The 60,948-nt window shown below is 32.2% G+C and overlaps 3 protein-coding genes across 3 annotated transcripts; all 3 read right to left on the bottom strand.

Annotated features, from left to right (window-relative positions):
* Positions 1–12,700: 12,700 nt before the first annotated feature.
* LOC105779245 (glutaredoxin-C1) lies at positions 12,701–13,327 on the bottom strand. Its single transcript, XM_012603016.2, has one exon. The coding sequence runs from the start codon at positions 13,191–13,193 to the stop codon at positions 12,813–12,815; it is 381 nt and encodes a 126-aa protein (XP_012458470.1). The 5' UTR covers positions 13,194–13,327; the 3' UTR covers positions 12,701–12,812.
* Positions 13,328–21,341: 8,014 nt separating this feature from the next.
* Positions 21,342–23,195, bottom strand: LOC105778823 (exocyst complex component EXO70B1). Its single transcript, XM_012602584.2, has one exon. The coding sequence runs from the start codon at positions 23,193–23,195 to the stop codon at positions 21,342–21,344; it is 1,854 nt and encodes a 617-aa protein (XP_012458038.1).
* Positions 23,196–46,047: 22,852 nt separating this feature from the next.
* Positions 46,048–48,172, bottom strand: LOC105780293 (bidirectional sugar transporter SWEET15). Its single transcript, XM_012604534.2, has 6 exons — positions 48,001–48,172; positions 47,472–47,508; positions 47,165–47,375; positions 46,927–47,088; positions 46,730–46,849; positions 46,048–46,617 (listed from the first exon to the last, which is right to left on the bottom strand). The coding sequence occupies exons 1-6, from the start codon at positions 48,050–48,052 to the stop codon at positions 46,330–46,332; spliced, it is 870 nt and encodes a 289-aa protein (XP_012459988.1). The 5' UTR covers positions 48,053–48,172; the 3' UTR covers positions 46,048–46,329.
* Between the last annotated feature and the right edge of the window lie 12,776 nt (positions 48,173–60,948).

The raw sequence follows: 60,948 nt of genomic DNA, 5'->3' as shown, positions 1-60,948 counted from the left end.
CGTCTATCCCGAAGGGTTACTTGAAGACGTCCTTGTTAAAGTTAAAGAATTAGTTTTCCCTGCAGATTTCTACATTATTAATATGGAGGACGATAACTCAACTAAATTGTCTGACATTTTTCTTGGAAGGCCGTTCCTAAGTACCGCAAGCGCAAAAATTGACGTTTAGAGCAGAACACTGAGAATGAAGTTTGATGGCGAAATCGTGAAATTCAATGCCTACGAAGCTATGAGTCATCTTAACTCATTATTAAATATTTCTAGTATCGATAGTATATATTGTTTAACTCAATCTTATTCCAAATATCATGACTTTGATGAGTTGCAAACTGTCTTTTATAGAAGCATTGACATAGATGTTTTAAATCATCTCGAGGAATTAGCAATTATAGAAGATCTATTGCGAGAAATTGTCAAACACTTAGAGACACAACCATCGTTGACGAACCGAGGTAACCAATTTGAACTATTGCCTTCCCAAACTAAAATGTTGCCCTCGGTTTTGCAGCCACCAACCTTGGAGCTTAAAGCATTACCGAACCACCTTAAGTACGTCTTTTTGGGTGAGAAAGATACCTTACCGGTGATAGTGTCAAAAAAACCAACCAAAGACGAGGAGGAAAGTCTAGATCGAGTTCTGAGAGATTATAAGGAAGCTATTGGTTGAATGATAACCGACATAAAAAGGGCTAAGTCCATCCACTTGTATGCACAAAATTTCCATCGAAGATAACACGAAACCAAAGAGAGATGCTTAAAGACACCTTAATCCACCCATGATGGAGGTAGTAAAGAAGGAGATCTAGAAACTGTTGGATGTTGGAATGATATACCCGATCTCCGACAGTGATTGGGTTAGCCCGATTCATGTCGTGCCCAAGAAAACTGGCATGACAGTGGTGAAAAACTCGTTAGGAGAGCTAGTCCTTACCCGAGTCCAAAATGGATGGAGGGTTTGCACTGATTACAAGAAGTTGATGCAGCTACCCGGAAAGACCATTTTCCACTTTCCTTCATTGATCAAATGCTCGAGCGATTAGCTGGTAAGACCTATTATTGTTGTCTCGATGGGTACTCTGGATTTTTTCAAATTTCGGTGGCGCCAGAGGATCAAGACAAAACAACTTTCACGTGCCCCTTCGAAACGTTCGTGTATAGACGAATGCCGTTTAGACTTTATAATGCTCCGACCACTTTCTAGAGATGCATGGTGAGCATATTCTTCGATTATGTCGAGAAAATCATTGAAGTTTTTATGGATGACTTCACAGTATACGGTAACTCTTTTAACAAATGTCTCGATAATCTTGCTAAGATATTACAAAGATGCCTAGAATTTAATCTTGTTTTAAATTATGAGAAATTCCACTTCATGGTTGACAAAGGATTAATTTTGGGTCATATGGTTTCCTCGGAAGGAATTTAGGTCGATAAGGCAAAAACGAATATTATTAACTCGTTATCTTACCCCACATCTGTGAGGAAAGTTCGATCGTTTCTTGGTCATGCAGGATTTTACAGACGATTCATGAAAGACTTCTCGAAAATCGTGCAACTGCTTTGCAGTCTATTACAAAAGGATAAAGAATTTGAATTTGACCAGACTTGTAAAGACGCATTTGACGTGCTGAATCAGAAATTGGTCTCCGCTCACATAGTGCAACCACCAAATTAGAACTTTCCGTTCGAAATCATGTGTGATGCAAGTGACTGAAGTGTGAGAGCTATTTTTGACCAAAGAATAGGGAAAGAGCCTCACGTTATCTACCATGCTTCGAAGACTTTGGATGCTGCCCAAAGCAATTACACAACCACTGAGAAAGAATTATTAGCTGTTGTGTTTGCTTTAGACAAATTTAGATCTTACCTATTGGGAACTAAAGTGATTATCTTTTCTGATCATGCAGCTTTGAAATATTTAATAGGGAAGAAGGAGGCAAAACCTCAATTGATTAGGTGGATTCTGCTCTTACAAGAGTTCAATTTTGAAATCCGGGATAAAAAGGGATGCGAAAATTTAGTAGCTGACCAACTGAGTCGATTACTGATTCCAGTAGACGACACACCATTGAAAGACAACTTCCTAGATGAAAACCTATTTTCAGCAAATGCAGTTCATCCTTGGTATGCAGACATAGTAAATTATCTCATTACAGGTACTGTTCCTTCGGAATTACCAAGGTCTAAAAAAGATAAGATAAAAAAAGATACTCGGTATTACATTTGGGATGTTCTTTACCTTTGGAAGTATTGCTCAGATCAGGTAATTCGACTGTGTGTAGTAGAAATAGAGGTGCAATCCATCTTAACTTTTTGTCATTCTTATGCATGTGGAGGACACTTTGGACCTAAACGCACCGTACATAAGATTCTTGAATGTGGACTATTTTTGCCAAACATATTTCGTGATGCCTTTTTATTCCGCAAAACTTGTGAAAGGTGCCAAAAAACTGGCAACCTTAGTCGTCGAAATGAGATGCCCCTTACTCTTATCCATATTTGCGAAATTTTCGATGTGTGGGGAATCGATTTTATGGGTCCTTTCATTTCTTCTTTCGATAATTTTTATATACTCTTAGCTGTTGATTATGTCTCTAAGTGGATAGAAACGAAAGCCACTCGCAATGATAATGCTAAAACTGTAGTTGACTTTCTTAAAAGTTCTATCTTTTCCAGGTATGGCACTCTACGAGCATTAATCAGTGACATATGAACTCATTTTTGCAATAAGCTCGTAAGTGCACTTATGGAGAAATATGGAGTGACTCAACGAATTGCCATTGCTTACCATCCACAAACAAACGGGCAAGCTGAAGTGTCGAATCGAGAAATCAAGTCTATTTTGGAAAAGACTGTTAAACCTAACAGAAAGGATTGGAGTTTGAGACTAAATGATGCACTTTGAGCTTATAGGACAGCTTACAAGGGACCAATACGTATGTGACCTTATCGACTCATTTTTGATAAATCATGCCATCTCCCAGTCCAATTAGAGCACAAGGCATTTTGGGTAGTTAAGCAGTGTAATATGGAGATGGAGTCTGCAGGAAGGTCTCGAAAGTTAGACATCTAGGAACTCGAGGAAATTAAAAACGATGCATATGAAAATGCTCGACTTTATAAAGAAAAGACGAAGGCATTTCATGATAAGTTAATCACTAGGAAGCAGTTTTCAATAGGACAAAAAGTTCTCCTATACGACTCCACCTTAATAATTTTTGCTGGTAAGCTTCGATCCAAATGGATAGGTCCATTTACTATTACCAATTTATTCTTGAATGGTGCAATGGAAATTCAAAGTGAAGAAACCCAGAAGTGCTTTAAGGTGAATGGTCAGCGACAGAAACTATTTTACGAGAATTTTCAAACGCACACAGTTGAGGAGATTGTTCTCGAGGAGCCCAGAATTTGAATAATAGGTCGTCGAGCTAATGACGATAAAAAAAGCACTGTTGGGAGGCAATTCAAATTTTCCTTTTATGCAAATAAAATTTTTGGAAGGTAAAACGGAAAATGAAAATGTATGTCGAGGATCGGTTCTGTCTAAGGAAAGACTTGGTACTTAAGAATGTCCATTGCGACTCACCTCTCCTTCCTGGGAACTGACCTGGTGCATTTATCACGACTATTTTACTAAATTCCATAATCTTGGTTTTTAATTTATTTATTGAATATTTAAGCATAGACTTAACTAATTCGAGAAATAAAAAATATACATTTTATTTTTAATTTATTTTATCTTATTTTTCTTTTATTTCGCAGGTAAACCTTCCAAAATAAAATTGAAGCCCCTATGTCAGCCCACAAAGTTCCTCTAATTTTAGTTAAGGCTCAAACTACCTACCCACCATTTAACCTAACCATTATCCAATCTAACCCATTAACTACAAACCACCTTTAACCCATCAGACCTACCCAAATTCAAACCCAAAATAAAAAATCACCCTAAGCCCAATAAAACCCCCCCAAACCGTCCACCTATCTAAAAGAAATAAAAAAACCCCAACCTTTCACCCATCAAATCCTATCCATCTTTTCACCTAGAAAAATACAACTCCACTACCCCTATTTTAACTCATCTCTCTCTCCCTAACTGTCTACCCTTTTTAAAAGAAACCCAACCTTTCACCTATCAAATCATAGCCATCTACCTATCTTTCACCTAGGAAAACCCCAACCCACTATCAATTTTGATCGGCCAAAATTAAAGAAAAAAAAACAAGCTAAAACATTTTTCAAATATTAAATTTTTTCTTTTTACTAAACCCCTTCCTTTTTTACCATCAACATCACCACTCACCTCCACTCGCCAACACCATCCTAGGATGGTCCGCACACGTGACCGTACGGCATAAGAACCGCCCTCCGCGGTAAATCGACGACGAAATTGCTTCTCTGCTCCACCCTTTGTAACCATCGACTCCGATGAGTCTCCTCCCTCTCTGTCGTCGCAACCGCGTCATCCTAGGGGAAATCAAAGCCTAACTTTGATTGTCGTTGTCTACCCGTCCCATGAGTCCCCTATTTTAGATTACCATCCTCTAAACAGCCCAGTCGAACCACCAAACTCATCCGATAGCCAAGACCGTCCTTCCCCCGACCAAACTTACATGCATAGCAACCAATATGACCGGGGCCTTCAAGAAGAACTCCGCGACCCCCAAGCGATAGCGTTGAATCACATTCGACGCAAAGATGAACCCGTGCTCACCAACAGCCGCCGTTGGGCGGTTCATCAACTCCGACGGTAGACGATGCCAAAAATAGCGGAGATAAAACGAATGATGGTAGAAGTCGAGCCTCCAACCATTAGGACACTGACTATCACCCAAGTGAGCGCGACCGATTTTGACAAGAAAGAGGATTTATGCCCCCGGAGAACAGATTCTGCAGGAATCTAACGTTCATGAACCTGACACACCAAGCACGATTCGAACAAATCCAACATTACCCTCTTCCAATCTGTAAGCAAGTACACCCATTCTCATTATACTTTTTAGACATTGAAGAACTTGTTAATTAATATTTTGACACTATTGGATGGACTGATTTTGCTGCCATTGATGAACCTACATATTATGAGTTGGTTTTTAAATTTTATTATACATTTCACTTCAACCACTCTGCTAACATCGTGGACACACCTCGCGCTGTCTTTTTTCGCTTGCTTGGTGTGCATTATAATCTATCAATTTCTGAGTTTAATGTTGCTTTGGGATTTGTTAGTGAGGACTATTTAGCAACTGATGACTATTATGAATCATATCTCGACATACCACCTGGCTTTGATGCTAAGAAAGCTTTGGCATTGTTAACTAAAATGAGACAGATATCGTACGACCCGAAGTATTGTAAAGACATAGGAATTCATAGTCCTACACTTAGATACATACATAGACTCATTGCTTTCAATTTTTCCAGACGTAATGATGCATCTGCCTCTTTAAATAAGACTGAATTATTCTTTCTATGGTGCATGCATTCGAGTAGGAAGGTGAATTTAGGTTATTGGTTTGCCATTCAGTTTCACCAGATTTTGCAGTCGAATCGGCTGTTCATTTTGGGTACATACATCACACATTTGGCTTCCAATTTGAATCCATCAGCTATCAATTTTAGTTCTTTAAATTTGGCATACAAAACAGACGTTTTAGATACATACTGCTTGGATTCTATAGGGTTACTTGTCGATACCCCTTCTTCTTTTTATTTTGTCCCTCCAGGTACAAGGACGGATCGATCACATAGAGTGTTCCGAAAAAGACAACAGTATGAAATAGAGCCCTCCACGTCTGTCGAAACTCAATTAACCTGAATCGAGAAAGGACTCGACTCTTTACGCACCTTAGTAACAGACGTTCTTACACACCTACGAGGTTACCCTCCACGACATTGAAATACATGGGGAGTTTCTTTTTGTCTCATTTTTCCTACTTATCTTTACTTTTTATCCTTTAATTCAATTACATTGGGACAATGTAAAATAAGTAGGGGGAGGGACAATTGGTTCTATTTTACTTATCTGTCGTCACTATTTTTGCATGTTTCTCGCAGAAGGTAAATAATTTCCTTGATAAATTGGGATGGAACACTTGTGGTTTGACCTATTTAGCTATTTAGTTATTTACATATAAACTTTTCAATAGCATGGACTCAGTTGAAAAAAAGAGAAAAGAAAAAATAAATAATAATACTCATCTGATACGAATGTTAAGAGTAAAAATTAGGGTTATACACCAGACCGAGTAACCAGAATGTGGTGCTTGGGTTGTCATTACATCTCGTGTAAAAAGGTTCGTGTGGTTGTCCAATTTCTTTGTACTCACTCCGCTAATAAGCTATCACGAGTAGCGCGAAATAACCGATTAGAGACATCCGAATTGAGTAACCATAACATGGTGCTTGGGTTGTCATCATGTCTCGCGTGAAAAAATTCAAAAATGTCCTAAGTACAAAAATCAATAAAAATAATAAAATGAAGTGTAGGTCATTCTTATTTCTTAGGCTAGGTTATTTGAGATGATAATATGTAAGGACTAAATTGTTGAATTGTGCAAACCATATGGGTCAAGTCCTATTATGGAGGAAAATTTTCCTTTTACAGATGCATACATAATGCTCTAGGACTAGCATGAGCTAAGTAGGGGGATTTGATTAAATGCTGAAGTTACCTATTTTATGTAATTAAAATTGTCAATTTATGATAATGCAATACTGATTTTTCCATGTTTATATTGAATTTTATACAAGGGTGCAATTTGGGGATAAATAGAAGAAAAAGGAAACAACTGGACTAGATTAAAGGAAGAACCAAAGAAGGGGGGTTGAAATAGAATTTCGAAAAGATGTAATTGGCTGAAATTTTCTGATTGACTTAGTTAGAGATTTTGTACGGATTTATTTTGATCATGGGGATATTTTGCTTGATTTTATGCACTTTCTATGTATAGTGGCTTTAAATTAGGAAAGTTGGCTCAAAGTTACTAGTATAAATAGGTGGTATTATGTTCATTTCATGATCAAGCTTTCATCTTCTAAAATATAATCTCTCCTTCCTTCTCGCAAATTTATTTACTGTCATTGGTTCCTTATTTTTTTATTTGTTAATTTCCAGGTTTGGAAACATTGCACTAGCAGCCAAACCCTTGCGTCACCAACCTACACCCACCACTTACATTTTTTTTTCGAATCTCCTTTTCATTTCAGATATATCAAACTCCAACATGCACTAAACTTTAGTCAACTAAACCCTTTTCAGCTTTAGGACGGTGTTAACCTCGTCAAAGACCTGTGAGTTATGAACCCGAGCAATTTAACTCCTAATTTTCAGTATTTATTATTTCTCCGGATTAAGAGTATGACTTCATTAACTCACAAAGTCAAATCAACACTAAGTCAAAAAGGATATCATTTGAGTTAGTATGGTTAGACATACAGTTGGAATTCCGAAAGGATCGATTGTCTAATCGGTTTTTTGTGAACACATTGGCGTGCCAAGTGGGGATTAATGTTTGGTTCCGTCAAGGGAAGTAGTAACTGGATTTAAATGTCCCACGCGGTTGAGTGCATTGGTTCGAGCTAGGCTCTTCTAGAACGTAAAGCTGCCGGAGTTCTAAATCACGAACGTTTCGTTGGTTGTTTGATCGGCAAGGGTTAGTTATAGGACATTCCATAACTAATTTACACAAGGAAGATTTGATGTTCGAGGCGTCCTTGGTAGCTATAACTAGCTTGTTGGAAAAAAGGAGTTCATCTAACTTCGAGGATCGGTTCAAAGACAGAAAAACCAGTGCCTGAAGCTGAGCTAAATTTAATTGATTTTTCTTCTAATCTACTTAACTATTTTTCTTATTTAATTGTCTTCAGCTTTTACTGTTTACACATTTTTTTCCTCTGTTTATTTTAGGATTCATATTTTATCCCCCCAAACTTTTTGGGTACGACAACTGTCCAGACATAAATCTGGTCGAGAAAGGAACAATTTTGAGTAAACTCAGTCTTTGAGGGATCGACCCTACTCCCCATACTGCTCAAATTTACAAATTAGGTGTAGGATTATATTGGTGGAATCGACAACCATCATGTAATGTCATATTTAATTTTAAAACCTTGCAATGGAAAAACACTTTAACAATTCTTATCTCTTAAAATCGTAGAGTCATTGATTTCAAAACTCCACATCAAAAACTCCACAAACTTTTCTCAGCACCAATTGGTATGAACCTTGAACCACGTGTGTTTGGTTGTACTGTATATGTACACCGGGTTACAGACAAGCTAGATCCACGAGCTGTCCGTTGCATATTTGTTGGGTACATAAATTTCAAGAAGGGATATCAGTGCTATGATCCTAATGAAAACAAAATGTATATAACCCGAGATGTTACATTCCATGAAGATATTCCTTTTTTCGGTGGTCATGAATGCTCTCTTTAGGGGGAGACAACACTCATGAATTTTTCCAAGAACAAGCAATAATTAATATACAACCAGATGTTGAAATTTCAAATATCGATACAAATCTTGAGTTTGTACATCCTGAGAATGTTGATGACACTCATGAGAATCAAGATAGTACAATTTCCCAAGCCTCACCAATAGCCACAGAAACTCCGAATGTGTCTCCTCAGGTAACATCATAACCTTCATCACCTTTAATATATGATTCAACTCTTTTTAAAATGGAACAAATATGTTTAATTAGGATAAATAGAAGAATTTTGAAAATTCAATATGATCCCGATTTTAAAGTTAAGACTAAATACCCCATTAACAATTACATCTCCTCTCATCGTTTGTCAAAGTCTCATGCACTTATTGCAAATAAATTATCTATTGCATCTATTCCAAGTAATGTGCAGAAAGCTTTGATGGATTCAAAATTGAAGAAAGCTATGAATGATGAAATGGAAGCCTTACAGAAGAATCATACATGGGAACTTGTATCGCTGCCCTTAGGGAAGAAAATGGTAGGGTGTAGGTGAATTTTTACAGTCAAACTCAATCCTAATGGAATCATAGATCACTACAAGGCAAGACTTGTTGCTAAAGGGTATACACAAAAATATGGAATTGATTATAGGGATACATTTGCTCCTATAGCAAAAATAAATACCATATGAGTTCTCAATTCCATAATTGCAAATCAAGACTTGCCGTTGTGACAGTTCGATGTTAAAAATGTAATTCTTAATGGAACTTTGGAAGAAGTATATATGGATCCTCCTCTAGGCATAAACTGTGATGGCAAAGTATGCAAGCTAAAAAGGGCATTATACGGATTGAAGCAATCCCCTAGAGCATGGTTTGGAAGGCTCTTAACTTTCATGAAGAAGATTGGGTACAAACAAAGTGATGCCGGTCATACTCTCTTCGTAAAACAAGAGTTTAAAAAGGTGACTGCTCTTATTGTGTATGTTGACGATATGATTGTTACAGGAAATGACTCAAATGAGATAGTTACCCTCCAAGAAAGCCTTGCGACTGAGTTTGAACTTAAAGATCTTGGGCACTTGAAATATTTCTTAGGCATTGAAGTTGCAAGATCAAGCAAGGGAATCTCTCTTTGCCAACGAAAGTATGTGCTAGATTTACTTGCAGATACTAGGATGCTTAACTGTAAACCTGTTGAAACTCCCATTGAGATGAACCACAAGTTAGCCATTCAACAAGACCAGACTCCAACCAACAAGGACATGTATCAAAGATTAGTAGGGAGGCTAATATACTTATTGCATGCGTGTCCTGACATTGCATATGCGGTAAGTATTATGAGCCAATTAATGCATACACCAAGTGAAGATCATATGAAGGCTGTTTATCGGATCCAACGATACCTAAAATCTTCTCCAGGAAAAGGATTATTTTTTGTTAAAAATGGAGATCAAGAAATCAAGGGATATACAGATGCGGATTGAGTTGGAAGTCAAACTAATCGAAAATCTACATCGGGGTATTTTACGTTTGTTGGAAGTAACTTGGTTACCTGGAGAAGTAAGAAACAAAAGGTTGTAGCAAGATCAAGTGCAGAGGTAGAATTTCGTGGAATGGCACAAGGTATCTATGAATTTCTATGAATAAAATGTGTTTTACATGATCTTGATATATCTCTGTCAAAACCTATGAAGTTATTATGCGATAACAAGGCAACCATAGCAATTGCAAATAATCTTGTTCAACATGACAGAACCAAACATGTGGAAGTTGATTGACACTTCATCAAAGACCATCTTGACAAAGGTACAATTAATCTTCTATTTGTGACATCAAAAGAACAACTAGCAGATGTTCTAACAAAGGATGTATCTGGAAAGATTTTCAAAGCTCACTTAACAAGTTGGGAATGATTGACATATATTCACCAACTTGAGGGGGAGTGTTGGCATGAGCAATCTAAGGGAGAAAAATCTGTTATCAACTTTGACAGATTGTGTAAATAATTTGTTTACTTATTTGTAATTAATTATCTTATGTTTAGGCTATAAAATAGTATCTTGTTGTATAACAATTAGTATAAATATGTAGATTGTAATTGCTTGAAGAAATACATAGAATTATTCTTTAGTATCTTTTTCTATAAAGAGATCATGGCTTTCTATTTTTTTTTAAAATCCATTTTATATACTCTCATAGAAACAATATCTGAATTTCATCTTTTTCCAATTGCATATAGAATCGAAAATGGCTTAGGTTTAAAATTTATTTATTTTCATAATAGATTGTTTGAGTTTTTTTTAAAACATATATCTATTTTTTCTTTGAAAAGCTTTCAAAACACTAATATAAATTGATAGAAGTTATAGTCTTTCATAATTTAGGTGCTTCAATAAATTGTAATACCCACAAACCAGAATAGACTCTTACTTTCTCTCACTAAAGAAAATCAAAAGATGACATAATGATAAAAATTCCTATAGGATTTAGGTATTTGAAAAGATGAAAGTTAAAAGATCATTTTGATTTCTAAGGTGGTGAAAAATATGACTTTTTTTCAACAACATAAAGATACAATTTTTCAAATACAATTAAAAAGAATGCATGGCAAAAATGAAAAGTATGAAAACAAAATTTCAATTATTAAATCCTTTGCATTTTTTTATTTTTTGACAAGTTAAATTTATTCAATTAGCCCCAAAATTTTTCATTCTTTCAATTATTTGAAATTATAACATTAAAATTATTACGTTAGTCACTTTATATTGAAGTTTTCGAATTTGATAAGTTTTTGAATTTATATGGAACAAAATATTTTTAATTTCACATAATATAATACTAATTATTGTATTAGTATCTTAATTGTATTTTCACAAAAATAATATTATATATTAATATCATCATTTAACTTATAACATATTCATAAATCTAATAACTTCAAACATTCAGCTACATTATTTTTAGCTTTAATCTTAATGTATTTTATTTACATACAACCGATCCAATCAGCGAACGAAAATATAAAACTAATTAATAATATAATATGCAATGAAAGGACAATCCATTTCACAAATATCGATGGTTCCATGTTATTATGTGATTCAAATGTCATAATTGCAAATAAAAAAGAAAGAACCCAAAATTCCTCTTCCACGTCGACTGCATTTTTAATAGTATATACCAACTAATTTAATTCAATCCCTATAATATAAAAACCTTATATGATTTTGTCATTTTTTAATAAACTCACACACGTATGACTAAAATTTAGGTATAATACTAAATGTAGTCCGTAATATTTATCTCTTTTATCACTTTAGTTTTAATTCTTTTTATCACTTGACTCTCAACCTTTAAAGTTTAGTAAAATTATGTTTTTCTAAATGGAATTATACCGTGAAAATTTTAACAACATTTATGTGGTAACTAATATTCATGTGTGCATAAAATTCAGAAAAGTATAAAATTATAAGGAAATCATCAAATTTTAAAAATTATAAAAAAATTTAAAATTATTCATGTCAACAATAAAGTACACGTAGTTGTTACAGAGCAACCACATTGTTATTAAAATTTTAACAGTTTAGTCAATTTTTCATTTCAAAACAAAGCAATTTGATTAAAATTTAAACGTGAGAGCCCAAGTTATCTAAAAAAAGGTTTTAAAATCAAAATGAGTAAACTTTTAAAAACTAAATTTATCATGCATAAAATTTATCTTTGCATTTACCAAAAACTCAATCAATCTTTTTATCAGAGTTTTCACATTTCATTGAGTAAAAGATTCAAAAATTTTAGGTACTGGTACTTCCTCCTATGTTGTTGCCTTAAGGGATTAAAACTGGAATTAGGAATTCAATTAAGGAATGAAATTAGGATCAAAATGTAAAATTAATAATATAAATCTATAGTACAACCAAAGAAGCAATCCTTAGCTGCAAGAAAAAAACTTGGAATAATTTCATAATTGAGTTGTATCCTACCTTAATTGGATCTAACTTCTTTACTGGGGTTTGAAGGAAACATTTCTAGTTGATGCTGCTCACTTGAACTGACCCAATGTGGGCACAGATTCATGTAGCAGCATATGCTGCTTTGGTTTAGATAATAAAACACACCACACTAATTTATCCACAAATAAAAGAAAAGATGGACCATTAGCTTTCATTCTGATCTATACATTAAAGCAGCATTAAATTCCATTTCAATCCCCACAAGGAAAGGGTTAAGTAGACCTCAAAATCTCCTTGGGAAACAGATTAGCTAATTAATTAGAAAAACTAGCTAATGTATATGACAAAAATGATAAAGATCTTGGATCATAATACATGGTTAATTATTTGATTAGGCATCCAGTTATCTGATACTATTAGTCAGAATTAGAGCCAAAGAGCTCCGGCCTCCTTGAGAAGTGGTACCAAGGTTCCATTAATATGGGAAGCCATGACCCGGTCCATAGCACCTATCAGCTTCCCACCAATAAAAACAATAGGAACAGTCTGTGAGTTGCCAAGAAGTGTGGTGAGTGCCATCTCCATCTCTTTCCCTCTAGGGTCTTGGTCCAGCTCGTACACGGTTGGGTTCACCCCCATTCCACAGAACAGCCTCTTGGCAGCATGGCACATGCAGCAGCTGCTCACACTGAATATCACCACTGCGCTCTCTGAGGCCAGCTTCACCACCCTCTTCATTGGGTCCGACCCCATGCTCCTCAAGCTCATTGGCAAGTAGAAGCCCCAAGAATCACCCTCACAATACATTCTTTCTAAAGAAATAAAAAGCAACTAATTCAAAGGCAGTGATGAAGTTAAGTTAGTGAAAGCTTGTGGAGAGGACGTTGGTAATGGGGTAAGGCAGTGATGTGAAAGCATTTTATAAGGGGTCGGTGGTGGCGAGGGCATGGTAGTAAATAAAGTGGGGTTTGTCCGTTGTTGTCGCACCGCGTGCGTGAAGGGTCTCGTGGGATTTGCTTTAAAAGGATTTTTGTCTGCAGCATGAGGAGAGGACAACAATACAAAATAAAATCCTAGAGGAAGCTTTAGTGGAAACATAGGTGTCAGTTGTGGAAGGCGGCTAGGGGTAATTTGTTACGCCATTTACCTATGAGTTTAAAGACAAATAATGCTTTCTTTTTCTTTTTTTGGGCTTTGGTAAATCACACATTTGTATTAAAAGCAGACCCTTGTTCCATTCAGGCCAAAACTGAAGGGTTATTCTCGCATGGACGGCTTGGTTCGTCCTTGTTGTCGGGGGAACTTGAGTTGAGATTAAACTTTTGGTTTTTGTGACATGACGCGACCCTTGGGGCGCATGTTTAGCCTTCTTCTTAGTTTTTGTGTGGAGTGAGTGACTCTCAAACATAACAAACCAACATTTTGATGTGTTCAGTCTTGGAGATGATGTTTTGATCATCCATGTTTTCTTGGATTTGTTGCTTGACCTCCTTCCTTGTATGCCCTTTTTCAATGAAAAGGGCTGTGTAGCATTGTACCCTCTAAAAGCATTCGGTCATGGTCAAACCAGAAATTCTTTTAATAATAAAAAAGAAAAAGTAGTACTAAATTGTTAATTTGTTTACTTTTGCTTAGCTAATTAGTTTCTTTCTGGTCAGTTGCAAATTACGTGGTTTAACGTAAGATTTGCTGTCGCTGTTACATAGAAAATTGAAAAAAACCAAGTCATATGATCTAACTTCCAATATCTCCAAAGCAAAAGCAAAAGCAAAAGCAAACACACACATGTATGTATATATATATATATATATATATATATATATATATTAGTAGCCCCAAAGAACAATGTTTGCCCTACTTTCTCCATTGGGGACCATTTTCCCAACTTGGTACCATGTACCAAACAAAAATACTTCAAACATTTTACATGTAAATGATATAGGATGTTTTTTTTAGCTAAAAGCAACAATAATATGCTCTATTACCTTTTCAATTCTTATGTAATGTCCTAATCTACTTTAGGACAAAGGTGGTCATCACTATATGGAACTAAGATTATATAGTTTCATATCAAATTATTACAACTTTGTAGCAGTCACCATCCATGCTTTCTAAAATCAGTTAAAACTTGAGGCGAAATGCCCACAGCTTGTGCGAAAACATTGTAGAGATTTGAAAAAGTTGGGGCAATAATTATATGTAAATATGTGTGTAAGTGTTGTAGATTCCACAGTAGCTATATAGTGGGAAACTGGGAATAGCAACTCACAAGTTGAATAAATTAGCAAATATTAATGAGACTATATTTGTTGGGATGTTAGAAATATTAAACCGACTGAACCGATCATGTTGATGAATTAGGTACAATTTCATGTTTGGAAGGAAAGAAATCAAAGGGAGCAACAGTGAAAGGGTGGAGAGGGAATTAGGGGGGGGGGGGACCATCTCAAGTACACAATTAACTTGAGTTGTTTTTTCCGTATAACATTGCATTAATTGCGTAAAACAGTAGAGTTGCAGAGTATGTATATATATATGCATGGTATAAAAGAACGAGAGTTACTGTGAGGCAAGGATCAGATGTTCACCTAAAGGCAAGACAAGGTGGCAGCAGTTGCTTTGTAGTGAAAGGAAAGAATAAAAAGTAGCAAAGTTGAGGCGTGACCTGCACCCACAGGCCTTACTGGGACGGCGGGTACGGCTTAGCGCCGAATACCGGCTAAATATCAGGATCCCTTTTTTTTTGGGTCGGGTAGATCCAACTACATACATGACCAATTTTTTGCTGCTATGTCGCCCTAGTCTTTCTTTTCTCACGCTCCTATTATCAAACTCAATTCTATACTATTTTTCCTCGTTCTCTTTTTAGTTAGGGTTAATTCCACTATACCTCTCTTCTAAACTATGGTTCAGGTTTTAGATTATTAGTATCATATTAATTAGGTCATTCTATCAATTTGGACGATAAATACTAACTTGAATATATATGATGTGAAGCATATTAAAACACACCGGTTAAATTTTAAGTATTTTGAACCTTTCGCATGGAAAACCTAGATCTTACATATTAAACTGACCATTCACCATGCATGGTGATGGAGGTGGGGAGGTTGAGGCAAGTTTGATGGCTATTATTGGATGGATGTGGGGAAATAAAGATAGGGTGGGGCTGTGTGATAAGAAGGGAGTATGATTAGTTTTGCTGCTATTTCTGCAGTGGTTTATGGTTGGTTCACTCATGTTCCGAAACTGTTAGCCATGCGAGGGGCCTTGAGGTGGCATGAGTTTACATATTTAATGCTCAAGCTGAGGACTAAGCTGATCAAAAGACCTGGTTGATATGATAGGTATACATTAAGGACTCAAGTAAAACGTTTTAAAGTTTAGAGATCAATTTAAAATCTGGACTTAGTTTAGGGATGTGTAACACAATTGACCCTTTTAATTAATTATTCCTTTTCCTTTATATGGTTGACCTTCACCCACGCATGCTGAGCAGAATCCCAGCGCTTCTTTTTGGAATTAAGCTGGTTATTAGACAAAAGATAAACTTGGTACAGTAATTTTCACTGTTTCGAAAAAGGAAAAGGCAGAGTTTTTGAAGAGTCTGGAAGTTGATTTACAGCTTTAACATGCAACTGGGTGTGGGCCCTGTGTTTATTCGATGATGAGAGGGTGGGATATTGCTTTTGCTAGAGACGGATTCAGAATCTATTGGACTTTTTTCCCAGAGTAGATAGGTGCTCTGATTCTTTCTTAAGAAATTACACATCAAGTGAAATAGACAGGAACGTGACTACAATATAAATCCTAACATATCCACTTTTATATATTTTATACCATTTTCTTATATTAAGGTTGCCAACTGACAAACTTTAACCATTTCTTTTTAGTTTAATCGGTTATTTAATCTGTTAGAGAACTTCTCAGTTTAGTTTAATGCATATAATTGTATTAAATTTAAATTTTATAAATAGAATTTTATTCAATTAAAGCGTAGATGATCATTTCTCTTTTAACTTAATACAGCTCCTTTTGTTTCATTGAAAATGATTTCGGAAAATGACTTACTTTTCGGAAAATCTAATATTTTCTGTTGTTTAGATGAATCATGTAAAATATTTTCTATTATTTAGCAAATTTCCTAAAATATTTTATAAAAGTTGTTTTCAATGAAACAAACATACATTTAAGATTTATGATAAAGATTTTATATGAAGTAGTAATTTATTACAAAGTGATGTTAATGTGAAATTATAATAAATAATGAATCTTCATGATGTTAAGGATTAAATTGTAAACTTTGTGAAATTTATAATTGAAACAAGAGAAGTGACATGCATGAAAATTTGTTTTGTGAAACAAGACATTATAATGAATTATTTGATTAAAGTGCTTATATGGTGAAAAATAAATTGCATGGCAATAGGGACTAAATTGAAAATTTCACAAAAGATTAAGTGTTTAATATGTGAATAATTAAATTGTGATAAAAGTTTAATGAATGTGTTTTGAAATGATGAAATATGCATAAAGTATTGTAAAAGTGAAATTGTGGAAAATATAGAATTTTATGATGACAAGGACTAAATTGTTAAACTTGAGAAAATATGTGGATGAAATAATAGAAATGGAATACATAGAAATTTGACATGTGAGATATTGAGATAAATTATATGATTAAAATGTAACAAAAAAGAAAATTGATTTTGTAATAGCCCATTTTGCCTGGCCCATTCAAAACAGACCCAACTAATACCCATAACCTAAATTACACCCGGGCCCATTACAAACCTAGCCTGCTAGCCCAAAAACCAGAAAGTTTAGCGAAACCACAGGCATTGCAACAAACTCATGCATGAAGCAGCTCCTCCTGACGTCGCTCGCATGTCGCATGTCGTCCCAAGACTTCGCCGTCCCACACCGCAAACAAACCAAGAATCACAGCACAACAAGCAAGAGATAGGATTTTTATTGATTATTATTAGTTTTCGGTATAAAAGGCCGATTGTAAACCGATTTAGGGGGTTAGACAAATTTTGTATTGAAAAATTAAAGAAAATAAAAGAAGAGGAAAGAAGGATTTTGGAGATGTTTGATTTTTCTTTTGTTTTTTTCTCTGTTCTTTTTACCTTTTTTTATATTTTATTTTGTTTTTCTTGTACTTCTTAAAATAAACGAAAAAGGGGAAAGAAAGGAGGGCTTATTGTCGTGAGAGTCGTCGGAGGGCGTCCTCGCTTCGTCGGAGTCTGAAACGACAGAGGGAGAGAGGAGCTGCAGCGATTTCAAAATGGCAGAAGGAATATTGTTTTAGGGTTTTAAAATGGGGTTTTTATAGTGGTTAAAATGATGTTGTTTGGGTACTGTTTTAGTGGCCCAAAACGGCGCCGTATAGCCAATAGCCCGTGCGACCCGACCCGCATATGTAGGATCCGCGCGTTTCCAGTAGAGAGGATATTTATCTCTTTGGTCCCTCTGGTTTTCAATATGCTTTTAATTGGTTTTCTATGTGCTTTACTTAATTTCTAAATTTAACTGTGTTTTTAAAATTTGTTGCAATTTGGTACATGCTGAGACGCAGCGTTTTGGAGGGCGGGGTTATTTTCCCTTTTGGTTCTCCACTGTTAAGGGCGTGTTCTATTTGGCCCACTTGCATTTTTATTATTTCAGATTTGCCCTTGAATTTCCTTTTATGTTTCAATTTAATCCTGATTGGTGTTTTACAATTAATTAATTTATTCTTTTTCGTTGCTACTATTACTTATTATTATTATTATTATTATTATTATTATTATTACATTATTTATTATTACTATACCTACACGTATATACATGCATATGTACTTTATAATATATATGTATATATATTAAATGTTTTAATGTATATATATTTTTATACATTTCGTTATTATTTTATTTTCATAGTTTTTATATACATATATATTATAATATTTATATAGTTTTCATATTTTATAATCCAAATATATATATATACATTTTTATATACAATATATATATATACATACACTATTCAAAATTATTATAAATATATTTTCCGCATTTTTATAAACATATATATGTTCATAATTTATTAATATATTATAATTTTTTATATTTTATAAATACATGTACATATTCTATATTTTATTTTCATAACTTTTGTATACATGCATATAATTTAAATTAAAATATTTGTTTCATATTAGATCAACATTTTTAACATATCTTTTAGAAAATATATATTTTGATTTCGTCAAAACATTAAAATCATTTTCTTTTGATTCAAAGGCTTTTAAAATAAAAGTGATACTCAAAGTTTGGGATTTTCGAGGAAATTGAGCCCTAACGTATTGGGTTCTGATTTTCTTTGTTAATCCTAAGTAACCGAGAATATTATTTATTCAAAATGCATAAGTATAAAAATCATTTTCGGGAACTTAATTTGTGGTGTCCTAACGTTTTGGGCATGACATATTGCTTTCTTGGAATGATGATTTTCTTTAAAAACTAAGAAGCGATATTCAAAGTTCGGGGGTTTTGAGAAATTGTACCCTAACGTATTGGGTCTCGATTTCTTTATCTAACTTGAACTATCGATTATCCTTTTCAAGTTTCATCATTTGAGTTTTAAAAAAAAAATCTTTTTAACCCTCGACATTAAGACATCAAATAATCAAATTGGTACCAATTTTTGGGTGTTACGAGGGTGCTAACCCTTCCTTGTGCGTAACTGACTCCCGAACTCATTTTCTCAAATTTCGTAGACCAACATAATTTTTAAGGTGAGCCGATCACACCTCAATAAAGGATCGGTGGCGACTCCAATTTTTATTTCTTTTAAGTCGACAACTAAATTTTTGTTTTAAAAAAAATGGTTTCGACAGATTTAATATAATTAATTATTGAATATTGAATTTTTATGACAAATGGGACTAAATCGAAAAGTTATGAAAGTTTATAAGAAAATATTTGATAAGTGAAGAATGTAGTAGAGAATGCAACATCAATATCTCGGCGCTTTGACTTGATGTTCGTGTCGGGTATGAGGGTGTTACAATGAACAAAGCCTTATCAGTTTGGAAAATGTGTTAACTTTTTTTTAATAAGACATTTTATGAGAATAATGGGATAATTTTACGTTAACTGAAAAATCTTTTACTTTGACCATCCTATTTTATATGAAACAAACATTGAAAAAGTTAAAAAATATTTTTCATAAAAGCTTTTATGTTGAAACAAACAGAACCTTAATTTTTTTTAATCTCATTCGTACATGTTACAATACTTAAGTTGCACAAGGTGTTAACAGGAATGGCCCATACTTTAAGGGGTGTGAAAAACTTTTAGATTGGGAATGACTTACACCATATATGGTACGAAGAATTGTTAGGTCAGTAGTTTGATAGAGTTTTGAGATGGAATTTTGATAAGAGTAAAGATTATATGGATGGCTTACCCTTTTCCCCTAATACTAATGAAGTATTTATAGGGGAGGGTGGTTGGGCGTGGGCCTCAACCATTGGGTTTTCTATTCTTTATGTGTAGGTGGAAGGTGAAAGATGTCAACTAAGTGGTATTGTTGGAGTTGATCTAAAGGGACTGGATGAGACACTTGCCACACTTAGACATGATATGTTGATAGATGTTATCAGACACTCTTTCTCATATATATCTTTTAAGTATTGTATGGATCCGGTGAAGAAGAGTATTACTTTCTTGGCAAGGTCATGAGAACAAGCTTTTTCATGTATAAGGCTGCACTTCCCTGAATTTATTTAGTCATTGACTGATCTAGCAAGAGGGTTTTAAGGTGAGGGTATAACAATTGCCCAAAAACAAAGAACAGGTTATGAAAGGACTTGGCTTGAGTTGATTTATTGGTGAGGCTTATTGGACTCTTGATGAGGCTTGAGAGAGTTTTTGAAGTCCCAACCATTACACCTTTGCATTGATTGCCTTCAGAAGTGTGCTTGCCCTTGATTGAAGGTTTTTAGAATATACATCATTTCTTTTTACCGTCATTTCATGTGGGATGTCCGTTTGCTTTCCTACCAAGCACTTATAAATGGGTCATTTGTAGGGCTTTCAAGAGTAGTGATCTTTTTCATTTCTTCTTCTATCTCTAGGCATTTCCTTTTTCTGAAAAGTTCTTTTTCTTTTCTGTGTTTGTTTTTCAAGGGTGTAGGGTTCTTATCCTGATCTGCTTGAAGCACTGGGGTATTTCTCCACTTTCCCACCATTGACTTTTTAGAAAGTCTCTTTGTCATCCTTTGCATAAGACTTTGGGGGAATGACATTGGGCATGCACCAATATTCTGAAAATTCATTTCTTGCATCCATCAGTCTTTGTTAGAGACAAGTTCTTGTTGGGGAAGAAGAGTCAAGAAAGCATGTTGATCAAATTAATTTGATTATTAACTGAACCTAGCTAGTCTATTCAATCAATTTTGAATCAACTATGCTACTAGACACATTAATCTCACTCTAATATTGTTTTTTTAGAAAATCCAAATTCAAAACCAACGAATCGATTCTGATGAACACTTATTTTATTTCGCATGAGTTATATTAACCCAATAATCCAAAATGGACCAATGGAAACACCCCTCACCAAAATCATATTAGTGTATCACGTATCAGCTTTACCCGCATTCAAATTACCAGAAAAAAGTTAAATTTCATTACCATAAATAATGCAAATAAATTGTACACTCAAGTCCATACAATTCAAATCTGACTGCCTCTTAGTGACCATCCATTGCAACTCTACTTATCAAGTTGGCTATTACAAAATTTCTCGTAAAATGTTGAAAACACCCTATTATGAACGATAATGTCTCTAGCTAGTTTAATTCGCAAAACAGAAAAAGAAAATTGTTGTAATATTCCAAAACTTATCTCATGGTAGTTCACAAAAAATGGGTCTAGCTTGTTGAGCAGACACGATGATCATCTTCATCTTCTGGGAGCCATTGATGCCGTATTTCCTTCAAAAAGTTGTTCAATCAACTCCTCGATGTCTTCTGGTTGATACTTTATATATTTCCCTGCTTGTTTATTGTTATCTAAGTATGACTTGAATCTCCCCAAGAATGACCTATATGCTGGAATCACCACGGATGATATCGAAACTCTAAGCTCCGATCTAAGCTTTCCGTCACTTACGATCCAACTGCTCTGCGTCTTGAGGATTTCGTCGAATATGGTGTTGAAGTTCTTGAACCTTTCTTTCAATATAGGTTTTGACACCTTCCCATTAACTTGAACACCCTCATGGCTAATACATTGCAACACATTGCTCCATGTTTCTCTTTGGTACGTCTTATGGTACCGCCTTAACTCGGATGTTCGTTTCCGCGACCAATAAGGACCCATCATTTCATAGATCTCAGCTGACTCCTTAATCTTCTGCAGAATGTATCTGCCATTATTCATTAAGAAAACTAAACGTAATGCCGGGTTCCTGTATAGCTTTGATTTCATCTCGATGTTGGCATCTAACAGATCTATGACCATCATTAACTTTAATGCGAAAGGGGAGAGTGGGGGGCACCGGTCGTCGTCTTCAGTGACGTCCTTAGACTCCTGCTCCACAACTTTCTGCCTGGGAGATCCCTGCACCTTGTCTTGGTTTTGAAATACTTGCTCTAGTGTGTCCTTGTACTCACAAGCATACTTTAGATAATTCATTGTGTAGCGAGTCAAGGGGTGAACTGCACCGCCTGCCACTGGGGTTCTGCCTGCATTGTCATTCTTGATTGAACTCTCAATCTGAGAGAAAATGCTCATCACGGCTCCACCGATCCTACTTTGAGCCATCGATGTCTCAGACATGAATTCCTCAGCCGATGAGTCGTTGCCAATATTTAGATTCGCCAAATCTTGCAACATCTCGTATATGTCCAAGAACTTGAATAGTTTCTCCGTGGAGTATCGTCTGGGCCACACCAAAGCATTTGGAAAATTAAGAAGCCTTATGCTCAAGGATGTTGCAAGATCGCAGAACAATCTTTGAGCTGTTAAACGATTATCTGAAAATACAGAATCGCAAAGGTTGCGTTCGGCGGGGAAGAGATTGGTGGTGCAAAATTTCATAATGTGAATCCAATTATTGATCTCTCCTTCGAGCGATTCCCAGCTCATCTTTTGAATATCCTCCACATTGATGTTCTCGTAACATTGCTTGCTAAACTCAACATCCAATGCTTTTAGCCTAAGACCACCATAAACAGTGCAACACTCAGCCTCGTACCCTGCAAGGATCATTGCAGTGGAGATTTGGTTCATGACATGGATCGATTGGGACGAAAAATACGGGAACTCATCCTCCGATTTTGAGCTGCCTTGGGATCCATCCGTATTGGGAGATTTAGGATCAAAATTCGGATCAGCGGTGCGTTTAGGATTGTCGAGAAGAGCACGCAACTCGCATTCGAATAACAACATGGCACGAAAGTGAGCAGAGCTAGCTCGATTCAAGCAAGAAATTGCAGCTAAATCAGATGGGAATTCATCAAGATTATTTACAATCAAGGAAAGACGCCTCACAGCTTCGAAAAAAGAGTTGTCTTCGTCGATATTTAGGCCAAACTTGGCAGCGGGTTCCTTCTGTTCATAGAAGGCAATCCTGGAATCAACCAGCTCCTGCAATGGGTCAATACACTTGACAAATTTATTCTCACCAGGAACCAACTTTTGGATGAATTGGTCAACCTCTTCCAGGGTCTGATCTAGGTTAAAACCAGCCGGTTTCGATGCTTTTTCATTCTCATCAACAATCTCCAAAATGGAACTATCGTCCTTCTCCATAATTATGTTACTTTGTTTGTGGATTTTGAGAAGATGAGAGAGGGGTTCAACAAAAAAGAAAATATAACGTAAAAAGCGATGTTAGATTGATTGAACATGTATGTGTTACGTAGAACCGTTGGTTTTTGGGAGGTAGTAGTTAGTCGTTGACCTCACAACTTTCAATTTTGGATTCTTTTATTTTTGTCTTCTGATATCATCATTTTTAATTATTACATCCAAATTCACAATACCTTGTTACAATAAATATAAAATAATCCAAATGATTTATACAATTATTGTTAAATTGATTCAAATAGTAATGACTTTTAATCCAATATGTAATTGCTTTCATTGTTTTTAAAATCGATTGAGATATTAATTCAGACTAAGGGATTAGATTGATTGACTTGCAAATTGATTAAATCGTCCGGTTGAATCAATTAAACCAGACAAACCAATCAAATTAATAATTGATCATCTAACTGGCTTAACTTCTAAAACCCTTGATCGACCAAAACTCTTAGCTCTAGTTGATATCTTTTTGAAAAGAAGGATAGTGAGTTTTGAAGGTGGTAGAGAAAGATTGGTTTCGTCTTGGAAGGGTGTTTAAGTACCGATTAACATGCAATTCAAAACATGTATGTACTTATATACTCACATGATAGTAATATTTGGCATCATAGAAAAGGATATATATATATATATATATATATATATATATATATATATATATATAGTAGTAAGGTTAGAATGATGCCACATGGTTTTATTCCTAAGAATACTACATTTGTTTTTCAAGGTTTTGAAGAAGGTTAAAGGTGGTCCTATTACAGGAAACGAAGCTTGAGAAATTGGTCTATCAAACAAGATATTGTTGAACCGGGCACATTGGTGGCTATTAATATTGGGGTTAGGGGTGAGCAAAATTCGATTCTATTCGAAAAAAAATTGAATTTCAAGTTTCGAGTTTGAGTCGAATTGAATTTGACAATTCGAATAATTAGAATAATTCAAATATTAGATTGGTGTAAATACCCTTTGGTCCTTGCCAATTTTAAAAATTAACAAATTAGTCACTCTCTAAAAAATACGAAATAATTCAAAATAATTTTAAAATTCAATATATTTATAAAAATTCCAAATTTTATATATTTTAAAAATTATAAAAATTTAAAAATTCTAAATAATATATAAAGAAAGTTAGAATTTTAAAATTTCTAAAATAATAATTTAGGGACCTAAATAAGTTAATTAATGATTCAAGTTTATGATACTAAAGTATCTTTTTTTTTTTTGCTTTGAAAAGGTTTTCAAATATATATGATTTCAAATTTATATGTTGTAATATAGAATTAGTTATATTGTAATAAGATTTTGATTTGACATGTTTAATTTTTTTAATTTAACTCGAACAATTTTACTCGATTCGATAAAATTTTAAATAGAGTTTAGATGATAAAATAGGACTCGTCAACTCGATTAATTTAAATTTTTTTCACTCGATTAGATCGAATGTTCACTCCTAATTGGTGTTGCAATGTGTCTTTTAAATCTTGGGAACATTGGAAACGTTTCAACCAAAACAATCATTTAAGGATAAAGATTATTAATGATAGATTGATTAATGTCTTTAGGGAAGCAAATAGCATAACGAAAGTTGGTTTTGATAGAAGTGGGGTTAGATTTTGCTATTAGTCCCTATGTTTTGTAAAAATTGTGTATTTAGTTCATGTATTTTAATTTGATCAATTTTAATTTTATATTTTTAAATTTTACTTTTTATTCAATTTAGTCCTTAAATTCAAAATAGCCATTCCTTTCAATTTTAAACACCGGCTTAAATTTTGATTTTATAAACATTTATTAGGGTCCCTATACTTTCTATTCCTACCAAAATTTTATAACAAATTTTCATTTTATTCACTTTAGTCCCTATGTACGCAACTAACAATTAAGCGTTAGAATATATTCCTTTTCATAATCTAACCTTAAAATATATCTATTTCAAAGTAGATTCTTCAAGAAATCAACAATGACAACTTTCAAAAATTTTAACAGTTTTACAAATTGGTACATGAGCTAGCTAAGTCAAGCTCTCATAACCTCAAATACATAAAAATTTCAAGAAAATGACTTAAAATTACCTCAAAATGTATGGCCGAAAGTTTTGAAACTAAAAACCTTTTCTCCTTAGGTTTCTAAGGTTGGACGATAGAGAAGAAGAAAAAAGATGACAACATTTCACTACTTCATACTTTTTATACTTGGATTAAATATTAATTAACTAAGAATTAACCTTAGTTAATTAATTAAACCTTAATTACCATTAGCCAAATTAGTGGAAATTAACATCATCATCCACTATCTTATGTTGAAAATTGACTTATTTACCATTGTAGAAATTTGGCTAATTGCAATTTAAGTCCCTAAGTCTTTGGCCAATTAAAAACCTATAGTGATTAGACTTTTACAATTTAGTCCCTACACCTAAATTAACTATTTAATTGAAAAAATTGATGGACAAAACATGAATATACTTTTACCAACTCCGTAAATATTCATATTTGATATTTACGGATTCGGTATATGAAAATGGGGTTCCAAAACCACATTTTCTGGTACCACTAAAAATTGAGTTGTTACAATTGCTCATTGGCACTGCTCATAAATTGCCTAAAGAATCTCCCCTTTTAGAAATTTTTTGAACAAAACCATAACATGAGAACATATGGAACAAAAGAAACAAAAGCTCCCCCTAAGTAACCCCCTTAATAAATCATTCATAACTATTAGCATAATAAAACAAATCAATCACATATGTTGTTAAAGAGATGAACGTATTAATAATCAAAGTACTTTAAATTATATTATAGCAAGATGAATTGAAAAAAAAAATTCACCAAAATAATAAGCAAAGAAATCAAAGTTCATAAAAAACATCCCAAACAAAAATAATAAAGTTTACAGTTAAAAAATAATTGAAAAACATTAATAGTAGGAAAAAAAACAACTTCAACAGCTTCGAGCTCTAGTCCCCTTTTTTGTTCAATAATTCTACCAAAGAGCTACTAAAGTTTCTTAGCCAGAAATTAATTCCCCAGGGCCTTAGCTCGACGCTCATTGGCAATTTCCTAATATTTTGTTTTGTCCAATCATTTCAATACCTTTTTCTAATGTGTACATTTGTTTTTTTTTTTCTAATTTGGTACTTGCATTTGATAAAAAAATATATTTTTTTGTACCTAATGGTAATGGCATTAACTTTTTAGTGTTCAAGTTGGATTTTACGGTTGATTTGATGAAATTTAATTACTAATATTATTATGTTTGAATCTAGGGAAATTGTATTGTTTTGGGGTACATCAATTGCAAGAAGAGAAAGCTCTTATTAAGGAACAAAATGATCAAGAAAGCATTGGAAATTCGTATTCAATTTCCTGTTAAATCTTAAGTAATAACTAAAGAAAGAGTTTGACGTGGTATTAGCACAAGAGGAAAGGCCATGGTACCGAAAATCTCATAGAAAGTGGTTGATTGAAGGGAATAGAAACACTCATTTCTTCCATAGTAAAAATATTAATTGTAGAAGAATCAACTCGATAAGGCGTTGAAGACTAGTAATAATATTTGGTGTGTTGACCAAGAAAGGTTGAAATAGTTGACGTTGGATTTGTATTTTAACCTTTTTTTTATGAATCAATATGTTGTTAGCATCTATACTACTCGTGGTTCATGTTACAAACTTTATGAGAATGAGCTTAAGGGCTTATACACTACGATTAACAGTAATGAAGTTAAAATTTTTGTGCTTGATATGATGCCTTTAAAGGCATCGAGAGTTGATGGCATACATGCTTTCATCACCAAAAGAATTGGAATCTAATCGGCAGTAATTGACCGCTTCTCTCTCTCTCTCTCTTCGTCCTGGCGAACGAATAGAGAGAGATATAAAGATCAACACTCGAGAAATAAAATAAAATATAATTATCTCAGCTTTACTACAAGTGTGTCAGGTCAGTTGTAATATTTGTAGTGTTATAATGGAAAACTAGAGTATTCCAAAGATCGAACCCAAGAGAATTGTGGATTGAACAATTCTAAATAACATGGTTGTAAAAATAAAAAGTTTAAAAAAATAATCACAAAAAGCTATATTACGACAAATCATAAAATCAAGAGAAATTAATCTATTTTACTATCTAGCTAGCAAGGACTAAATTGTAAAACATGTAAAATTATGAAATTAACAATTAAATGACAAATGGTGGTTGGTTGAGGTTGATGTGGTTCACTAATCCTTGAATTAGGGATCCAAATCATTTAAACTCCCTAAATTGCTCCATTTTACCTCTCTGTCTCTACTTTACTAAGTTAGACAAATTAATCCAAATTATCACTTGATCTCACCAGATCCAAATCGATAGTCTTGGGAAATGTTGCTTATCGACCACCATCACACTTTGACATTATTGACTTTCATGGCTGGCTTTGGAATAAGGGACACTTGTTCTCTATTAGGTTAGCTTATGAGTCCTTGAACAACAAAAGTGTTTCGACAATTGATAAACACTGGAAGTTTCTATAGAAGTATCAAGGTCTGTAAAGAGTCAAGATTTTTCTATGCCAATAGATTACATCAACACTTAGATGATGATCCATCGTATAGCCAATATGGTGATCAAATCGAAGATATATACCACATATTAAGGAAATATTTTCTCATGACTACTTTATGGCTAAGGCTTGTCAAGAATAACAAGATGCATAAGTTCATGGAATTGACGATGCATGAGTGAATTTACGTAAACATCTATCTCCAATCTTACATATTTATGATAGAGGAAAACAACTGGGGTTAGGGTTATAGAGCATTACCAAACAATCAGAATTGTTATAAAGGATCATAATTATTAGCTTGGACAATTTGTAACACCCCTAACCCATCTTCGTGCCGAATTAGGGTTACGGAGCATTACCGAACAATCAGAACAACATTTAACATGAAACCATCTCTATAAAATCATTTAACATTAATTAAATAAACCTCATTAAAAACTAATCAAACATATGCATTTGGGCCTTAAATCGAGCTTTCAAGGCTCTAAAAATAGTTTAGAAACAATTCGGGACTAATTTGAAACAAATCAAAACATTTAGGAAAAAGTTACAAAACTTGAAAACAGGGATCACACGGCCGTGTGACATAGCCCATGCCATGTAAAAATCGAATAAAGGGACATGAGGTCGTGTCACAGCCCGTGTAACTCACAAAGTTGGGTCACATGGCCAGTCACAGGTCGTGTGCAAATCGTGTAACTCTCTGACTTGTGACACACGGCCGTGTCGCAGGCCGTGTAACACACTGACTTAATGCACTAAAATTTACAAGTGACATACAACTGTGTAGCCAGACCGTGTGTGTTACATGGCTGTGTGACAACCCGTGTCCTAGAAACATGCCATTTCAAGGCCAAAACAAACCTAATCAACCATCCCATTTGTGCACACCTTCAATTGACCTAAGCATAATTCAAACACTCATACACATACCATTTCAAGCATCCTATTTGATCTAACCAATATGTCATTCAAAGGTACCACATTTATGCCAAAACATCATTAATCAAATCAAAGCATTATAGCCACATTTCAAGCACAAAACCTAGTTCCTTTAACTACCAAATGACATCAAATATAGCCATTCACATACCATCATAGACATTCCAAAAGGATCATAGATTACAAGTGACTAAAAATGGCCAAAATGACCTAACTTGCCAATACATTAAAGTCCATCAACCAAACATGAGCATCAAAAGCAAATACATACCAAATTGACCATTACATATTCAAGACCTACCATTATAAAAAGGTCCTATACATGACATTTATAACCTCGGCCAAAATACTCAAAAACTACCAAATTGGTTGCTAGATAGTGTGATAGATCTCCAACAAGCTTTCAACTGAACGAGCTTTGGATAATCTACTAAACAAAGGAAAATAACTACGTAAGCAACTAGTGCGTAGTAAGCTCGTATAAACTCAAACATAACTTACCATTTCTTTAGCACAATTTATAGAATAAGCATAATATCATTACTTTTTCATAAGATCATGGACTATTTCAATTGTATGCATACCATGTCATTTTCTTTACTTACCCATTGAACCATTTAGAATCACATTTGATACTCGGGAATGCTCACACATAGTGTGTCTTCACATATAACCGTAACATTTTATTTTCAATAATGCTCAAGCGAGCTGTGAAATGGGCCTGCTCACATGAGTTGTTGGTCGAAATGTTAGCTACACGATGTTGCTCACACGAGCTATGACGAATTTGCAGCAAATGTAAGACCTCAGCCATTGGTAGGACATTCAAGACCAGCACCCAAAACATGAAATCCCTAATGACATGTCATTTGTATCCTAAGAGTTTTTAAGGTTCAAACGGGATTCATTTTAATTACTCAAAGCATAAATATACATGTATTTTTAAGTTAGTTTATAACTAACACAATATAACCGGTAATCAAATCAAACTATCATTAATAAGACCATAATCTATACGAACTTACCTTGATAACTATAGTCGTAGAAATAGAGTTAAAAACTAATTTGAAGTTTTCGCCTTCTTCGATTTAAATCCGGTTGTTGTTTATCCTAATCTAAATAGATAGTTTCATTCAATTAAGTACTTCAAGTATTCAATTCAATCAATAATTCATATTTATGTAAATTATAAAATTACCCTTAATATTTTAAATTTTCAAAATTTAGTCATTAACCTAAATCCATATTAACCAATGCTACAAGGGACCTTGGAAAAACCCATAATTACCAAAAGTTCACAATAAAACCCATGGATTTATGCTTTCAATAATTTAATCCCTATTTCAAAATTCATCAAAAATCACTTAACAAAACAAGTTTGTTTAACAACCAAGATTAATAATCTATCAAATAACTTCAAAACATATTTCAAAAAACCATGGAAAGTCTTTCAACCTTTAACAGTTTTGCAAATTAACCCCCGTGTTAGCTAGACTAAGCGAAAACGAGCTCAAAAACATAAAAATCATTAAAAACGGACAAGAGTTACATACCGTGCATGTGAAATAAGCCTTGGTCGAACCTAGCTCCTCCTTTGCTATGGTTTTTGGTTGAAAACAAGAAAAATAAAGGTTGAACATGGCTACTTTTGTTTTATTTGATTAGTTTATGTTATTTATTTTCATAATTACTAATTTTTCCTTTTAAAACTATTAAAATTTCATTAAAACCTATCCATAAACATTCACTAACTTATAACATGGTATATTTACTATCTAAGTTCCTTAGATTTCGTTTCCATAGCCATTTAGCCATTTTAACTAATAGAAACTCACTTTTGCAACTTTTACGATTTAGGGCTTTTTACCTAATTTACCATTTAAACATTAAAAGTTCTTAACGAAACTTGAATATGACCCTAATATAATTCCATAGACTTTAAATAAACATTAAAAATATAGCTCACTCATCAGAATTGTGGTTCCGAAACAACTATTTCTGACACCACTAAAAACAGTTTGTTACAACTCTCCCCCTAAAGGAATTTTCGTCCCCGAAAATCTTACCAGAAAATAGGTTCGGGTATTGTACTTTCATAGCTTCTTTAGGTTTCCAAGTAGCTTTCTCGACTCCATGACGTTGTCAAAGAACTTTAACTAAAATTATACGTTTATTACTTAATTTCGTAACTTCCCGAGCTAAAATTCTGATCGGTTCTTCACTGTATGACATATCTGGTGAATCTCATCATCAACAAGTGAAATCATGTGTGAAAGGTCAGATCTTGTAACATCGATACATGAAACACTGTGAATTTTCTCTAATTCAAACGGTAAGGCGAAATGGTAAACTACTGGCTCAATTCTCTCAATGATCTTATACGGCCTGACGAATCATGGACTATGCTTTCCTTTTCAGCCAAAACAAAGAACTTTTCTCCAATGCGGTACTTTTAAGAACACTCTGTCACCAACTTGAAATTAATGTCTTTTTGTTTTCAAATTCGTATATGATTTCTAACAATCAGAAGCAGCTTTCGAAAAATAACGAATTACTTTGACTTTTTCTTTAATTTCTTGAATCAAATAAACACCGAATAGCTTTTCTCACTCAATTCAGCCCAATATAATGGAGTTCTACATTTTCGACTATACAAAGCTTCATACGGCACCATTTTTATACTCACATTATAACTATTATTATAGGCAAGTTCAACCAACGGAAGAAATTTCTCCCATCTACCCTTAAACTCTAAAATACAACAACGGAGCTTATCTTTAAGTACCTAAATTACTCACTCAGACTATCCATCGGTCCATGGATGGAATGTTGTACTGAAATGTAGTCGAGTACCTTGAGCTTCGTGTGATTTACTCTAAAATCGATAAGTGAATCATGGGTCTCTATCGGAGATAATAAACACTGGCACACTATGCAGTCTAACAATCTCAGAAATGTATAGTTTTGCCAACTTCTCAAGTGAATAATCCGTATGTACTGGAATGAAATGTGTAGATTTAGTCAACCGATCAACAATAACCAAAATAACATCTTTCTTTCGTGGAGACAAAGGTAACCTTGATGCTCGACTTTGACTTGCTGACAAATCAAAAATTTCGAGACAAACTCTAAAATCTCTTGTTTCATACTTGGCCACTAGTACATTTGTTTCAAATCACCGTACATTTTGTTACTACCAGAGTGTATCGAAAAATTATTGTTGTGAGCTTCATGTAAAATCTTTTGTATAATATCAGAATTTCTCAAAACTCATATTCTGTTTCGAAAATACAAACTACCATCAGGACGAACATGAAATTTTGAATCAGGTATCATTTCAATCTGCTCCCATTTAGCAATCAACTCAGAGTCATTTTTCTAAGCTTCACAAATCTGTTACAGAAATGTCGGTCTAGCTTCTAATTCCGCAACAATGTAACCATCATCAATCAATGTCAAACGAGTATTCAAAGCTTGCAAAGCAAAGAAAGATTTTCTACTTAAAGTATCAGCAACAACATTAGCTTTTCCTGGATGATAATCGATGATCAAATCATAATCTTTTAGCAACTCTAACCATCTACATTGTCTCAAATTTAATTCTTTTTGTGACATCAAATACTTCAAACTTTTATGATTCGTGAAGATGTGACATTTTTCTCTGAATAAATAGTGTCGCTAGATCTTTAATGCAAACATGATAGCTGGAAGCTCTAAATCAATTAACGGGAAGCATAAGCTACCACTTTGCCTTCTTGCATCAAAACATGGCCTAAACTATTCAGTGAAACTTCACTATAGATCACAAATTCCTTGCCGGACTCTGGCTGAATCAACATAGGGGCTTTGATCAATAATACTTTCAACTGCTCAAATCTTTGCTGACACTTTTCGAACCATTCAAACTTGACATCTTTTTAAAGTACTTCGTCAACGGTGTAGAAATCATGGAAAACCCTTTTACAAATCTTCGATAATATTCGGCTAGACCCAAGAAACTTCTGATCTCTGAAACATTTCTTAAAGCTTCCAATCTACTATAGCTAATATTTTACTCGGATCCACTCTAATATCATTAGCCGATACCACATGTCCCAAAAATCCAACTTCTCGAAGCCAGAATCACACTTGCTAAATTTAGCAAATAACTATTTCTTGCACAAAGTCTGCAAAATTATTCTCAAATGTTGTGCATGCTTAATTTCATCTCAGGAATAGATCAAAATATTATTAATGAATACAACCAAAAATATGTCTAGATACGACCTGAATATTATGTTCATCAAATCCATAAATACAGTAGGTGTATTGATTAAACCAAATGACAAAACTAACAATTCATAATGTCCATACTTGGTTCTAAAAGTAGTCTTCGGCACGTCAGAATCTTTAACCTGTAACTGATATATCCAAAACGGAGATCAATCTTTGAAAATACTGGCGAGCCTTTCAGTTGATCAAACAAATCATCGGTACATGGCAAATGATATTTGTTTTTGATCATGACTTTATTAAACTATCGATAGTCGATACACAATCGCATCGATTCGTCATTTTTCTTAACAAACAGTATAAGAGCATCTTAGGGAGAAAAACTAGTCCAAACAAATCCTCTGTCCTTCAATTCTTGCAACTGTGCTTTCAACTCTTTCAACTTTGTGGGTGCCATTCTATACGGAGCTATAGATAGCAGAGAAGTTCTCGGTACTAACTCAATAACAAATTCAACCCCTCTGACTGGCGGTAACCCTAGTAACTCTTCTAGAAATACATCTGAGAACTCAAAAATAGTCAGAACTGACTCTAATTCACAACTGTAACAGTCCGATTTTAGTTATGTCAAAAATAGTGGTTTTGGGACCACAATTTTGAAGAGTGAGTTTTTATTTTATTATTTATTAAATTCCTACAGGATTATATTAAGGTCGCATTAAAATTTTGTTAAGAAATTTTGATGTTTTAATAATTAATTAAGTAAAAAGAAAAAATCGTAAAAGGTGTAAAAGTTGAATTCTATTAGTTAAAATGACTAAATGGCTTTGGAAATTAAAATTAATGGACTTGAGTGGTAAATATATAATATTTAAAGTTAGTGGATGTGCATGGATAGGTTTTATTGATTTTTTTGATTAATAATAATGTTAAAATAGTAAATTGGTAAATAAAAAAATTAAGGAAATAAAACACAAAGTAAAGATGGTATCTACATCATTTTTGTTTCAAAACCTAAATTATCCATTGGAGAAGAATAAACATTTGGTCAAACTTATTTTAATGCATGTAAGTGAATTCAAGCCTCGTTTTTAATGATTTTTATGTTTGAGTTCATTTTAGCTTAATCTAGCTAGCCCGGGGGTTAATTTTCAAAAATGTTAAAGGCTGCGGGACTTGCCATGGATGTTTTTGAATGTATCTTAATGTTATTTGATAGATTATCACTTTTGGTTGTAAAATGAACATGTTTTGTTGAGTGATTTTTGATGAAATTGCAAATAGGGATTAAATTGTTAAAAATATAAATCCATGGGTTTTATTATGAATTATTGATGATTATGAGATTTTTTAAGGTCCCTTGTAACATTGGTTAACATTGATTTAGGTTAAAATGAGTTATATTCAAGTAATGAGCTTAATGACTAAATTTTGAAAAGTTAAACTGTTAAGGGTAAATTCATAATTTTGTATAAATATGAACTATGGATTAAATTGAATACTAGAAGTACTTAATTGATTGAAATTATCTATTTAGATCAAGATAAACCACATTCAGACTTAAATCGGGAAAAAACAAAAGCTTCGGATTAGTTCGACTCTATTAATATGACCCTAGTTATCGAGGTAAATTCGTATGAATTGTAATTGTGTTAATGTTAGTTAAATTGACTATCTATTATATTTTGTTAGTTGTAAATGGATTCAAACATACATGTCATTAGGGATTTCATGTTTCGAGTGCTGGTCTTGAATGTCCTACCGATAGCCGAGGTCCTGCATTTGTTGCGGATTCTCCACAACTTGTGTGAGTAGCATCATGTAGCTTACATTCTAACCCATAGCTCGTGTGAGCAAGCCCATTTCATAGCTTGTGTGAACATTGATGTAAAGGAAAAGTTACAGTTATATGGAAAGACACACTATGTGTGAGCGTTCCTGAGTATCCGATGTAATTTTAAATAGTTCAATGGGTAAGAAAAGGAAATGAAATTGTAAGCATGCAAATGGAATGAATCATGATCTTATGAAAACATTGATAAGTTAAATGATGTATTTATATATGGAAATCTATTTATCTTATGGTTGAATTCATTTTTATCATGGACAAGTGTACTAACTTGTGAGTTTGATGATGTTGTATAGGCTTATACTAAGCTTATGGCATTGGTAATGATTTATGCTTAATCTATGAATTGTATTAATCAAATGGTAAGTTATGTTTAAGTTTATACGAGCTTATTAAGCACTCGTTGCTTATGTAATTACTTTCCTTTGTCTTATAGATTATCGGAAGCTCGATTGGTTGGAAGCTCGTCGGAGACCTATCACACTATCCAACAACCATTTCGGTAGTTTTTGAGTATTTCGGCCAAGGTTAATAATGACATGTATAGGATATTTTGTAATGGTATTTTATGAAAGTGTTAATGGTGATTTGGTATGTATATTCTTTGAAGTATATATTTGGTTTGATGAACCTTAAAACCTCACCAAGTTATGTCATTTTGGTGACTTTTAAGTGTTTGTATATAAGGTCCTTTCGGTATGTTTGTGATGGCATGAAAATGGTCAATTGTGGTATCATGTGGTAGATAATTGAATTATGGTTTTTATGCTTGAATTATGGTGATGTTGACTTGTTTTGGTAAATGATGTTTCGATACAATTGTGGTGCCTTTGAATGACATATTGGTTAGATGAATAAGGGTGTTTGAAATGGCATGTTTATGTGTGTTTGAATGATGTTTAAATCCCTTGAATATGTGTCTACATGGTATGAATGGTTAGGCATGAATTGGACTTGAAATAGCTTGCTTTTAGGTAAAATTTTTGGTTCACACGGTCTGGATCACGAGCTGTCACAAGGTTATGTGACACACACGGCCTGGCAACATGGCCATGTGTCATTTGTAAAATTTTAATGTTTCAAGTCAATGAGTTACACGGCCTAGCACACGGCCGTCTGTGGCAACTTAGAAAATTACACGGGTGAGGACACGGGTTGGGACACGGTCGTGTGCCCCTTTATTCAAATGTTACACAGTCTGGCCACATGGCCGTGTGACCCTTTTTTTCAATTTTTCCAACTTTTTCTTAAAACTTCTATTTTGTTTCGATTTAATCCCAAATTGTTTCTAAGCTATTTTTAGGGCTTCGAAGGCTCGATTTAGGAACAAAATGCATATGCTTGATATGATTTTGGATGAGATTAATTTATTTAATGTTATGATGTTAAATGATTTTTGATTGATCAGTAATGCTTCGTAACCCTAATCTAACGACGGAGACGAGTTAGGGGTGTTACAACAACCCTTTCTGACATATTTCTGAGCTGACATAGTTGAAATAATATTAGCTGTACTATCAAATCTATCAGATTCAACCTGAACTATTTCACCATTCTGACATTTCAAAAAAATTTACTTTCGTCTACAATTCACAACAACATAATGAAGAGTCAACCAATCTATACCAAGAATCACATCAAACTCATCAAATAGTAATAGCATTAAATAAGTCTGAAAGTTGCAATCCCAATAATCAAAGGGCAGTTTCTACAAACTTTATCAACTAACACATACTGACTTAAAGGATAAAAAATTCAATTGACTCAAAAGGTATTTTCTTATCCGACACTAAAATTGTGCATATAAATTAGTGCGTTGACCCTGGGTCAATCAAAGCATTAACATTAGTATCAAAGATAGAAAATGTACTAGTAATTACATCAGGTGCTGAAGCTTCCTCACGAGCTCAAATTGCATAAGCCTTAGCTGGTGCTTGAGCCTCAGATCTAACTGTAGAATCATTCATTCCACTTTGACTATTTCTCGCATTACCATTGTTTCTGGATAGCCTTTCTCTTGCAGCAGTGTTATTTGAACGGGTGTTTTGGGTTTTCTCTCTATCAGATCTTTCCGGACAGTCTCGAAGAAAATGATCATAAGAAACACATTTAAAACATGATCCATCTTTCAATCTGCACTCTCTGAATTGTCGTCTGTTGCACTGTTGACATTCAGGTCTATTATTTCGAACACTCGTTACAGAAGTAGCCTGAGGTCTCGAACTTGCATGTTGCTTCCCTTTATCTCTTCCCAAGAATCCTACTGAAGCTAAAGTACGATTGTGAAATTCCTTTGATTTCTTCTATTAAGATGAAAATGATTTTCCCATAGGTCGTTTACCAGTGTCACGAGTTTCAAAATCTTCCTTTCTTTTAGCTTTAGTAAGTTCTTCAGCTTTATGTGCTTGATCTCCCAATACCACGAATTATTTCAATTCCAAAATTCCTAGTAACAGTTTGATACCTTCATTTAAACCATCTTCAAACTGAGTACATATAATAGTTTCTGTTGGTATACACTCCCGAGCATATTTGCTAAGTTGCACGAATTCTCTTTCATATTCTGCAACAGACCTACGACCTTACTTCAGCTCTAAAAACTCTGTTCTTTTCTTATCAAGGTATCTCTAACTGATGTATTTCTTTTTAAATTTGGTTTGAAAGAAATCCTAATTAACACGATCTTTTGGTACCACCGCTATCAAGGTATTCCACCACTGATACGCTGAGTCTTTTAACAATGATATCACACATTTCAAACTATCAGAAGGTGAGCAAGATAGTTCATAGAAAACTCTGATAATATTCTCTATCCAGAACTCAACCTTTCTGGATCATCTTCTGTAGTATTTCGAAACTCTTTAGCCTCATACTTACAAATTTTATCCACTAGAGGTCTATTCATTCGTACCAATTCAAAACCTTGAAGAATAGTGGGGACAGGTCGGGGTACGGAAGGGGGTGGAGGTCGTTAAGCTATAGGGTTCGTTCTAACGAATTTAGAAAACCACTTATACATCATTTGAAAGAAGGCTTCTTTTGCCTCACTTCTCCAGCCCTCAGCTATGGGTCCACTACTAGCTGATCCATGAATGGAGGCTAGCACATTACTTTCAACCTCATCGAAATCAGCTTGGTTGGATGACATCTTTTATCTATATAAAAACATAATTCAATTTGAGTCAGGAGATATCACACTATCACAGATTATATAATGGCATGTATTTCTAAACTCCATACATGCTATGTTTAGTCCAAGAACCGACTAAACCTTACTCTGATACTGTAACACCCTTAACCCATATCCGTCGCCGAATTAGAGTTACGAGGCATTACCGAACAAACGCAACCATTTTTTTTAAAACCAAACTGATCACAAACATAGAAATTAAACCATATTCACATGGCTAATTATATTATACAATCCAAATCTAACCAAAATCATACTCAAACCTATACATGCCTTAAGATCAAGTTCAAACTGTTAACAAAATACCAAAAGAAGTCGATAGTGTGATAGACTATGCTGACGATCCCCGAGCTCGTAACGCGTCTCTAAAATCTATAAACAAATAAACAAAAACAATCAAAGTAAGCTTCTATAGCTCAGTAAGTTTATAGCATATCCAAAATACATATAAACGATCATTTGTATTATCATTATATACCTAAAAATCAAGTTATATACATAATCATTAATCGCAAATATAAATTCCAAATATACTTATCATTGCATTTCATTGAATGCATGCTTATGATCTTTCATATACATATGTCAAAAGCAAATAATTATACTTATCAATCACGTGTGCCGAATGCACATATATATATACCTTAATTCACATATGCCGAACGCATAGATATATATACTCACCAGACACAAAGATTCGAGCTTTTATATGCTCATCAAAAACATAGCAACAGATGTTCATATATTAATCCAATACAAATAACCAAATCATATACATATATATTCAATGTATACAATCACTTAATTTAAACAGATTCAACGGCACATAACCTGCTAAACTTATAGCATGATTCAGATCACCGGCACGTAGCCTGCTAGGTTTATAACCTGATTCAAATCACCGGCACGTAGCCTGCTAGGTTTATAACCTGATTCAGATCACCGACGTAGCCTGCTAGGTTTATAACCTGATTCAGATCACCGGCACGTAGCCTGCTAGACTTAAAGTCTGAAAAATTCACCGACATTAAGCTCACGCTAGGCGCTTAGCCCGAAAATCTCAATTTCACGATACAAGAATGATTTCTCGTATATTTTTTTAATAGCAACACACGTTCATAACATTTATATATAATTCACAATCTCAACTCTATCCCAAGAAAATTTGTAGTCCATGTTCAAATCATACAAGTATTTAAAATTTATACTTTTAATTCAATGCAAATCTTAAACATATATATACATATACATTCAACCATGTATGTCAATATGTAATTCCATACTTAATTTCAATACAAGAAATTATACCTATACATATATATATATATACATAACTATATAGTCGAATCTCACACTTATGCATATATATATCATTCATACTCAACTAATTTTCAATACATATACTTTTAATTTTAGCTCATCAAATATACAATAGATGTACATTTATATATATATATATATATGTACATATTCGAACTTCATTTATGCAGATATATATATAACACTTATACTTAAAATTCATTACAAGAACATATACATATATGTAAGCATGCTTATTCAAATATAGCATATACATATAAATTAAAATTCACATATACATATCTATTCAAAATTTCTCATACAATCATGGGTTACATAACTTTAAATAAATCCAAGAGTTTATACATATATATACCTACATATATATATTACACCATATATATATATATATATATATATATATATATATATATTATACATTCCTTCAATTAAAATCAAGAATTTATACCTATGCAACATTCATACTTTAACTAATTTCAATAACTTTTATATATATATATATATATATATATATATATATATATATATATATTCTAGCATTATATATATATACATGCTTATTCGAATATCAACTATACTCTTATACATTTCTTACCTTTATTTCAACCCATAAATTTATACAAGATTATACTTGTATATTCGAACATGATATATATGTAATTATCATCCATACTTCAAAATTTATTTAATCAATATACTTTTAATTATATCTCAACACAAAATACAATTAGTATACATGTATAAATATTAACTTAATAACTTTTAATTGCTAATAGACTTACCTCGGATATCAGCGGACACGATCGACTATTCGATTACTTTCGTTTTTCCCCGATCCAAATCTGTTTTCTTCGTTTCTTGATCTAGCATAATCAAATTTAACCTTTTTAATTCATCAAAACATTCAATTAAGTCCAAAAATACATAAATGGGAAAATTACCATTTTACCCCTAACATTTTACACTTTTTGCAATTTAGTCCTTTTTGCACAAAACACAAAATACACAAATTTTGCCCACACTAATCTAGGGCCTAATGTTCCTTGTCTTCATACAATTCCACACATTTCATTTATTTCACATTTTAGTCTCTAAAAATATTATTTTTGTAATTTAACCCTAATTACTCAATTTCACCAAAATTCCAATACAAAACATATTAATCTAAAACATATCTTTCATTATTCATTATCAAACATCACAAAACACAATTATTCATCAATGGCATAGCTCAAAATATTCATCAAAATCAAAAATTCAAGCATGGGTCGATAGTACTCAAGCAACGATCTCAAAAACATAAAATCATCAAAACCGAACAAAATTCATACCTTAATCCAAGCTTGAAAGTGCGAATTTTTCCAAAGCTTTAAACCCTTATTTTCTCTCTTAGTTTCGGTGAAAAGATAAAGAACATGTTTTAAATTTGTTATATTTAACATATAATAACCATAATAATTAATTTACTTAATTAACCTTTGTTAAAATATAATGTATAACACATATTATAAGGTCATTCTTGACCATTGCCATCCACTCACTTAATGGTGGACTAATTGCTTCTTAAATCCTCCAAATTATAAAGACAACAACAAATAGACACTTTCATATTTAACCATTAAATTTTTATTTTACGCGATTTAATCCTTTTATTTAATCGGACACTCAAACAACAAAATTAAAACACGAAAATTTCACACAATCAAATGCACACAAAATAAACACACAAAATAATATTAAAATATTTTTTTGACTCGGACTTGTGGTCCCGAAACCACTATGTCCGATTAGAGTCGAAATTGGGCTGTTACAGATACCACTAAATGTAACACCTCTAACCCGTCTGTCACCGGATTAGGGTTATAAGAGCATTACCGAACAATCAAAACAACGTTTAACATCAAATAATCTCTATAAAATCATTTAACATTAATTAAATAAACCTCATTAAAAACCAATCAAACATATGCATTTGGGCCCTAAATGGAGCCTTCGAGGCCCTAAAAATAATTTAGACACAATTCGAGACTAATTTGTAACAAATCAAAACATTTGGGAAAAAGTTACAAAATTTGAAAAAAATGGGTCACACGGCTGTGTGACATAGCTCAGGCCGTGTAACAATCGAATAAAAGGGACACACGCCCGTGTCCTAACCTGTGTCTCAACCTGTGTAACTCACTGAGTTGGCTCACACGATCGTGTCGCAGGCCATGTGCTATATGGTGTAAGTCTCTGACTTGTGACACATGGTCATGTCGCAACCCATGTCCCAGGTCGTGTGATCCATATTTTGACCCTAAAAACATGCCATTTCAAGGCCAAAACAAACCTAATCAACCATCCCATTTGTGCACACCTTCAATAGACCTAAGAATTGTTCAAACACTCATACATATTTCAAACATCCTATTTCTTCTAATTAATATGTCATTCAAATACACCACATTTATACCAAAACATCATTAATCAAATCAAAGCATTATAGCCACATTTCAAGCACAAAACCTAGTTCCTTTAATTACCAAATGACATCAAATATAGCCATTCACATACCATCATAGACATACTAAAAGGATCATAGATTACACATGACTAAAAATGGCCAAAATGGCCTAACTTGTCAAGGCATTAAAGTCCATCAACCAAACATGAACATTAAAAGCAAACACATATCAAATTGACCATTACATATTTAAGAACTACCATTACAAAAAGGTCTTATACATGTCATTTATAACCTTGGTCAAAACACTCAAAAACTACCGAATTGGTTATTGGTTAGTGTGATAGATCTCCGACAAGCTTCCAACCGAACATGCTTCTGATAATCTACGAAACAAAGGAAAGTAATTATGTAAGCAACTAGTGCTTAGTAAGCTCGTATAAACTCAAACATAACTTACCATTTCTTTAGCACAATTAATAGAATAAGCATAATATCATTACAAAGACTATAAGCTTAGTAAGTTCATCCACGATACATGTGAGTTCCATCATATCATAAGTAGATTTCATATACACATCATTTAACTCATCAACCTTTTAATAAGATCATGAACCATTTCAATTGTATACATACCATGTCATTTCCTTTACTTACCCATTGAACCATTTAAAATCACATTGGATACTCAGGAATGCTCACACATAATGTGTCTTTCCATATAACCGTAACATTTCCTTTTCAATAGTGCTCACACAAGCTGTGGGTCAGAATGTTAGCTACACGATGCTGCTCACACAAGCTGTGGAGAACCCGCAACAAATGTAAGACCTTAGCCATCGGTAGGACATTCAAGACCAGCACCCGAAACATGAAATACCTAATGACATGTCATTCATATCCTAAGAATTCTTAAGGTTCAAATGGGATACGTTATCCGTCAATTACTTAAAGCATCGATATACATGTATTTTCAAGTCAATTTATAACTAACACAATATAACCAATAATCAAATCAAACTATCATTAATAAGACCATAATCTATATGAACTTACCTCGATAACTATAGTCATAGAAGCAGAGTTGAAAACTAATCCGAAACTTTCGTCTTTCCCCGATTTAAATCTAGTTGTTGTTTATCTTAATCGAAATAGATAATTTCATTTAATTAAGTACTTCAAGTATTCAATTCAATCAATAATGCATATTTATGTAAAACTATAAAATTACCCCTAATATTTTAACTTTTCATAATTTAGTCCTTAAGCTCATAACTTGAATATTAATCATTTTAACCTAAATCCATATTAACCAATGCTACAAAGGACCTTGGAACAACCCATGATTACCAACAGTTCACAATAAAACCCATGGATTTACACTTTCAACAATTTAATCCCTATTTCAAAATTCATCAAAAATCACTTAACAAAACAAGTTTGTTTAACAACCAAGATTAATAATCTATCAAATAAATTCAAAGCATACTAAAAAAACAACCATGGGAAGTCCATCAACATTTAATATTTTTGCAAATTAACTGTCAGGTTAGCTAGACTAAGCTAAAACGAGCTTAAAAACATAAAAATAAATAAAAACGGCCAAAAATTACATACCATGCATGTGAAATAAGCCTTGGCCGAACCTAGCTCCTCCTTTGCTATGTTTTTTGGTTGAAAACAAGAAAAATAAAGGTTGAAGATGGCTACTTTTGTTTTATTTGATTAGTTTATGTTATTTATTTTCATAATTACTAATTTGTCTTTTAAAAACTATTAAAATTTCATTAAAACCTATCCATAAACATCCACTAACTTGTAACATGATATATTTACTATCTAAGTTTCTTAGATTTCCTTTCCATATCCAATTAGCCCTTTTAACTAATAGAAACCCACTTTTGCAACCTTTACGATTTAGTCCTTTTTACCTAATTAACCATTTAAACTTCAAAATTTCTTAACGAAACTTTAATACGACCCTAATATAATTCCATAAACTTTAAATAAACATTAAAAATATAACTCACTCATCAGAATTGTGGTTCTGAAACCACTACTTCCGATACCAATGAAAACAAGTTGTTACACAATTGCTAAGAAATAAGCCACGCTAGTGAAAGAGTGACAAGATAGTGGGCATTGCTTCACTACCAAATATGAATAACAGAAAAGACACAGAACATAAGAATGTTGTTTTTGCAGTTCAGTTTCCTTAGGTCTGTGGAGGCTAGCTAAGTGAGAAATACCCACCCTATTCAACAATAACAACAAGTGATCCTAACCTATCACACCCCGTGATAATTTTTCTCACCTTTGTACTTTGAAAACTCAATACTTGCACCATTAAATTCACCCCTTGTGAGCTCAACAAGTAAAACTACAACTGCAAGGTTTTACTATCAAAATGCAGTCATGCAATAATATTCCTCACAAAAATATATTAGGTGCTTAATTCTCTTTATATATTCACCTATACAAGTATAGTCTCTCGATATAAAAACTATTTCGAGACTTGCTTACACATGAAAGTCTATCTCAGTCCTTCTAATACAACAATAAGATAAGTTAGATACATTATAATACTAATAATTAAAGTAAATATGGACTCTTGGCAGCTCAGCAGATAAAGTTTCAATCCAATCCAATGTCCACGATCCAAAGGATTGACTTGGGTAATCGATCTAATCCAATTTCTAATATATGATTCCCCAAGTGATATGATCTTCCATAATGGGCTAGATATCATCCAAATACTCATCATAGCCTATATAAGTCATTCAATAAATTGCCAACTCTTCAAATATCGAAACTATCTTTGCACATTTTTGGTTGCCAGAGAGTGGGCACTTTCTTGGCACCAAATTATCAGTTTCATATTTTTTTAACAATAATGGTACATGGTTGGCGGGTTTTGGTCATCATATTAGTATTTTCTCAATTATTGAAACTAAACTTTAGGGTGCACAGAAGGTCTAATACAAGCTTGGTAGCTACGTACAACTAATGCTATTATCGAAATGGATAGTCTTGTGGTTGTTCATCTAGTGAAAGATGAGCTAGCAACCTACTCCAATACAATGTCGAGAGACATTAACAATATGATAAAATGGAGTTGGGAAATCAAAGCCACGCATGTGTATAGGGAAAGGAACAAGGTAGCAAATGTTATGGCAAACCTTGCTTTAACTAGCTCATTGGGTCACCATCTTTTTTTGTGCAGCCTCCAAATTGTTCATGATGACTGGCAAGGAGTAGCTACGCTCAATATGGTGTTGTTGTGGCTTACTTTTGTTTCTCTTTATTTACCAAATAAATAAACAAATGATACTCTTGGTCCTTATACTGTTTGTGTATTTGAGATTTAGTCTCTTTACTCTTTTGATTTAACAATTAAAGTTCAATTGATAAAACAATCAAAAGACCGTGGTCTAATTGAATTATGTGGCATTTTAATCTTAAAAATTACTCATATCATCAATTTAAAATTATATGAAAACTGTAAAGTAAAAGTAAAATTTCAATTTTCACCCAACTTCTCTTAAATAAAGCCAGAAAAAAAACCTTATAACCCTAGATTCAAACTAGAAACCTACTTTTTATTTGCTTATTGACCTTCCATAGGTGTAATACTAGCAGCATGAGTAAGTATTTTATTTTAGAAATACATATAATCTAATTTAACAAAAAAATTAAATAGTAACATCAATTCAACTTCAATTACTAAATAAAAAAATAGTAAAACAACTAAATTAGAGAAAATATAAATAAAGGAAGCTAAAAATCAATTATGGTGCGATAAAATGCTCATTACTATGAGCAACATCCATCATAGATGTCTAGGCCCAAGTCTTATAAATAGGCGTTTAGAGCAGTTAGAAATAATGTTCAACATGATATTGACTAATGCTTTATTTAGTTAATGATAAAAATTAAAATATTACATTGTAAGATTTCGAAATTACAAATATGTATGATTGGTTAAATGTGAAATGGAAAATAAAAATACATGAATTTATGAATATGGAGATGCTGTTTGGAACACGTAAGGGAGAGAGAGAGAGAGGGAGCATCACAAAAATCTGCCAACAAAATCATATTTCTTCAAACCAGCCAACTGGAAAAAGGAAAAGATGTTTCCCCATCTTACGTTTCTTAATGAAACAATATATGGGGTCCGTCCTCCTCCCTTCCTAACCCCATATGCATACATACCTTATTGCATCCAGCTGTGTCTTGTTATACCTAGCTTGCTTGCTATACATATGGACGTCAAATTTTATGAGCTAAAAACTGGGGAAAAGGAGTCGTTGTATTTCAAAATAAATAAACTACATTTCCTGGATCAATGACGTACATGATTATTCAACATGGTTAAAAACTGAAATACAATATTATTCATCTATAACATATTATATATGTAGTCATGTTCTTTTACTAGGTCCTGGCTCGTTTCTTCCTTTGCACAAAGGCTCAGGAGGTGTATGGTGGTGGGGTTTCAGGCCAGGCATCCATGGCATATCAGAGCTGGATCTTAATTTCTCAACAAATCATAGAACTCTTGTGTTGTGTCGATTCAGACTGGACTTTCATTCGAGTCTTCCATTTTCACATCAGTTTGTTTATCAGGCTCCCCTGTGGGTTCATTGTTTTTATTATCTTCTTCCTTTGTATCATCAGTGTGAATATCCAAAACTACGGGGTGAACTTCAGAGGCACCTAATGTGGTAAGGACGACATTGATGCTTTTCATTTGTTCAGCTGGTAGCTTCTTTTCCTCTATGTTAACCTTTTCACTGTGTCTGTAAATGGCGTAGAGAAGCATCTGGAGCATCCCCAAGATGAAGCCTAGTACATTAGGGAGCTGTCAAATCAAATCACAAACAACAACAAAAAAGAATCAATCTATTTGTGGCTTCAAGTGAAAGTGAAGGGCGAAATAATAAATAAATGGTGTCCCACAATATTGAACTTACAGCTACACAGAGGTCCTTAATAAATAGTCCATAAGCAAACCACATTACTGCACTCAATGTGAGGAAAAATGATAAGGTGAAAGGCATGAACTCAACGCTCTTTGTTCGTATAACTCGTGCCTGCATGGAGAACATAATTAGAAATTAAAGAAACTTAACTAGTTAATTAATCCGCAATTAGAAAACGGGATACTCACCATAATGTTTAAGGGTGCTGCAAAGACGGATACAGAGATGGCAACACAAATCCAGCCAAGAACTTGGACGCGAATCGAGCTTTTCAGCAGAAAGTGTGTGAGGATGAGAATGAAAGAGAAGAGCCCCAGGTTCATTGATATAAAAAGTTTCATAGCCGACATCTGCCAATTTCCATACGTGAATACCATGTGAATAATTATTTTAATATTTAATATATAGAGAGAGAGAAGTACTCACCCTGCTATTCTTTGAAGCATAAGCCAAGAACATAGATATATAAATAGTCTCAACAACACATCCAAAAGCGTTGATGGTGATCAGAAGGAAAGCACCCTTTTTAATCAACGCGTAATACAGCCATAGCATGCAACTGAACAATGCAACCTGGTATGGCAGTGACTGGAAACTCTCAGTCGATTTCTTTTTGTAAATCCGACAGAATGTTGGCCTGCAATTATTATTCATATTAATAAGAAAGGGTTATTCACGTTATTATTCGTCACCCTTGATATATATCGGTCATTTAAGAGCCATTGATGCTTACACTGGTGCCAGAAATACGAGGACTGAGATGATGTTACCTGCAATCAATTGAAAACAACTTCATTGGTTATTTATAAAGTTTTTTAATTCACTGTTCAACTTTAAAAGAAAATTAAAAATCTTGTAAAGAAGCATTCATGCATATACATAGGTACTGTATGGTTGGGGGAGGTGGATCAGTATCATTTAGGTGACAACACTAAATTTTTGAAAGCGAAATAATTTATTCTACTTTTTTGTTAAACAGAAAAACTACAAATAACCAAACATTAATCAATGTACTATTAGGTAATAAAAATTGGAGCCACTTCTAACAAAGACACTTGTTTGATATATGTACCAAACCAAAATAATGAAGAACCTAAACCAGACCCTAGCGTGTAATATGAAACTGAAATAACTTGCAACACAAGGGAACCCTGAAACTGTCTCTGTATGACCATCACACCAATATGCAAAGAGTTATGAAATGAAAGAGAAGGAGGAAGAAAAAAGGAAGCTAGCTTGTGAGCATCCTAGTAGTATATTACCTAATATACCAAAAACAACAGCCAGGGAATGGTGATCCGCCAATACTGCCATCTCTCTTGTGTTTTGTTTTTTTGAGAGGGAGAGAGGAACCCTAGCTGCTATTTTCTCACACACACTCTCTAGCTTAGAGGCTTTTGCTCATGAGGGGTTGAAAGGAAGGGGTGAGAGAGGGGGGATTTATATACGAGGGGAGAAGGTGGAGGATGGTAAATTGGTGATGTAAGCTTTATTATTCCTTTTTGTGTATGCGCATTTAACTCCTTTTTTATTGTATGACAAGTGCAAATGCTTAGCACAAAAATCAAAATTTTTTTGAACCCCCTCTTAATTTATTTTTAACCAAATTAACCCACGTGGCTCATTAGTCGCATCTCCAGTTTTCCAACCTAATTGACTTCGTATCTACAAATCATTTTCTGTATTTTTCACTCCAGCATTAATGTTCCTTCTTAATTCCATGAAATATCTTCCTTCAATGTACTTAATAAAAAAAATTTCATTGAAACATAATGCGATAAACAGTACAATCATAAATTTGGGTTAATGTATAATATAATATCTTTATTTTAAAAACAAGATGTAGTGATAAATCCATGCAATTTTGGTCAAATATTGTAGAATAAAAAAGAGAGAGAGAGAGACGTGTTTTTCACTTGGAAGTTAAAATTTAAAAATGTGAGAAAAGGGAAGACCCACGCGCCAAGAACAAGGGTGGTGGGGCAAATTCATTTACGTTACACACACATACACCGCAAAGGTGTCTATCCAAAAGCCTCAATTCTCGTGAAGCTTTCAAAAACCGTTTCCCTCTCCCTTCTATTTTGTTTCTTTGGCCACCCATATTTTATTTGTTTTTTTCTTCAGCATAATATCAGATTTAGTCCTTAATATTCATATATTTTTCTAATTCAGTCCTTATTTTTCTTAAATTAGATTTGACCCTCAATTTTAAAAAGAAAAAAGATTAAATTTTTAAATATAACAACGTGTATAAATTTTTTAAACTTAAAAAGAGTAAAGAGTAGACACCCTATTACGCGTCAGCCCTAAAAATCCTCTCTGAAAAAATAAATTTTTTGTTTGATTGATTGCGTTGCAGTTGTGTTGAGAGCAGCAAAGTTTTCGTGTGGCAAATGAGAATCTTGACTTTTTTCTCCTTCAAGTCTTCTTTTTTAATTTTGCCTTGCAGTTATATGAGGAAAAGGACAAAAAAGTACATATGATCTCTGCCAACAAATAATACTAATAATGAAATAATTGGGGGACGAATTAATTTGTCAGGGAATGCTAGGTGGGCATAGCTCGGCTTGCTCTACGTTAACGTATGTCTATCAAACAAGCATTCCCTTCTAATTCTTCTTTCATTCATATATGATTTTGGTTTGATGCATCACAATGCTCTATCACATTCACCCAACTTGCAAATCATTTGGGGGTACCCCACTCCCCATTGCCTTACCAAATTACTCTCCTATTCATTTTGATGACAAAATCAACATTTCTTTCTTTCTTTTTCTCCTTATAAATATGGAAGGAGTATAGGGAGTAGGAGCATAATTAAGCCTTTATTTTTTTAGCCCTTGCTTGGCATCACTCCCTTTTTTTTTCTTGTCTTTTTGGTTGTTGAGATTGAAAAAGCAGTGGGAATCAAATGAAATGAATCGTATTTTTGAGTGCTTAATATCATCATTAAAATCTTTTAACTCCCTCAAATGGACTTTCTAGCAATGAAATCGTTGGAAGTGATTTAAAGCTACAACGCACCATCGTTTTCATTTGGCTAATAATCATACTCATGATTAATATGGGAACAGATACAACACTCCTCTCGCTCTTCATCTCAATCGTAAGGTTCATGGCGGCCTGCCACCTGCTGGCTGACTAGCCACCTTAATTTAGCAACCAAATTATTGCCATTTTAAAAAAAAAAAAAAAAAAAACGAAGAAGAAATTTGTGGAGAGTTCTAAAAATTGAACGTATATGCAAAACGACTGGTAGATATTAAACGTGAGGTTTCTCCCATTCATATTTATCACCAATATCCAAAGTAATTGCTTGATATCAGCTCAACACAAAGGACACGCCATTTGCATTATTTATTAATTTGTTTTGGATCTAGAAATAGACATTGACATTCCCATTCCTCCTATAATTGAACTAAGAGTGGGAGATATTATCATGTTATTATTGTATATGAATGATCTAACCAACTGGTGTTTGAAAGACCCATTTTGGTGGAGGATCATGGCATGGGGAACTTGTGGCTGCTTTGCCTTGGTTCACTAAGGTCGAGCCAGTTCAGCTTATAATTATTGGCATGGAGATTATGACAAGCACATCATATTATTGGCATATGTGGTGGGGTAACCCACCATAAAGACGATTCAATTTTAGGAGCTCTGGTTATCTTACATCAAACTGGGGTCCTAAATCAGGTGCTCTTTTCGTTTTAGTTTCTTCTTATCTTCCTTCCTTCACCTTTCTTTTTGGATTTGCTCTTTGCCTAATTTTAAACTAATTTGTTGCTAATTATTGTAGATGTGCCCTTTCAATTTTTCTTTTTTAATAGATTTTATTGTTACTAGCTACATAAAGTTAAGATTACTAAATCAATTTTAAGTACAACTAACCCTTATGCTATTATTATTTTATTTCTGAAAAGCAAACCTAATAATGTAAAGTTAATATTTGCAATTTTGCATGTGTTCATTCAATCTTATATTTTTATTTCATGTGATTAATTTAAAGTAATATTATTAAAAATGATTTGAACATATTAACTATTTTTAAATTACAACAATAAAAAAACTTCAAACCGTAATTGAATCTCAATCAAAATAATACAATCAACACGATCTCTGTAATAGTTAAATTTGTTGTAGAGTCAGTTTTTTGTGTTATTTTTACAATCCATGATAGCTTGGAGACGACATGGTTGGGGAACCCTGAACAAGACCATAAAATAGACATGAAAAATATTAAAAAATATATAGTTCTATTCCTAAGTGAAAAAAAAATAGTTCAGATATTATTTCAATAAAACATTTAAATTTTATATAAAAATCTATTAGTCATATTTTATTAAATGAATTACATTTGTAAATTTTATTAAAAATATGAATTAAACTCACTAATTAATATTATTAGTATTGTTAAAAAATAAAGAGACATGGAGAGAATAAAGAACAAAGAAGATATGAAAGGGATAGAGAAGGTACTTTATTGATCAAAAGGGGTGATTACAATACTTCATCAGAGTCTCTGTTTATAGGCATAAGAAGTACAAAAGAAGTAGAGATCTAATTCTAATAACCATTAGGATTTAAAGTACATTAAAACTTTATCTTGATCATGATGGACATCAACTTAATAAGATATTCATAACATTCCCCCTTAGATGCCCATTCGTAAATAATGTGCCTCATCAAAACCTTATTAGGAAAAACCCTATGGGATAAAAACTTAATGAAGGAAAAAGAGTACACAATCTATAATACGCAAAATATGCAGCCTCATTAAAAACCTTACCAGGAAAACTCAATGGGACAAAACCTCGATTAAGGGAAAAAGATCGTGCAACACATATTTACTTCCCCTCATGAAAGCATCACATATTTTCTCATATTCTACATATTCAAGCTTGAATACTAGTTTTTCAAATTACTATTTGAATATATTTACTAAGCATTTATATTGTCATTCTTTTAAAAGTCATGAGTGAGAGAAATTTGGGGAAATATATTTTGATCTCTCCAAGAGATTCAACAATAATCATAATAAACTTTAATCATGATTCTTTTATAAAACACAAATATATATTTTGGATAATTTTATAATCCTCCTTCAACTACTATTCACTAAGTCAAATTTACCTCATATGTTCAAATTATTTCAATTCATATAAATGAACAATTTCTAGAGAATTTCAATATGTTTCTAGCATCCTAAATCCTTCAATGATTTTAATATAAACTTTCTTGTATAGTGATTCATAAAAGGTTGTAACAATAATCATTAGACGCAACTTAAATCTTTTATAAATTGTCAATTTAATAATATATCTAAAGGTTATTGCATCCACCACAACAGAATATTATATCTTTTCATAATTAATGGCAGGACTTAGCGAAATACTTATTTTTATTTCACTTTTGCAAAACTACTTCAATTGCACCTTCACTGGCTTTATACATTTAGATATTTTGACTATTGGTCCAAAAACTCTACGAATTTAATTGCACTTGAGTTGCGTCTTTCTATTTTGATCAATTTATTCCTTATATATATTTCTCAATAGATTTATTCAAGATCCTCATTTTATTTCATTATTTCAATAATAATATTGCATGAAAAATCATTGTCGACCACTTTTATTATTCGGTTTCATATTTTCTTGAATTGACATAACTTATCAAGATCTCTTATTTTAACTATTTTAATCTTCAGTTTCAGGTACCTGAATCTCTTCTGGAGTTTTACTTATTAGTTATGTCTTGAGTCTCTTCTGGAGAACCCACCTATATGACCATCTAGAAGAATTTTCATCTTCGGAACCGATCAATCTATTATTTATTCTAACTAATTGTCCTACTGAGACTTTTGATTCAAATTAAAATATTAACTTGGTTATTCTCATTAATTTTGTAAATACATCTGATAGTTAACTTGTAATGAGTTATCTTTATTGAACTTCTGGTTCAAATTACTCTCCCCCTAACTCATTACAAGTTATTATTTCTCTTCCCTAATGTTGAGAAAACTATCGTATCAAAATTGTAATAACAAACTCAATAAAAGATTGAGATATAAAATCATTAGTATTAGCAAGATGAGTTGTCTTAATTGCATGATCTGAAATTAATTATTTAAATAAGCAATCTTACAAACGACGAGTTACAAATTGATAACATATATGTGATTATTTTGTAGATGCATATACCAAAATCATATAATATCAAAACCATCCACATGGTGGATGAATGGACCCATATTCGTTTAAAAATGCAAGACATTAAATCTCAACTTTAGCTAGTGAGTTTCTAATAATCAATTTTCATTGAGAACAAACAACATATGAGAATTCTTTTAAATTAAAGAATCTTTTGGTTCTTTAATGAATGTTAATATGAATTCTTAATTAATTTTCGCATCATATATGATCTAGGATGGTCTAACTGGTCACGCTAAGTAGTAAATGCATTTGTATCAATAAACTTCTAGTTTACTTTAACATGTGTTTCAATTGTACTAAATTGTAACAAATTAATAATTTTACTATCATTCTTTCACTTTGTATCCACATATAAGTGCTATTGTGACATTTACTACTGGAAATGTCTAAATCAATGTGAATATTATAATGTCACTAAGTCAACAAAATAAATATAATTTCCAAACAATTATATACAATACTAGCGTCGTGAATATGCCAAAATCTTCAAATATCTAAAAAATTGTAACTTCAGTGCATTCAATAATAACGAGGTTTAGATAGAATTATCATATTTTATTGCTCATAAATAGATCTTTCATAGTCAAATATTTTGCTTCCAACCCTTAATAGGGATGATGACAAAAGAATATCACAAAGATTATAAAATAAATATAAATTAATAACTCAGTCCTCTCTTTTCATCCTTTCAAAATAGATATTATAGCAATAGTGGTTCATATGAAATATAATATTTTCCTAATCCACAATCTCAATATAAGATCCATTATAAATATCTTTTAAAACTAATGGATTAACCATCACAAGATATTAATATATTAGATTTTTTAGAGCTTTCGACTAATTTTGTACTACCAAATATTGGAATAATATTGGTTTTTATTTTCTTTTATGCTTGCGTTCACTTCGGGGAATGCAATAGATGTACTAGGACGAACTTATAAATGTCTCAATAGATTCTTTATTTCATAATTACCATCGCAATCATGCATGGATTTCAAATCAAAATCTATCTATTCATGTTGTCATGACTAGTCTCCAATTATAATAAACATGATATAATAAATAAATCATAGTAAAATATACCTGAAGATTTGAGTAGTTAAAGGCTATATGATTACCCATTGTGCGCAGGCCTCAATTGAAGATTGAAATTGCAATAGCTAGCTCTAGAAGGCAATCAACAACAACTTGAGCAACAGATTTGGAGTGCCCGTACTATAAAATAAAAGAGAATCGTGCTGATAACGTGTTATAAAATAAAGAGAGATGGAGAGAATAAAGAACAAAGAAAATATGAAAGCAATAGAGAATGTACTTCATTGATTTAAAGGGGTGATTACAATACTTCATCAACGTCTCTATTTATAGGCATAAGAAGTATAAAAGAAGTAGGGATCTAATTCTAATAACCATTAGAATTTAAAGTACATTAAAACTTTATCTTGATCATGATGGACATCCACTTAATAAAATATTCATAACAAATATTAATATATTATAGTTTTTAAATTTGAAATTTTTTAAAAAATTAATACAATCTAAATCTCAAATATTATTATAGTTATATAGCAATCACCTCTCTATGATAAGGAATAAAAATAAAACTATTATAAAGAGGGTTAACTATAATGAAATTGAACATTTTAAATTTTCTAGCTACTAATTAAATAAAAATATCTAAATGTTGAATGCTGATAAATTTATTTTATAGTGGTTGGTTTTAGTTTTATACCATTGAGATAAAAGTGCAACTCCAATTTGAATAATTTAAATAATTGTGAAAGAGTTATAATATAAAGAGAATTTTGGCCTTAATAAAATATTTTTATAATGCTCAAATTTTAATAATATAAAGTATTATTCTAATGATAATATAGAAGTGAATTTTGTGGAAGGGGTTTTTTTTATTAGTTTAAAAGTTTGCTCAAACTTTAGCTTTTATTTTACATGTTTTGTATGTAATTTTACATATTTAATTTTTGGCTTAAGGTCCAAGAAGTTTTTGAACTTTTCCAAATAAATCAATAAACCTCTTTGAAAAAAAAAACACCTAATTAAGCCCTTAGACATTAAAAATGCATCGATTAAGCCTCTGACGGTTTCCATCACTGCTTGTTACTATGCTAATATGATTGTTAACAATCGTTGAATCAGTCATCAAGGTGATGGTGTGACATTCCACATCATGAACAGTGTTACTAACGAGGTAGTGTCATGTTAACAAAAAAAATGAAAAGAATTATAAAAATTATAAAAATATTAAAAGAATTCAAATCTAGAATAAATTTGAACACACGACCACGCCAATTTGTTTAGCTTCATTCTAAATGGTTGACTCAATAGTCATTAACAACCACGTCAACAGAGTAATAATCAATACCAGAGATTATTAGCCAAAGGGCTTAATTGATACTTTTTTAACATTTAAGTGCTTAGTTAGATGCATTTTAAATGAAGAAACTAGATTGATTTTTTTTAGAAAAAAAAAACCCTTAAGCCTTTTTCTTAATTCATTAAATGTTGTATTATAGGAATAATCTAAAGCAACATTATTAAAAAATATTATCTATTTTAAATTACAACTATAAAAAACTTTAAAACGTAACTTAAATATGAATAAAAATATGAATGAAATTCAATTTTTTTTCAAAAAATAGTTATTAAATAAGTTCGCCTAAAGGTGATAACAATTAACAACCTATTGAAGTGACATCACCTAGATATAAAATTGTCCAAAGAATTTATATTTGAATTCAAATTGGACGGTCTATAAAAGCATTCATGAAAGAGAGAAATAAAAAATCAGCATTTGTGAACAGCTTGGGGGAACATGGGAGGAAAGCAAACAAAAGCTTTGGTCCCAACATAATGCTTTTTTTTCACTTTTTATCTTTTGCTTGGTTGTGCCTCTGGTTTCGTAAGAAATTGAAACGTTTTAGGGGAGGTAAGCATGATCACTTTGTGTTTAATTATTATTATATAAATAAAAGAGTGAAGGAAAATTTTAATCAGAAATCATGACTAAATTGAGAGGAATTCTCCACAGTTTGAACTCTGGAGGCCTTTTCAATTTAGTCCATATTGGTTAAATGCGTGTTTGACCCTTTGCATGTATTATGAACGTGGATTAAAAGTTGGTACCAATAAAGAAAAGTATTGACATGAGCAGTGTTTGTCCATGCATCAACTTTTTCTTTTTTTCATTAAACCAATCATATACTTCTAAAGTTGTTTCTTTTCAATGAGGTTTTTTTTTTTTAATAAAAAATCAATTTGGTCCAAGAAAATCTTAATTTACTATTTCATCCTTACTCTTAGCCATGTTTAAGGGTTAAGTTATCTATCTAAATTCAAAGGTTTGCATGATATTTGGAGGATCAGAATAAAAATATTAAGTTTGAAAATTAAATTTTGAAAAAAAAATATTAGGCCTATTTAAAAATTGATTTGGCTCTATGTCCGTTTGATGGTCCATGTTTAGAGTTTGTGATTGCCTCTCCCAACAATGTCATCTCCAAGGTCCGAATCTTCGTTTTCTCACTGGGAGTGCAATGTGTCATACCACTGCTCTCAACACTTATTGGTATGTTTTGAAGTTCATAATATGTTGTTTTTTTTTTATGTATTATTTAATTTATATCATATGAAAACTATATATATTATGGGTAAACTACACCCAAAGTCACTAAACTATTCAAAAATTTTCATTTAAGTTATTGAACTATCTGCAAGTTTTTATTTAAGTCACCGAGCTATTAAGTTTTTTATTTCAAAATCCAGCCAGCTAGCTCCAAGAGACGATTCGATGCTTGATATGGTGGATAAGTACCCATCGACAAGTAGAAGAACATACATCAAATCCAAGTTAATATGACGATCAGTGTTAAAGGTCAAAGAAAAAAGTTGTTTGGATTTTGGTTCATAGATTCATGATATTCAAAGTTGTTTCATGAAAAACAAACGATCTCTAAAAGAAAAGGGGAAGAAGAACTTTCTATTGGTGTAGGGGGTGCGAATAGAAAATGTCATACAGTAAATCAACCAGATGACTTAAATAAAAACTTTTAAATAGTTAAGTGACCATTTTTGTAACTTTTTGAAGTTGAGTGATAAAAATATAAACTTACTAATAATTTAGTAACATTGGGTGTAGTTTATCCATATATTATACTATAATGTAAATATTAAAAAAGTATAAATTGTTTATATTTAGAAATTTAATGAAAGAAGAATATATAATAATAGTAGGAGGATGTATATCTATATATATATATTTGCTAAATATCAAATAAAGATAATATATTTAAAAAATAAAATAATTAAATAAATCCAAATGGGTGCATATTAATTATTTACAAATATAACAAAATTGAGTAAAATTTCATTTGAGTTACGTTAAACCTAAACAACTATGTAATTTTAAAAGAATTTTGTTATATATGATCCTATTTGAAAGAAAACCAAATTATTAACCTAATTTTTCAAACATTAATGTCATTATAGGTTATTACTTCTTATCACATATATTCTTTTTATACAATGCCTAGAACTACTCATAATTCTTTCTCAATCCTTAAATAGGAGGATAATGTGTTTCAACGCACTTAAACTCATATCATTTTATACGGATAATAACATCGATATCAATCGAATACTACCCCAAACTTTTAGCACCAATGATTGAAAGAAAAGCGGAAAGTAATAACAACATACCATCACTATATTTTATTGACATAAAAATAACATATGAAAATTTAATTAGAAACACGTGGCTCTTTAAATAATAAATTATTATGAAAGAAAGAGGGAATTGTGGTCAAAGTAAACTCCTAAAGCAAGAAACTTAAGAAACAAATGTAGGAAATATTTTTAATGTGAGATTCGCATGTGAGAACATTAAGGGGAATGAATCGTAATTTGATCAAAACACTTCACAATTCACTTAATCTATCATTTTTTTTTATGTCCGTTGTTTTAGACCATTCGGAGCTAGTTTTCTTATCATATTAAATGTTTATAATCACTCTGAATATGTTATGCTTGAGTTGTAACAGAGCCAATTGATAACGTATCATAATATTCTATTAATACTGAACCTAAAGCTTTTATTGTGTTAATAAAACTCGTCCCTCAATATATACGAGTATTTATTTTTTTCCTCAATTATATAATCTCATTTATTTAATTTATTTTAAAAAAGAATTATTATCCCATAATTTCTTTTTAACATATCACCATTTGTCAATTGTCTAAATCATGATATACGCATAATTACCACTTTTGGTACCATATACACATGACATGACTAATCAATAAATGCATAAGAGTGAGAAAATTTCTTCCAAATTCAATACTAAAATTATATTTGTCAAATTAACTCAATTTTGGGTTTTTTATCAAAATAATACAAAAAAAAGAGGCTGATGGAGGAGAATAAAAAGGCAGCACCAATGGTGCCTTTTCCATAGGCAACACCAATGGTGCCTTTTCCATAGGCGGCACAGGACTAAAATGTAATGATCTAAAGTTTCAAGGACCTAATGTGCAAATTTACCATTTTAAATTTTGAAAGTGAATTGGTGCCGCCTGGGTGTGGCGGCACTAAAGTTGAAATGTGACTAATTGTCTTCTAAGCCCTCCTTATTTATTATTTTCTTTTTATTCCCCTTCAACTCACTTTTTTATTTAATAAACATGCCTTCAACCTATTTTTGTAGTTAAATAAGCTCTTAATCTATGATTTTTATTCATAAAAACCCTTTATTTTATTAATAAAGTAAATATATTTTACCTAAAGTAAAGCTATTTAAAAAAGTATAAACTAATTCGCATTTTATGTTTATGTGAATTTGATGAGAATAGTTTATTAAATAAAAAAATTTATGTTTATCAAAGGCTTATAGATATAATAGTCCCTTAAGAAAAAACCAAAAACAGTTACTAAGCCCCTTGACTTAATTTGAACCCAGTCGAGCCCTTATCATTAGCCTGAAAAATTAATTAAGCTCTTACATTAATAATTTTCACATTTCATTACATTAACCATTAAAATCAATTAACGGACCAATTAGATGATGAAATATGACAGGTTGTGATTAAATCTTTCATATCTCCGATAAAAATCATAAAAATATCTATCTATAATATATATAAAAGCACAAGTCTTGAAAAACTTTTGAACCGATAAAAATATCCTTTATTGTTAATTATATTACTAAACTATCCTTTATTGTTAATTATATTACTAAACTACATTAGAATAATAATTTATTAATATTATTATATAATAATAAAAAGTAAGATTAATTAAAATAATAATATATTAATGTGAAATTAATTAATTTGGTCATATATTATAAAAGCTCTACTTAAAAAACATAATATATTATTAATTAATAAAACTATAAATCTATAAAATCATTGACTATAATTGGATGAATTTAAAATAATAAGAATTCAAGTTTTTAATTAAATAAAATGTTTTTATATATAAATACTCTTTATAAATTTAAAAATAATTATAATTTAATAGAAGTTGTGAGAATTATATATTTCAAAATAATTATAATTTAAACTGCAATTATTATTAAAAATATTGTGCTAATTTTAAAATAGAATTGTTATTTAAATAGAACTCTAAGCATAAAATATAGGAAAAAAGACAAAAAATTTGTGATAATTATAATTATAATTTATTGTTATTAGTTAAAAATTTGAAAGCTACTTTTATTAAAGTAAAGTAGAGTTATTACTTAATTAGAATTCTAAGTATCTTAATTATCACTTAACTAATATTAGATTTAATTAAAAAATTAATAGAAATATCGGCATGTTTTATTGAAAACCAAAAATAATAATAAAACTGATCACCCATAAATGTAACCCAAATAGAAAAAATAAATTATAATTATAAACTATTCTCATCAAATTTAGTAAATTTTTTATTTAATAAATTATTCTCATCAAATTCACATAAACATAAAATATATTTACTTTAATAATAAAATAAAGGGCTTTTATGAGTAAAAATCATAGATTAAGAGCATATTTAACTACAAAAATAGGTTGAGGGCTTGTTTATTAAATAAAAAAGTAAGTTGAAGGGGAATAAAAAGAAAATAATAAATAAGGAGGGCTTAGAAGGCAATTAGCCACATTTTAACTTTAGTGTCGCCACACCACAGGCGGCACCCATTCACTTTCAAAATTCAAAATGGTAAATTTGCACATCAAGTCCTTAAAACTTTAGATCATTACATTTTAATCATGTGCCGCCTATGAGAAAGGCACCATTGGTGCCGCCTATGGGAAATGCACCATTGGTGCCGCCTTTTTATTATTTTGGTAAATAAAAAAATTTTATAATATTTTAGTATTTTTATATTTTTTTTGTAATATTTTGGCAAAAAAACCCCTCAATTTTTCAAACCAAAACGACAAAACCTAAAAGTTGTAGTGTAATTAATTTAGGCGGCAAGTTATAAATTTATCCCTCTTTTATATTAACTATTAAAATTATTTAAAATTTATATATTATATATATATATCACAATATTAACAATGGATTATCACAAATTATTTTATTATACTTGCACTATAATTTAAGTTGAATATTTGTGAATACCAAAATAATAATAACTTGACATTGTGTTAATAATAACACATGAAAATAAGGATATTTTGCATTTGAATCAAATATTATTTTATTATACTTTAAATTTATATATATCATTTATCACAATACTAATGAATTTGAGTTTAAATATTTCATATATCATAATATTAATGAATTTAAATACATATTTTTACTTTACAATATCATGTTTAAAATGGATATTTTATTTTCTTAAAATATTTTTAACAGTAACAATAAACATTGTCAAACTTTTCAACCTCAATAATTGACGGACCTTTTGTAAAACAATTGTAATAATTAAATAGTTTTTTTTGAACTATGTATATTCTATCGATTTATATTTTTTATACAATATT

The sequence above is a fragment of the Gossypium raimondii genome, chromosome 4 (genome assembly GCF_025698545.1).
Source record: "Gossypium raimondii isolate GPD5lz chromosome 4, ASM2569854v1, whole genome shotgun sequence".
NCBI classification, from domain to species: Eukaryota; Viridiplantae; Streptophyta; class Magnoliopsida; order Malvales; family Malvaceae; genus Gossypium; species Gossypium raimondii.
The sequence above is the reverse complement of the archived record's forward strand: the minus strand, read 5'-3'. Positions and strand labels throughout refer to the sequence as shown.

Coding starts and splice junctions, on each gene's coding strand:
- LOC105779245 (XM_012603016.2), bottom strand. CDS start 13,193: ATGTATTGTGAGGGTGATTCTTGGGGCTTCTACTTGCCAATGAGCTTG.
- LOC105778823 (XM_012602584.2), bottom strand. CDS start 23,195: ATGGAGAAGGACGATAGTTCCATTTTGGAGATTGTTGATGAGAATGAA.
- LOC105780293 (XM_012604534.2), bottom strand. CDS start 48,052: ATGGCAGTATTGGCGGATCACCATTCCCTGGCTGTTGTTTTTGGTATA. Junction 47,509..48,000: donor TGTTGTTTTTGGTATATTAG/GTAATATACTAC, acceptor AATTGATTGCAG/GTAACATCATCTCAGTCCTC. Junction 47,089..47,164: donor ATGCTTCAAAGAATAGCAGG/GTGAGTACTTCT, acceptor GGAAATTGGCAG/ATGTCGGCTATGAAACTTTT.